The sequence below is a fragment of the Symphalangus syndactylus genome, chromosome 2, assembly GCF_028878055.3.
Source record: "Symphalangus syndactylus isolate Jambi chromosome 2, NHGRI_mSymSyn1-v2.1_pri, whole genome shotgun sequence".
Lineage (NCBI taxonomy): Eukaryota > Metazoa > Chordata > Mammalia > Primates > Hylobatidae > Symphalangus > Symphalangus syndactylus.
This window is the reverse complement of record NC_072424.2, coordinates 14,748,580-14,819,991: the sequence shown is the minus strand read 5'-3', so window position 1 is coordinate 14,819,991 and position 71,412 is coordinate 14,748,580. Positions and strand designations below refer to the sequence as shown.

The 71,412-nt window shown below is 48.1% G+C and overlaps 1 protein-coding gene across 1 annotated transcript; it reads left to right on the top strand.

Moving 5' to 3' along the window:
* The first annotated feature begins 35,706 nt into the window (after positions 1-35,706).
* GPR26 (G protein-coupled receptor 26) lies at positions 35,707-59,378 on the top strand. Its single transcript, XM_055246374.2, has 3 exons — positions 35,707-36,831; positions 44,692-44,805; positions 57,854-59,378. Exons 1-3 carry the CDS (start codon positions 36,164-36,166, stop codon positions 58,083-58,085), a joined length of 1,014 nt encoding a protein of 337 aa, XP_055102349.1. The 5' UTR covers positions 35,707-36,163; the 3' UTR covers positions 58,086-59,378.
* Positions 59,379-71,412: the final 12,034 nt, after the last annotated feature.

The window sequence follows — 71,412 nt, the reverse complement described above, 5'->3', positions numbered from 1 at the left end:
GTCAAATTATCCCTGTTTGCAGATGACATAATCCTATATCTAGAAAACCCCATAGACTCAGCCCCAAAGCTTCTTAAGCTGATAAGCAACTTCAGCAAAGTCACAAGATACAAAATCAAGGTGCAAAAATTGCTAGCATTCCTATACACCAACAGTATTCAAGCCTAGAGCTGAATCACAAACAAACTTTCATTCACAACTGCCATAAAAAGAATAAAATGCCGAGGAATACAGCTAACAAGGGAAGGTCTCTACAAGGAGAACCTGATGGGAGAGTGTATCAGCTATGGAATATTCATATGACTGGATAACACACAGCAGCTAAAATGAATGGAGTTGCATGTCAGGATACGGATGAATCTCAAAAATGTAATGTTGAACAGCAACCAAAAGCTATAATTGTTTATTATGTCACTTTAACAAATAACATTTCCGGATAACCTTTCCTTCCACTGATGGCACAAAGATGCTTGGCTTCCTAGGTGGTGTGACTCAGGGCCCTGGCATGTGGCTGCACGTCCAATCTTACTACATCTTACCAGTGTGTCCCTTGGAGATAGGATGCCACCCAGCAGTGTGCCCACTCTTTTAGGAGTGAAGTGAACACAGAAGCCTGGGAAGTAGGCACTTCTGGGGGAGAAGTAGTTTCTTAGAGAAATTCCCCTTAGGAGACTCATAGAGAAGCCTCTGGAAGAGAGTTTTAATCACCTAGTGCTACCACCTGTGTTCTGCAGTTAGAGAAATGAAGGCTTGGAGAGGGGAAGGACCTCCCAGCATCCGAGTTTGTGTGTCTTCAGGTCTGTGGGCAGCACGTGTGGATGCTCATCACCAGGCAAGGTGGTCAAGTTCTGGGACGTATTCTGTGCCCTGTGAGCAGAGGAGCTCCTTACTATAAACATGGCAGAGTCAGCAATGTGACAGCTGTCACTGAGGGGTAAGGAGCTGGGGGTGAATTATCTCCTTACTGCGGGGCTGGGGTATGCAGCAAAGAGTACAAAAGATAAGGCACTCGAGCTAAGGAGTTTGTCAGGAGAGGAAGGCAGAGGAGGGAGAGCAGGGAGCAGCGTACCAGGTAGAGGGAACCAGATGAGCATGACCTGGAGGCAGGAAGCTGTCTGCACATCCGTCTTGAGATGAGGAGGGTATAAGGAGCAGGGCGAGGAAGGTCAGCAGATTCAGGACCTTGGTGTCCCATCACTGTCCCCTCACGGAGTAACAGTGGGCAGAAAGGGTCCTAGGTGTGTTTCCACCTCCCTAGAGTTTGGAAGGGGGTGGACAGTCTCATCCCTGATTGTCAATGGGGCAGGGACCTCTGTGATCAGGCTCTCCCATAGCTCACCCTTTCTTTGACCCCACAGCTCTGGGTACGACAGCCAGGGGACCCTGCCGAAATGGTGAAGGAGTTCCACTGGGGTGGGGCTGGGGGCTCAGACAAACAAGCTGAAAACACAGCTCAGGGCGAGGAGTCTGTGTCACCTGCCGCCCACCCAAGGAAGGTGTTTCAAACCGAGACTGATCAAGCAGCAGGAACTGCAAGGTCTCCCTGAGGGATCACAGGAAGGTGCCAGGCTGGCAAGGGGCACCTGAAGAGATATTTTCACCTCAGATGGCAGAATCTGAAAGAACATGACAGGAAAATCTCAGAGGAAGCAAACGCTGCACCATGCTGTCTCAGAAGTGCCCACAGTTTCTCTGGACATTAGGAATTCTGGGCGACATTGACCAACAGGGCTCGGCTTAGTTGTCCCCAGCTCAGTCATGATGATATTTGGCTGAACCCCATCCACTAAAACCCCACTCTGTGTCAACCCTGTCAGGCCTGGGTGCATGTGTGGGCTCAGAATGGGCTCACTTTACCTTTCCGCCAAGAAGCCCGAGAACTAAGTTGGTTCCTCACCATTGACATTTAACTGGAGTTTCAGTGAGTTGACGGTCTGATGTGCCAAATGGACCAGAGTTTCCTAGAGTAGATATATAACTGATGGAGGCTTCTTGGTAGATTCTTCAGAGCCACAAAAATGGTCAGCTATGACAGCTCAGCCCCGGTGTTTCCCCAAACAGGAAGGCATTCAAAAGTTTCTTCCTCGATCCGTGGGTCTCAAACTTGCAGTCCACCACCAACCCACCAACACTCTCTCAGGCTAGGACAACAGTACCAACTGCTCATGGTAACAGTCCCCCTCAACAAGGAGGAGATGGGTATTGGAGGGGGATGGGGAGTGTGGACAGGGAGGAGAGGCACATCCTGGTGGTCATCACTGCCCTAAAGCCCCGTTTCTGCAACCTTGTTTTTGAAAGTGAAGCTACCAGGGAATGGACACTCCTTGCTCTTGAACCCTGGGCTTTCTCTGCATATCCTCTCCCCATTGAGATGAGACAATTATCTCCACTTTACAGATGAACACACTGAGGTCCAGAGAGTTGGTATGGCTTGGCCAAAGTCACACAGTAAGTGAGTAGTGGAGCTGCTTTCACATCCTCATGGATCGAAATCCAAAGCCCCTTCTACCCCTACTGGTGGCACCTACATCACATACAAAGTGGATGTTGCATCAATCTAGTGATAAGTGCAAGGAAGTGCATGTGCCAGTCACCCTCAAAAGGGCTTACAGCACATCTTAAAAGAGAGGAGGGTTAATAGCAATTGCATGTTATGGTGCATCCGAGTCCTCACATAAAGTTGTATGGGAGAAGGGATAAGGGATAGACATGGTGCCCACCTCAGTATTTAGGGAGGGGCAGATGGCAGTTAGGGAAGGCCAGTGCTACTCCTGCATCTGTCATACTTAGCTAGGTTTCCCTCTAGGATAGGGATCAGCTCCCATATGTGTCTGTGTTCCTGGCACCCATCATAGTGCCTGGCACGGAGCAGGTGTTCAGGGAGTATCAGGTGAAGTAGGGAACATATAAATGTCTTGGTGGAAGGGAAGCACTCCCATTTAATTTACCATAATTTACTGAGAAGGCTTTTGCTGTAATTATTTGTGGCTTCTTTGCAAAATGGAAATAATAATAGTACTACCACATTCCTGATCTTTGTGACTCAAAGGAGACCAAAAAAAAGAAAAGAAGAAGAAGAAGAGGAGGAAGAAGAAGAGGAAGAGGAATAAGAAGAAGAAAAAGAAGAAGAAGAAGAAGAAGAAGAAGAAGAAGAAGAAGAAGAAGAAGAAGAAGAAGAAGAAGAAGAAGAAGAAGAAGAAGAAGAAGAAGAAGAAGAAGAAGAAGAAGGGGTAGAGGGAGAGGGAGAGGGAGAAGGAAAAGGAGAAGGAGAAGAAGGAGAAGAAGAAAAGTATTGTCACTGTTCAGGCTATTCAAGATGAGTCACCCAGCTGGCTCCAGGTGACCTCTACGAGCAGCATAGCCCCCAACAGAAGGAGACTCCCAGGCTTGGCATTAATACCTACCAGGTGAATAAGCTGGGCTGAGTTTCATATGTTTTCAGAGCACCTCTAGATTGACTTAAGTCAAAAGATGTGCAGGGCAGAGGCTAGCCTTGGTGAAGACCATCACTCTTTAAAAGTTTATATATTGTCTGCCCAACTAGACTCCGTGAGAGGCTGTGTCTTGTTTTCTGTACAGTCTATTGGTACGAAGCAGGACCTGCCATAGTTGTTGGTAATTGAGTGGCATTCACCAACCTTTGCTTGGCAGTTCCATGTAGACACACAGGCATTGACCTCATTTATTCATTCATTTATTCATGGATTCCATTACTGTAAACTGATCATCTGCTCTGTTCCAGGCACTGAGGACATAAAAATGAACATGCCATAACTTAGTCTTCAAGGTGCGCAGCTCAGCAAAGGATGTGGAGATACACACAAACATCTCAGGTACAAGAGTCAGAGCTTCCAGAGAGGGATGCTCAGTGTGATGCAGCCCAGAGAAGGGGTCCTGGGAGAACAGTCCAAGTCTAAGGGTCTAAGGGAGGCTTTAAAATCAAAGTAGCATTGGAGTTGGGTCTGGAAAGATGACCAAGGCCAGGAAGGACAAGACTTGCAGAATTATGGAGATGTAAGAATGCTAGCTAGTGATCAAATGATTTCATGGGAGCAGAACACAGGGTGCTGAGGTTGATGTTGGTGGGGCTGGATGGGGAGATGAGGCTGGGCCTTGGGCTATTGGGTGGAGTTTGGAAAATGGGTAGGGGGAGGAAGAAAACTAGTAAAGATTTAAGGCTATAGAGGAGGAGGACTCGATCCAATGGTGGAGTGGGCAGCAGCCAGGAATAGGAGGAAGCAGCACAAAGGAGGGTGATCAGGACACTGTCACACACACCGGGGCTTGTGATGATGAAGTTCTGAACCAGGGCAATGACGCTAGGCTGGCTGAAAAGGTGTTCTGGTCAGCTATGGCCAAGAGGCCACACTGAAGGGTGAGACTCAGCTCTCCGACTCCCTTGGCCTCTTCAACTACAGACTTAGACTGGGTCAGCTTGACCTCAAACTACATTAACTTAAAAGATCAAAATTGCAACCGTTTACTTGGATGGATAAGCAGCTTTGGAAGTGCAGAAGCTTGAACTGTGGGTTGACTTTGCAGCAGATTGGCCCCATAATGGGTGACTAATTGAGCAGGTTACTCATTGCTGGAAGTGTTTGAGAAAAAATGATAACTGGCAGTGTGATGAATACTTGAGAGTTTTCTTCACAGGGTGACACTGACTGGATGAATTCTAAAACTTCACTACTGTCCAATGGTCTATGATTCTAATGTCCAGATAGATGGTCAAAGGAAAACCCTGTCTTTAAAGGGCTCACTCTCCAAAGACTAACTTATAGCCACAGGGCAGAGTTGGGTTTCTAAATCCAACTCTATGTGGTTGGTCTGTGTGCTATGACTGCACATGAAAAGGTTCCAAGTGAAAACCAGTGCTACTGGTGACTCATCTTACTGAAGTATCTTTCTAAGCTACAGGAACTCAAGGATATGACCCACAATCACTCCCCAGAAGGAGACGCTGGGAAGCGGGGAGAATCTGCTGAGGTCCCCGCCAGTTCTCTCTGTGTCACTTTTGACAGACTCTTGCCTCTGTTTGCATCCTCTATGTGTCATCCTTTTCTAAAATGAGGAAGAAAGTCCCAGTGGGGCCCGAGGAGTCTGGAACGTCACCAGTCCCATGTGGGTCAGGGCTGTTCTCTTGGATAAACTGGGAGATGACTCCCTCTACACATATGGAAGAGGCTGTGCGTCACTGGAGTAGAAAACCACCTAGACACGAGTAGCAAGATCTCTCCATGCTGGAGGCAAAGTTGGCTTGCCTTGGGTTCCACATTTTCTGGCCCCCGCGATATGACTAAGGATAGAGCAGAAATGTTATAATTTATTCAGGCCACCCATCTTGTCTTTCGTTCTTTCCTTCCTGGGGCCCCTGCTCACATCAAACTGGGCCTCTTGCTGCCCTCCTACACCCCCAGCACCTCCCAGCTGCCAACACTTGACTCCCTTGGCATTGCAATTTCTCGTTTACTAATTCAATAATTTCTCCGTTCAATAATCTACATACTCAGAGTGCATCCCTTTCTTTCCCTTAACACACCCAGAACTTCATACTGTGTCCTTCCTCACACTAAGCCCTCACTCCTGTCCCCATTTCATACTGTTGAATTCTTGCCCCTCCTTCAAGGCCTGCTGAAATGCCACCTCTTCCATAAAGTCTTTACTTAATCCACAGTTGAAATAAAAGTTCGTTTGGGGCCCTCATAACATGTTGTAGCTATAATGATGTGATGATCCCTCTCTGCCCATGTTACAGTGACTTAGGTAAATGTCCCTTATCAACACCACAAGCTCCTTAAGATCATGAGCTGCACCTTATCCTAATGGTACCTCTAGCTCCAGGCATGGTGCCAAGTATATAGAAGGTGCTCCAATAAGGATTATGGAAACATGGTTCATGATTCCTAAAATCCCCACCACGTAGGCATGCCTCAGATCCCTTAGGAGACTGGAACATTCTATTCAGGACATGTATTACCTGTGGACAGCTCTCTCCAAAGCTACAATGAATTTATCAATATGATCATGAACAAACTAAATTATCTATATACAAGCATGGACTTAAAAGTTTCTTTAAAAATACTATCCAAATGCATCATATCCTTTCAGTTTATGAAAAATTTATTTTTCTTTTTATGCCATGAAAAATCCATTTAAAGACAACACATATTCAAATGAAATAAATAGAGCAGAAAGGTCTCTATGAACACCTTTGGGCTGGTACTAGCTCTGTGTAAACTTCAACCCACGTGTTCTGGGCCTTGTGTCTCTAAACACAAAAACAAACAGCCTAATGAAAATGGAGACCGTCTGTCAATTGTCTGCGTGTAGAGAATTTGCCCAAGTATTTGAAAATGTAATTGGCTAAATTTTTACAGGTCTAATTAAGTGTTTTCCATCCCAATGCAATGGCAATATCGGGCACAAATCAATTTGAGGAGAGCAAACAGTGCACAAAGTCAGATTTCAGTATTTTTCCCTGGCATTAAAAGTTGATAATAACTGAAAATCAGCGGCAGGGGGGAAAGAAGCATTCATTTATCCATATCAGGCGAAGAACAGAATCAGGCAGTTCAGCTGGCCACAGAAAAATGGAAGAGGAAGGATGTTTGAAATAGCTTCCTTCACATCTTTGCCTACAAGTCGGAAGTCCTCTCCCCTGCTTTATTTTGCATATTCTCAGCCCCAAAGCCTGGATGCCTCCCCGAGGGTGTGTGAGGATCACCCACATGGGAACCTACCAGGGACCCAGCCTGGTGCTCTGATGTATCCTCAGCTCCCTGGCGTTGCAGCCTTCCTCTTGCTGTCTAAGGAGCCTGTGTTAGGATGCTGTTACCAGCTGGGGCAGAGGCCAGTGTCCTTGCAGGAGACTTTGTCACCATGATTTGAGCTTTCCGTGGGGCTTCACATGTCAGTCAAGAGGGAGAGAGTGACATCTTTAGAATCCAAGGTGATCCCTCCCTCATTTCTCCTGACAGGTTCCTCTCAGAAGAGAATGCCGAGTTCCCATCCCTTTAGAAGAGATTGGGCCCACGCAAAACTCAGGGATCAAGTTGTTCAATTTTTTACCCCAATGAGAGAAGTTCAGGTGCTTTAACAGCCAGTTTCTACAAACTTACTTGTGTTCACCATCCATCCACCCTCTTCCACCTTCTGATGGCGGGGACACATGATGGGCCAGCGTTGACTATGATAAGAAGGTTTTCTCTGGATTTCCCTATCTCTAGTCTGACATCAGGCTCTGACGCTGATGCTCCTGGATCAGATGCCTTCTAAAGCTGTAGAAATGGAATCCTGTGGAAAGCTCTCTTGGGGAACGTAGAATGCAACAGCCATTGAAGAGGCTGGGTGTGGCAGACCAAAGCTTCTGAAGAAAAGGAAGAAGTGATGCCATTGCGATCCACTAGCAGGCCTTCCATCTAAAGAGAGAAATGACAGCTGTGTGGAGACTTCTCTCAGCCTGTGTGTCTGCTGTGCTTATGCAGGTTGGGACAAAGTGGACCCAAGCTATGGAATTGGTGATGCTGGGAAGCCCCCCTGCCCTCAGATCTTTTTGGAAAATCAGCTCTTCTCTAAAAGGAGCAGGAGACAGAGACTGCAACAAACTCTGCTGGAGGTCAGGGCTGACAGGCCTTTGTGATGGATTCCAGTTTCTGTGACTCACTCATTGTAAATTTGCAAGTAGCTTCAATGGTCAAATAGACAGCATTGCTGTTTGGGAGCAGCAGGACAAAGAGGCAAGCCTGGGGCTTTTGAGTCATTTTATCTATAAAGGAATCCCAGCTGCATCCTTCACCTGTGGAGTGACCTTGGGCAGAGATTTCCCCTCTCCCAGCCTTAGTTTCCTCATCAGCAAAATGAGATGCTAATAACCATCTTGCACAGTTGTGGAAAGGACGAAATGCAAAGTACATGGAATCTAGGAAGAGCTTACTTAAGGTTAGCTTTTATTCTTTCTTGGCAGAATCTGGGTCAGAACTGGGGCCAGCTCCATGAAGGGTGCAGCACTGGATTTTTTTTCTAAAAGTGCTGTGGACATAGAGACAGCCCAAGCCAGTATAATCTGGGAGTAAGGACAGCTACCAAATGAGGGAAGAGTGGCTTCAGAGGTCTCAGGGTGATGGGCTGAAATCAGGGCGCACAAATTTGTAGGCAAAGATGATAAGGAAGCTATTTCCAACATCCTGCCTATTCCATTTTTCTGTGGCCGGCTGAACTGCTTGATTCTATTCTTTGCTAATGCAGACACATGCTTTTTTTCCCCCTGGTTTTCCATTCTTATGTATTTTTAATGCCAGGGAGAAACACTGACTTTGTGCACTGTTTGGCCTCCTCAAATGTCTGATTTGTGCCCAATATTATCATTGCACTTGGGCCATAAAATCCTTGGTTAGCCCTGTTATTTCGTGAGCACTTTTTATGTGGTAGCTCAGGTAATGCAATGGTGAATAAGGCAGACGCTGTGTAGCCTCATGGAAGTTACAGACTAAGGCAGTCTTCGAAAAATAAAAGGTTACCTCTTAAAGGAAAGTGTTGATTTAAGTTATTCTTATTATAATATTATTTAAATATATTCAAATCTAAAACTGTGTATCAATTCCCTAATTTTGTAGATAGCTTCTACAGAACTATAGAAGTAAAGCACATTTACAGAAAATAATTGAAACTATAAAACAATAACATTCAAATTATTACATTAGTTTAATGTGACATGACAGATGATGCAGTTTTGCTGAAACTAAATGTCGAATTTGGGATTCAAAAGTACAAAGATATTGCCCCATGTCTAGTTCTACATTTAATCTAATTTTGAGTTTAATACAATGCATGCACACACAGAATGTGAGAAAATATTTGCAAATCATATCTGATAATGGACTTGTATCTAGAATATATAATGAAATTTTACAGCTCACAAAGGAAAAGTTAAATAACACAATTTTTTAAATGGGAAAATAATTTGCATAGACGTTTCTCCAAAGAAGCTACGCAATTGGCCAAAAAGCACACAAAAAGATGTTCAACATCATTACTCATCAAACACAAATCAAAACCACAATGAGATATCGTTCTGAACCCATAGAATGGATATAATCCAAAAGTCAGATAACAAGTGTTGGCAAAAAATATGGAGACTTAGAACCGTTATACATTCCTGGTAGGACTTTAAAATGGTGTGGTCATTTTGGAAAATAGTTTGGCAGTTTCTGAATATGTTAAACATAGCATCACTATATGACCCAGAAATTCTACTCTTAGATATATAACCAATATAATTGAAAGCCCACATATATTCATACAAAAACTTGTACATAAATGTTCATAGTAGCAGTAGTCATAGTAGTGAAAACATAGAAATGTCCTCAGCTGATGAACGAATAAACCAAATATAATGTATTCATACAATGGAATATTACTTGGCAATAAAAAGTAAGGAAATACTAATGCATGATACAAGGAATCATGAATGAACCTTGACAACATCATGATAAGTGAAAGAAGTCACAAGAAACCACATGTTGTTTGATTTTATATATGCTTGACCCTTGAACAATGTTAGGAGCACCAAACCATGGGCAGTTGAAAGTCCACATTAACTTTTGGCTCCCCCAAAACTTATCTAATATCCTGCTGTTTACCGGAAGCCTTACCAATAACATAAACAGCTGATTAACTCATATTTGTATGTTATGTGTATTATATATTGTTTTCTTATAATAAAGTAAGTTAGAGAAAAGAAAATGTTATTAAGAAAATCATAAGGAAGAGAAAATGTAATTCCTAGTCATTAACTGGAAGTGGATCATTAAGTGGAAGTGGATCATCATGAAAGTCTTCATCCTCTTTGTCTTCACATTGAGTAGGCTGAGGAGGAGGAGGAAGAGGGGATGGTCTTGCTGTCTCAGGGGTGGCAGAGGCAGAAGAGATAGAAGTGGTGCAAGGGGAGGCAGGAAAGGCAGGCACACTGGGTATAATTTTATTGAAAAAAAATCTGCTCCTAAGTGGACCTACACAGTTCAAACCAGTGTTGTTCAAGGGTCAACTGTATATGAACTGTTCAGAAATAGGCAAACTCATGGAGACAAAAAGATTAGTGATAGCCTAGGCTGCTGGGTGTTAGTTGGGTTGGAAGTTGGAGATGGAGTGGGGATGAGAATAACTAATTGTTAATGGAAATGGGGTTTCTTAATTATAGTAGTAGAGAGGATCCAAAAGCTTCCAAAATTAGAGGTGGTAGTGATTGTATACTCAGTATATTTAGTATATTCAGAGTACTGAATATACTAAAAAACATTGAATTATATACTTTAAATGGGTGAATTTCATACTTTAAATGGGTGAATTGCATGATATGTTAATTGTATCTCAATGAAGCTGTTGTAAAATGCAGATAAAATGCATGCCCAGAATGTTTGAAAAAATAAAGTGTATCCAGTGGCATCAGTTCTGCCAAGGTTCTGGTTTTTTTTGTTTTGTTTTGTTTTGTTTGTTTGTTTGTTTGTTTTTGAGATGGAGTCTCGCTTTTTCACCCAGGCTGGAGTGCAGTGGCTCAGTCTCGGCTCACTGCAAGCTCCACCTTCCGGGTTCACGCCATTCTCCTGCCTCAGCCTCTCCGAGTAGCTGGGACTACAGGCGCCCACCACCACGCCCAGCTAATTTTTTGTATTTTTAGTAGAGACGGGGTTTCACCGTGGTCTCGATCTCCTGACCTCGTGATCCGCCCGCCTCGGCCTCCCAAAGTGCTGGGATTACAAGCGTGAGCCACTGTGCCCGGCAAGGTTCTGTTTACGAGTGCTGGATATTCACAGCCTGCATGAAACTGAAACTTTCCACAAAAAATCTGCCAATGCCACTATTTTAATGAGGTGTCCTGTCCCTTGATAACTCTAAAAAGCTACTTTATAGTACTGAAGATAGCTAGTGCTGCAGAATTATTTAAGTCCTAATTAAAGAGGTGCCTAATCCAATTATTGCTGGAATTGGAAACAAAACTTTTTTTTTCATGATTTACTTACAATTGTAGCTGCACGTTGGTGCACATAGAGATAAACCCACAGAGTACACATGGTTCACTGGCAATATTCTCTCACACTAGGGCTGGAAAGAGCCCAGTTCTTTGTTAAATGGCTTCACTGGTGCCATACGATGTCCTGCTTTTTTTCTTATCCACCAAACCTTCTATACAGAACACACTGACGTCCTTTGGTGTTTGATTGACCCAAATGTGATTGTCAATACATAAGCTGATGTTGACATTCTAGACTAGAAGTAGATTATTCTGTGGTCATCATAGAAATCATGTGTGTGCATATGTGTGGTTGCCATGCACATATATGTGCACAATTGTCAGAGAGAAATTTCAGGCCTGAACTGAGAAATACAAATTGAAAGGTTACAGAACCAGGGTTTGGGCAGAAGGCAATAAAAAAGAGCCACGCAGGAGAAAATGGGTGTGTGTGCTGGTGGCGAGGTGGGTAGGGGTTGGTACAGGGTCCTGGACAATAAATTAAGCATTTGGGCCACAATGGGCCAAGGTGAGACACCACAGGTGGGAGGGGGCCAGGCTTTAAAGGCCAGAAACTGTATTTGAAGAGGAGAATTTGAATGATAAAATGTCACCAATCTCTTCTGCTCCTTTCATAGACCCTGGAGGGAGCTCCTGGCCTTTTTGCTATCCTGCACAAGGATTTGCAGCCATTTTCAGGTAAAAAGAAGAAACCACAGATGCAAAGAGACTCCCGAAGCTGCAAGCGATGAGCTGTTCCAGAGAGCAGCCAGAGGGGCTGGCCTGAGGCCAATGCCTGGCGCCTGCAGTGTCTCCACATCTTCTTTTGTTCCTGGGGATGGAAGGGAGAGAAACTGACTCAATTAATGGAACCTAGAGCCACTAGCGAACAATGTGGATAAATAAGGACTGAGATGTCAGTCCCTTTCCTAAGCAGCCTCAATGATGGGGAGGTGCTGGCGAGTTTTCCATGCTGTGTAGCCACATTCGAATCCACAGGCTCCTGTTAGCCCCGTGCCTTCCAGGGTGAACACACTCTGCGAAGTGCAAATCCTCCATGAACAGGGACCCAGGAAGCAAATCCTCTTTTGTATCAAGCACATATAAGGGCCTACGTTTTGCTTCCAGAAGGTGGTGCTAACTGCAGATGCTGAGCAATGGGAAGTTCAAGGGTGAGTTTTCACTGGGACTTGGTGAGTGGAGAGCAGCAGCAGTGAGGAGAGTTTCCCATCCCAGCAAGTCAGTTTCCTCTGCCCCAGCACCTGGCTCAGGACCTGGCCCACAATGGGAGGCAGCACCCATGGGCTGGCGTGCCTGAGTGATGGGGAGACTTGGAGGACCCTGGAGTGGACAAGTGCCCAGGATCCTGGTGTCCAGGCACTGCTGCCCATAAACCTGAAAACAGGGGTTAGGCACTTGCCACAGACTCCCGGAAAGGAGAGGTCACACACTGCCACCCTGGGGTCACATTCTGCACCTTACCAACTGCATGATCTTGGGCAAGTTACCGAACCTTGTTCTTCATCCATAAAAAGGACCTTACACGCCGGGCGCGGTGGCTCACGCTTGTAATCCCAGCACTTTGGGAGGCCGAGGCGGGCGGATCACGAGGTCAGGAGATCGAGACCACGGTGAAACCCTGTCTCTACTAAAAATACAAAAAATTAGCCGGGCGTGGTGGCGGGCGCCTGTAGTCCCAGCTACTCGGAGAGGCTGAGGCAGGAGAATGGCGTGAACCCGGGAGGCGGAGCTTGCAGTGAGCCGAGATCGCGCCACTGCACTCCAGCCTGGGCGACAGAGCAAGACTCTGTCGCAAAAAAAAAAAAAAAAAAAAAAAAAAAGGACCTTACAATACCTAACAATGACTGTGACAATAAATAAGGAGATGCTGAGTGGCAGCGAATGGCCATTCCCTTCCCCATCCTCACCGCCCCCCAGCCCCCAATCTGTGGCTTCCTCCCTGTTTTTCCGCTCACGATGGAGTGGTGGTTCCACTCTGTAGCATGGTAGTAGGAATCCCTTACTTGAGCATCTGCATATCCACCAACTTATTGGGTCCTCCCCCAAGGTAAGGGCATGTGGCTCATTATTTCTGTGCAGCTGATGAGCCAACGGAGACTTGGGAACTTAAAGCACCTGGCACAGGTTCACTGGCTCTAAGTCAGGTGTCTGTGTCCCCTGCTGCCCCCTGGCGGAAGCGGCTGGTGGAGCCACTGTCCCGAGGAGTTAGCATTCCTCCATCAGCCCTGCAGCCCCTGCCTCAGGGCTGACAGCCCACCACCAACCACCCACACTCCCGCCTCCCAGCCTCAGGTATCAAGTCTTTCACAGAGGTGACATCAATGTCTCTTGTAAAAGAAGCTAAGGGACGTGTAAGTAAGAGCTGGACATGAAAGGTCACTCTTTGGCCCCAACCCCTTCCATGCCTCCCCCACCCGATCTCCCTCCATGAAGGTTCTGGAACATCCTTCCAGCCCTTTTCTAAGTATTTACATACATATTCATGTGAATATATTTTAAAATGAATGTTGCCATATAATATATATCGTCCTGAATCTCAAGAGTATGCCTGAAGGAGCCTTCTCAATCAGCTGCCTCATTTTTTAAGGATTTTCAGTGCTCTATTGTTGGCTGATCTCTGTTTGTCCAGGTCCTTAATGATAGATTTCAGGTTGCACTAATGTCACAATGACGATCCCTAGACACACATTTTTGTGCACATGTGTAGAATTCTGCATTACACTCATATTACAGGTGAAGAAAGTAAGGTAAGACAAGGTGAAGGGATTTGCCAAAGATCACCTACTACTCCACATGGGACCACAGACTGGGTGTCCAGAATCCCCCATCCATGCTCTGTTCTCCAGAGCACAAAGAAGGGAATTCTAGGATTCCCACGGAGGAGCGACTCTCATCCTCATGTGGAATTCTGCGCACAGGCCCTTCCTCCCACAGTCGTCCCATACTTGCAACTCTCCCTATGCCTTTCTCTGTTTAAAATGGCCTGGGGGGCCGGGGGTGGTGGCTCACGCCTGTAATTCCAGCACTTTGGGAGGCCAAGGAGGGCAGATCATGAGGTCAGGAGATCGAGACCATCCTGCCTAACACGACGAAACCCTGTCTCTACTAAAAATACAAAAAATTAGCCAGGCGTGGTGGTGGGCACCTGTAGTCCCAGCTACTTGGGAGGCTGAGGCAGGAGAATGGCATGAACCCAGGAGGTGGAGCTTGTGGTGAGCAGAGATCGTGCTACTGCACTCCAGCCTGGGCAACAAAGTGAGACTCCGTCTCAAAAAAAAAAAAAAAAAAAAAAACAGCTTGAGGTTCCCACTGTCTTCAGCATGGAGCTGCACCTGGAAGCCTGTGGGCCCCCCCGCCCCTGCTGTGGGCTTCCCCAACTCCTAATCCACTGGGAAGGAGACAGCCATGCTACACGCTTCCCTAGAGCGCTCTTCCCATGCTTTGCACAGTGTTGTTCATGAACATCCTTTTCTGTGCCACTGCCCCCTGGGCCAACTCCCACTCAGCTCTCAGGTCCCCACTGACTCATCACTCTACCTAGGAAACCTTCTTTAGGCCCCCTCCGCAGACCTTCCATCCTAGACTGTGATTCCCTTCTTACCTTCTCTTCTGAAGCCAGGTTGTGTGCTCTGTAAGAGTAAGGCTGCGTCGGCCATCTACCAGCACATCCCCAGTCCTATCAGCCTGATAATGAGTGTGGATGCGGGGAATGAGTGAACACATGCATGCACGCCAGAGACACACTCTCCTCCACCTTTGGTCCCCCTGGGACACTGGATATATACCAGTAACTCGAGAACACTGACATTTGAACGCAAGACCACCCCCTGTATCCCAGGACAGTCCTGGATGCACAGAATTAGGCCACTTTGGTTGATTTTATTTCTACTGTTGATGTAGCCATAAGGTCTGAGTTTCCCTCAATGGAAGGAGAATAGAGAAAAGAAGGAGGCCAAGTAGGAGGATCAGAGATGCCCTGAGGGGTCACAGGTGAGGATGTCTTCAGACACTGGCATCTGAGTGGCTGTGAATGTCACATACATTTTTTGTGAACAGCTTGTGTTTGGGGACCATGAAGTATGAAATACTCATGATGGGCAGGGTGATGGTGGTGATGATGGCACCTGGGACTCAACTCAACAGGATGGGGAAAGAACAGGGCAAGGAAATGAGACGACACTGTGGTTACACGATGAGCATCTCCCTTTAGCCTCCGTTCCAAAAGGACCAGCTCCCAGGAGCATATCCACCTGACAAGACCTGTGAGAGCTCACCTTCCGGCTCATCTACCTGGTGCTGGCTGCTCTGATGAACGTGAGCACAGACAGAACCATTCCGGGGCCTCCTGCTCAGGTGTGTGATGTCTCAGCATCCTCCGCACATGTGTTTCTCTGTTATTCCTGCAGTCACGCCTTCCTGCGATGTAGTTATTATTATTCCCATGGTACAACTGAACAATGAAAACTGGAATCTGGACAGATGGGCAGTGCACTTACAGGCCCAGGAGCCCCAGCATGGCTGCTCTGACTCCGGGGTTCGGACTCTGCCTGCTGGCTCTTCAGGGTACACAGACTGTGTAGTCAGAGCCACAAACGAGACCTGTGTTTCTCTCTCCCTCTCTTCTTATCCAGCCTTCTCGCTTCTTTTCTGCTGCATTCTATGACAAGCCTCTCCTTCAAAACAGACCCCATGAGTAATTGTTCCTAGGAACACACAGTCCCCCGGGAAGAGACCTCTGCTGCCTTGTGGAAGGGTCTGTGCAGCTAAAGCAGATTGAACACACGGGGACTGGAATAGTTTTTATTTTGAGGCAGGTGGCTGAGGCAGAGTAATCCCTAAAATTAGAGAAATGTGTAAAATGTATGCTTCAGATTTTCTTTGAAGGAAGATTATTTGCCAAAGACTGGTATACCTCTCAGGCCCTAGTTGTCAGCCCAGCTCAGCATCTTCCCAGGGAATTTGCAATGAGTTTCAGGGTGGCAAGTGCCTTGTCCTTCACAGGTGGCTCTGATGTTAGAGTAATTCAAAGATTCCTCCAAATTCCAGAAAGGGCCAGGTGGGAGCATCCAACCCATAGGGGAAGGAATCAGAAGACACAGAGACAGGCTTTCCACTGCTCACAGTGGGAGGCCCCCAAGTCCAAAGTGAGAGACAAAATTAAAGGAGAAATCAGTGAACTCATGAATATTGGTTACAGGAGAAGAAAAAAAGGTCACAGAAAATTCAGGGGAGAGAGGAAGAAGTTAATGACATCATGAGAAAGCAGCTGGACAAAGGCCGGGTGTGGTGGCTCGTGCCTGTAATCCCAGCACTTTGAGAGGCTGAGGCGAGTGGATCACTTGAGGTGAAGAGTTTGAGACCAGCCTCATCAACATGGTGAAACTCCATCTCTACTAAAAATACAAAATCAGCTGGGTATGATGGCACACACCTGTGATCCCAGCCACTTGGGGGGTTGAGGCGGGAGAATTGCTTGAACCTGGGAAGCAGAGGCTGTAGTGAGCTGAGATCATGCCAGTACACTCCAGCCTGGGCAACAAGAATGAAACACTGTCTCAAAAAAAAAGAAAAAAGAGAGAAAGAAGGAAAAGAAAGAGAAAGAAAGAACGAAAGAATGAAAGAAAGAAGAAAAGAGGGAAAGAAAGAAAGAAAAAGAAAGGAAAGAAAGAAAGAAAAAGAAAGGAAAGAAAGAAAGAAAGAAAGGAAAGAAAGAAAGAAAGAAAAAGAAAGGAAAGAAAGAAAGAAAGAAAGAAAGAAAGAAAGAAAGAAAGAAAGAAAGAAGAAAGAAAGAAGGAAAGAAAAAAGAAAAAAGAAAAGAAAGAAAGGGAGGGAGAGAAAGCAGCTGGACAAATCCAGCCAGTGGGTTTGTCTGTAGACACTGGCCTGGTCTCTTCATCAAGTTTGTATCACTTAATTGGGACATTGCTGAGCTCAAAGGGACCTAAGGACATAAACACATGGTCTGAGGGGTCCTGCATCAAATGCTGCTTTGGGAAAGTCAGCTCTAGAAGACATTGTTGTGTCAATCAGGAAAGTCAGAATATAGTCTGGGTATTAGATAGCATTAAAATGTTCCAAACAGACAGCATAGTGGAGATCATTTACTGAAAAAATCAGATTATAAAACATTATGTGCAGAATGATCTCATTTGGTGAAGTAAAAAGGGAACGATATGTGTACTGAGGTGTTAAAAGTGGAAATTTCTGGGTGGTAGGAATGTGATAATTTTCCTTTTTATTTTTGTTTGACTGTATTTTCCATTTTTTACAATGCACACGTGGAGCTTCTGGAACAATGAAAGATTATTTAAAATTTATAAACCAAACAATTTGGGCAATATCAGTAAGTGAGCATGGCAGAAAAGGGTTCACAAGCCAAGGCAACTGTTCCCGGAAACTAATAAGAAAGCCAAGGCAGGAATGGAACCGCGGGCGTGGGAGGCAACTAGAAAATCCACCAACGAGGAAATGTGAAGGACGCGTCTACTTAAAATGCTCAGCCTCATCAGTAATCAAGGAAATGCAAACTAGAAAGAAGAACCAAATTTCTACCCAACAAATGAACAAGCATTGAGAAGAAAAGGAAGATCCTGCCCTGAGGATGGTGAGAGGGGGTGCTGGTGGGCACACTCACTGGCACCACCACCATGGAAGGTCACTTGGCAATGAACACCAAGACCCTTCAAGCTGTCTGTGCTCAGCAATTCCATCTCTGGGATTCTTTCTTCTAAAAAAAAGAAACCATAATATGAAAAATGTGATGCTCATTACATTATTTATAATTCTAAAAAATTACAACTCCTCCCACCATCCGGCATTTAGAGGATGGTCAAGTAGACTGTGCTAAATCCATTGAATACAGCACCAGGCAGTGGTGACAGTGTGTCCTGAGAAAGTCAAGATGCATGTGGACTAGTTTTGTGATAACGTAAGTAAGTAAAAGAACAATTAACAGTACAGTCCCAACTGAGAAAAACAAATAGTTAAAAAGAAGTATTTAAAAATACAATAAAGAAACACACAGAAACATTCACACCATTGGGTTGTGGAGGTGGAATAACATTTCTCTATTTCCAAATGTTGACAAATGCCTATTACTTTTATAATGACGAGCTAGAAAAGAATAGAAGGCTGACCATGAAGTCTTCTGGGATTTGAGAAAGTTGTGAAAGTTTTGGACATGTAGAAAGATCAACTTAGCCAGGGCCATAAATGGCAGCTGCCAATAGGCTAAGCAATTCTTATGGATGCTTGTGAGCCAGCAGGAGCCCCCACCTCCCAGGAAGGGCATATGAGTGACAAAGGGGAAGGAGGCCTGGCCAAAGGCAAGACCCAGGCTGGAAAGTAGGACTTTGGCAGAGGCTGGGGAGCAGCCTCAGGGAGGTGAAGGTAACAGCCAGACCATAGTCAGCTCCATCCCAGAAGCAAAGCCACACAGCCACATAGTGGGACCAAGGACACTGTACCACCTGCTCAGCACATTGCCTGGGATTGCAGGGGCTGCTCAGTATGGAGGACTGAATGGCAAGGCTGTGCCTGCTGGCCTGCTTCAGACCCTGGGCCCCTGCTTCTGCCCCCTGACATAGTCCACCTCTGTCACTTCCTGGTCCTGTGGCTTTGGGCAAGGTGTTTGTACCTGTCTGAGCCAGTCGCTCCTCTGTAAGGTGGTGCATTCGTTTCCTAGGGCTGCCGTAACAAATCGGCACCTAACTAGGGAGCTTAAAACATCAGACACTGATTCTCTAACAAAGGAGGTTTGGGCTCCCTTTGAAGGTAAATTAATAGGACTTGGGATTCACAAGTCTCTGGCTATCAGACCAATGAAAACAGCATGGAGAAGAAAGCTGACATGGAGTAAGAGGAAGGGGTGAGTGTTAGGGAAAGAAGGTGTCAGAGAGGGTACATTCCAGCACCTGCTTCCAGACATCTGCAGCTCCAGATGCTCCCGGCTTAAGGGTGAATGAGGCCCAAGAACTCTCTTCTGTCTGAACTAGTTAAAATTGGGTTTCTGTCCATTACAAACACAAATATCCTTACTAAAATAACTGGCTATGTACTTGGGACTTGGATGTAGTCTTTGTACTCTTGGGACAGTTTTTCCAGGGAAAGGAGAAAATTGAACAAATAATTCTAACTGTAGAGAGAGTTATAAACAAGAAAGACATCAGGGACAGTGTGGTCTGATGCTACCGCCATGGGTTTTAGTTTGCTCCCTTGTTCCTAGAGGGAAGAAAACAAAGGTGTGTGTGTGTGTGTATATGTGTGTGTGTGTGTGTGTGTGATTAAACACAAAAACAGCATCCTGTCTGCCCTAGCTGAATATTCAGAAATAGTCAATCTTCAAAAACAACAGTGTGCTAAGATGCCTAGGGTTCTATTTCTCAGGTGTTGGTGGGTGACAGGTGTTCTCACATCCAGCTTGCTTGTCAACTCCTCGGGATGTTTCTAACCATATTTCACGGGAGAAAAGACTGGCTGGGGGAGATGTGGGTGCCCCTTCTGACTGGAGAGGAGCTCCTGCCTGCAGGGCACCACCATGTGACAGGTTGCCCACGCGGCTGAACATGGTCCTGACAGATGGTCTCCCTTCCAACAGGGGCAGAGAGTGGCTGTTGGCACCATTTGTTTGCAGAGTGGTGTCTATCACCTTGCTGGGGCCTTTCAAAACCTTTTTTTTGTGGCTGTTTTTTGCTCACTCCCAAGTATGAAGCAAGACTGAGGAATAAGAAGTCTGGCCCCTTCGCCTGAAGCACTAGAGATTCTCCCAGTGTTTCACTCTGCATTTGCACACACCCTGCTTTCTTCGGAAGATGCCCTCCTCATGGTATAAGCTCAAAGCATAGCTCAGACATTCCTCTTTCCTTGGTCAGCCAACACATCTTTAGCAAGCAGGTACCTGCGATTTGCCAGGTACCAGCCTTGGGGGCAAGGCCTGGAGCTTCTTGGTCCTTGTATTTTCTGCAAGACCCAGAGACCTTCCGTAGTCTGTTGAGTGAAGGAATGGGCAGCACGTGGGATGCTGAACAAATAGCACAGAGCTTTATGATGACTTGGAATCATTAAAGCTTCTGGATGCAGAGCTGATGTCCCAAATATTTGATGAGACACTAACTGGGAGATCTTGGGTGACAACGAACACTCTGATGGGGCAAGTTTTTCCCGGGTTTCCCTCCCTTCTCCTGGATGGGTCTGGAAATCTTCACACCCTGAGAAGCCCCATCCCAGCCGGCACAGGCTTCCTGTTGATGCTCCATTCCTTCCACTGGAGAAAGCACCAGATTGCCTCGTGGATTCACACAGCGAGCCTTACCCAGCCCAGGGGATCCAGGGCCCTGGGTCTTGGCTGAAGCACAGTTGTGACCTACTGTTAGGGTTTTGAGCCCTTTGGGATTCCCATAGCTGAAGCTTCGGTGACAGCGTAGGGCCAGCCCAGAGGGTTGTGCAGGATTTCAGGGCCCTGGTGTTGAAGTCTCTTGGCCCTTTCCTTGCCTTCCTTCTGTAGGACTGTGCCCCCAGTGATGAGGAATCGAAGTCTGCGTGATTGTCAGGAAGTTCTGGAAGCTGCCTTCAAGTCCACCTGGACACGACTGGACAGAACCTGGATGGAGTGAGTGGAACCTTCCAGGAGCTGCTTGAAGAAGCAGCCAGTAGCAGTGAACCCACATGCTGGCTAATCCGATTCCCTCTTAGAATTGACAAAAGAGGTGGCCCAGCCCAGAGGTTGCTTGGTGTGGCCAAGGACATGGGCTTTAGAACTAACAGGACTGGCCGGGTATGGTGGCTCACGCCTGTAATCCCAGCATTTTGGGAGGCCGTAGTGGGCAGATCCCCTGAGGTCAGGAGTTCGAGACCAGCCTGGCCAACATGGTGAGACCCCCCGTCTCTACTAAAAATACAAAAAGTAGCCAGGCGTGGTGGCAGGCACCTGTAATCCCAGCTACTTGGGAGGCTGAGGCAGAAGAATCGCTTGAACCCGGGAAGTGGAGGTTGCAGTAAGCCAAGATTGCACCATTGCACTCCAGCCTGGGTGACAACAGCGAGACTCCATCTCAAAAATCAAAAAAAAATAAAAAATAAAGAAGAAAAAGAAAAAGAACTAACAGGCTCTGGTTCTAACAGTCCTGCCCTCTCTTGTTGTAACTCAGGCTGGGTGCTTGACTTTTCGGAAACTCCTGCTGTAAAACTGGCTCATGATGGGCCCCTCATGGGGCTGCGTGACAAGGACAGTGACATTGCAGGAGAACCCAAGTACACTGGCTGGCACACAGCAGGCTCAGTAGCTGGGAGCCACCCCTCCCTTTCCTCTCTTCTGATGCTGCGTTGACATGGAGGAGAGGGGAGCTGCCTGTGCTCTCCTGAGAGGACCCAGCTTCCTGAAAAAAGCTGGAAGCTGGGGGCTGACTGCTGGGTATTTAGGAAGAAGGGGTCTTGCAAGGAGCAGGAGATAAGGAGCCCACAGGAAGCCAGAAATTAGTCTCAGGGTGAATCCACCTGGGCTGCATCTGGGGCAGCTCCTCCCAGGTTCCCATCATGGAGACTGCCCCTCTGGCTGGTCATGCAGGCATGTGGACATCCTGGAATGAGTCCCTCACTGCAGCCAAAAAACCTTGAGGCTGACCTGCCCAGGAAGACAGGGGCTCAAAAGGAAGAGAAGCCTCACCTCGGCCTGGCATGGCCTGGCTCACTCCCCTTCCCTCAATAATCTCAGTGTCAGCCCTCAAGGGTACCACTTGCGGGACTTCTGATTGACCTCCTCTTTGAAGGCAGGGAAGTTACACTCTCTAAATGCAAAATAGAGCCCTTGTTTTTATTTTTATGCTTTTTAAAAATAGCAACGGGATTTCACTATGTTGCCTAGCCTGGTCTTGAACTCCTGGGCTCAAGGGATCTTCCTGCCTGGGCCTCCCAAAGTGCTAAGATTACAGGTGTGAAACACCACACCCAGCCAAAATACAGCTCTTATCCCAGATTTCTCAGGGCCCATGGGGCTGGGGAGAAGATGGATTGCCTTCCTGTGCTGTCTCTCTATTACATAAAGTGGAAATAAGGAAGGATAGAACACGGGCTGGGGAGCCGGAGGTGAGGGTACCTGGGTTCTAGGTCCCAGTGCTGTGTGACCTTCACCAGCACCCTCAACCCCATCCGGGGCTTTTGATTTCCAACCTGTAAAATTCAGAGGCTGCAGTAGATTATCCTCAGGGTCCTAGTAGCCTTCCATGGATATGACGCTGATGATATGGGCTTACCTTACTGGGGACTTAGTGAAAGTTGATCAAGAGGGAGAAGGCTGGGGGAGCCTTGAAGACATGGTTGAAATCCAGACTTGTGCCTCCTCAGCAAGTTGGGCATGAAATAAAAGAGCCCATGCATGCAAGGAAAGACAAAGAGTTACCAACAACAACCAGAAGGATCTTGCTACATAAAGCTACAACAAAAGGGTTCTGCTAAAAAACAAAGAAAAGTTTTTATTGACAAACCAGAAATCTTCTTTTGAGGTTTTGTGCTGACTTGGCTGCAAGATTTAGTGCTGGCAAAGATGTTGCAAAGATAAGTCTGATCTCAGGTACAGAAGGGCTTTGGCAAGAACCCTACTCTCTCGGGCCCACAGACCCCATCTCCCTCCCCAAACCTGGCTGGTAAACCTACATTTTCCTATATGTTGCTGGTGCTTTAGATCAAATTTTCTCAGAAAGTAATGATGGTGGAGTGGGAAGAGTAGACAGAGCATTAAACCCTATCTCTGCCACTTGCTACCTGTGTCACTTAAACTCTATTAGGTTTCTCATCTGTGAAATGGATATAATAATACCAAACTATCTTCCTTTTCTAGACAGTTGGGGTGAAAAAATACTTGCAGGGGTCTTACTAATACTTACAAATGTTTTATATTATTAAGGGATGCAAGACTAGAAGGCCAGTATTTGGAAAATCCTGAGTGCAATGCAGGAGTCCCTGGAAGGTGTGGGCCACCTGCCCCTTCATTCAATAGGAGGCCTCAGTCCTGAGCCATTCTTTTGGGTTCTGGATGCTGCTTGGCCATAAGAAGCCCAAGGGGCCAGGCACGGTGGCTCATGCCTGTAATCTCAGCACTTTGGGAGGCTAAGGTGGGAGATCACGTGAGTTCAGAAGTTTGAGACCAGTCTGGGCAACATGGTGAAACTCTGCCCCTAAAAAAAAAAAAAAAAAAGACCAGGTGGCCACCTGTATTTCCAGCTGCTTGGGAGGCTGAGGTGGGAGAATCACTTGTGTCTGGGAGGTGGAGGTGGCAGTGAGCCAAGATTACATCAGTTCACCATAGCCTGGGCAACAGAGCCAAACCCTGTGAAAAAGGAAAGGAAAGAAAGGAAGGAAAGAAGGAAAGGAAAGGAAAGGAAAGGAAAGGAAAGGAAAGGAAAGGAAAGGAAAGGAAAGGAAAGGAAAGGAAAGGAAAGGAGAAGGGGAAAGGGGAAAGGGGAAAAGGGAAGGGGGAAGGGGGAAGGGGGAAATGGGAAAGAGGAAGGGGAGGGGAAGGGTGGGAAGCGAAGGGAGTGAACAAATAAACGAATAGAGAATAAAATTTACAAAACAATGGCACATAGAATAACATAAAAACGTAACATATTTAGAGATAAAAGGGAGAAGTGTAAGGCTGACAGTTACAAATATTACTGAGAAGAATTAAAGGAGCACTAAATAAATGAAAAGATGTACTATGTTCATGGAATGAAAAACTCAATATTGTTAAGATGGCACATTTTCCCAAATGTATTTATGAATTCAGTGCCATCCAGTCAAAAGTTCCACATGTTTTTAAAATGTGTAGGCCAATTATAAAATTTATATGGAAAGTTAGAGAACCTAGAATAATGAAAATGATTTTTTAAAGGAAGAATAAAATTGAAGAACTCCTGTAGCCTTATTTTGGCACTTGGAGATCCCACTAAGGGGTCTAATGCTGATGTTTAGTTTAAGGTGATTATTTTAAGATTTACTACAAAGAAAATGTAATCAAAACAGGATAGATTGATGTCAAGATATGAAAAGAGACAGAACACAGTAAAGAGTACAAAAATAGAATCTCTCTTATACAGTCAGTGATTTTTACAAAGCCCCCAAAGTTATTTAATGTAGAAAAAAATGTACAAAAGTTTTTTGAACAACTAGATATCAAATAGAAAAAAAATGAACTTAATCTTACCTCACCATCACACACAAAAATTAATTTGAATAAATCCTTTGCCTAAATATGAAAGTTAAAACTATAAAACTTCTAGTAGAAAACATATCTTTGCCAATTTGGGATAAGAAAATTTTTCTTAGCAGAACAAAGAATCATAAAGACATAGATTGGACTTCACAAGTTTTAAAAAGTTCTGCTCATCAAAAGACACCATTAAGAAAAGAAATACATAAGCCACAGATTAGGAGAGTATTTAGAACACACATATTTAATAAATTACTTATATCCAAAATATATTTTAAAACTCAATAAGTGAAAGATAATATACTTTAATGCTAGTTGCATTGTAAAATTGTACAGAGATTTTGGAAAACTGGCATTTTCTTATAAAGTTAAATATATATGTAGGTATTTACCGAAAAAAAAAACCCTAAAACATATGTATATTTAAAAAGTAGTGAAAGAGGGCCAGGTGCAGTGGCTCATGCCTGTAATCCTAGCACTTTGGGAGGCCGAGGCGGGCGGATCACGAGGTCAGAAGTTCAAGACCAGCCTGGCCAACATAGTGAAACCCCGTCTCTACTGAAAATACAAAAATTAGCCAGGTGTGGTGGTGGGTGCCTGTAGTCCCAGCTACTGGGGAGGCTGAGGCAGGAGAATCGCTTGAATCCAGGAGGTGGGGGTTGCAGTGAGCTAAGATCGCGCCATTGCACTCCAACCTGGGTGACACAGCAAGACTCTGTCTCGGAAAAAAAAAAAAAAAAAAAAAAACAGTAGTGGAAGAATGTCCAAAAATAGCTTTATTCAGAATGTCCCCAAATTGGATATAACGCAGATGTTCATCAACAGGAAAATAGCTAAAAACAAACAAACAAACAAAACAACCCTGTGGTATATTTATACAATAGAGTTCTGTCCAACAAAAGAAAGGAATGAACTACTGAAATACACAACAGCATGGACAAACAAAAGATATTATGTTGACTGAAAGAAGCTTGATGTAAAAGAGCACACAGTACATGGTTCCATTCAAATGAAGTTCTAGAACTTGCAAAATTAATCTACAATGCTAGAAAGCAGAACTCTATAGTTAGCTGGGGAAGATGAGACATGGACTGCCTGGAAAGGGGCATGAGGGGGTTTTCTGGGGTGATAGAAACATTCTGTATCTTAATAGGTGTGTGAGTTACTTGGAAGATGTGTTTATCAAAACTCATCAAATAGTATATTTATGATTTTTACTTTTCACTATGTAAATCATATCTTGCTAAGAAAAAATTTCTTACAATAAAGAAAAAATTTGAATCTGCACAGAGGGAAAATATGCCTCTACCCTCAGAGCCATGAAGAGCCAGAACAGAATGACTCAGGTGGTCTGACTACTGGACTGTATCACCAACAGGGGAGGCGGGGCTGCCAGGAGCAGAAAGGAAGGGGAGGTGGGGTGGGCAGGATGAAGGCTTCTGTTCCCATCTGGCTAGGCCAGGCCCTGCGACACCTCCTCGTGGAACCTCCAAGTGTCAACACCACAACTGGTTGGAAGGGTGAGCTTCTGAGGCTGACAAGTGATATTTGAGAATGCATAGTCAGGCTACAGTCAGAGAGAGGCACCAGATAAGCTTGGCAATCCCCTTTCTGTAACAGGCTCCCTCTAACCTCTCTGCCATGAGCAAATAGTTTGGTTTTCCATAAAGTGCCCTGAATAGTCATGCAAAATAAAGAAATGACTTTTTTTGCTTTCCAAATCTTGCTAAGCCCCGAGGAGTTGAGTCACTTAGTGAAAGAGATACATGCCTGCCTTGGTTTCCCTGCATACCTACACCAATTTCCATAAGAAAACATCACTTTGAGGCTACTAACCAGACTTGAGCTTTTTTCTCTTTCTTGCACACACTCAGACACATCCACACATATGCACTGCCCCTGTCCCCAGCAGACTTACAAGTAGGCTCTCTCCCTGAATGCATGTACAGAGTGGGGCCTGAAATGCATAGGCCCTTTATGCGTGATGAGGGCCAAAAGCTGAGCCCAGTGACTGTTCCCAGCAGTGCGGCCAGAGAAGAGTGAATCCTCCTCCACACGTCTACCCACACAGACCTCCGAAGCAAAACTGGTGCATGGGCTTCAGCTGCCACTGCAGCGGAAGGGATTTAATTTCAGCTATATGGGGGAAGGAAGGCCCTAAGATGCCTGTCTCTGTTTCCTTTTCCTTGCCCATTCCTCTTTATCCAAGTTCCTTGTGTGGCATCTTCAAGGGGCCTAAATTGACCAGTGAAATCACCTCATCCACCCACCTCATTTCGCAGGTGGAGAATCTGAGTTACAAAAGCAGAACGAAATGCCCAAAGGCATGTGATCAACTAGGGTCACTGACTAGACCAGCATCCGAACTCCTGGTTTGCAGTCCAGGGTGATGTCTGCTACATGATGCTGCCAGCCCACAGTCTCTTTTCCATCAGAGAAGGTGGCTTATTCCCATTGGAAAGTACTGGAAGGTGGCACCCAGGCTATGGGCTTCCCCAGTGGTCTGCTGGGGGCTCCCCACAAGGACTGTTTCCCAGTCCTGGCGTGAGGGCACAATTAGAGCAGCTTCAGAATCACCAGTAAAGGGAGGTTCTCCCCTTTAGTTGTTCACGGAGAACATAGCCACAGAGGTATAGATTACAGTTCCCAGTAAGCCCAGTGGAGTCAGATTAAATCAGGCCACACATACCACTGAGAGCAGCCTGGTATGTGCTCCATGTCACGTAGATTACAGGAGGATAGACAGAGGAAGTGGAAGGCATAGTTTTGAAATATTCCGGCCGGGCACCATGGCTCATGCCTGTAAACTCAGCACTTTGGGAAGCTGAGGTGGGCGGATCATCTGAGGTTGGGAGTTTGAGACCAGCCTGACCAACATGGAGAAACCCCATCACTACTAAAAATACAAAATTAGCTGGGTGTGATGGTGCATGCCTGTAATCCCAGCTACTCGGGAGGCTGAGGCAGGAGAATTGCTTGAACCAGGGAGGCAGAGGTTGTGGTGAGCCAATTGCGCCGTTACACTCCAGCCTGGGCAACAAGAGCAAAACTCTGTCTCAAAAAAAAAAAAAAAATTCTTTATTTCAAAATGATGAGACAGTATAGTTCAGTGATTAAAAGCATGGCCTTTGGAATTCAACAGACCTGGATGTTGCCTCTCACTGTATATGTAGCCATGAACCCCACTTTCTGAGCCTGTAAATGGAAAGGAACAGTTATCCCAGCATCTACTCAGTGAACGGTATGTGAGGATGGCTTGCTTTGAAGATCTAGTTTCAGAACTCAGGAGACACAGCACCCAGAGGCCAGCTCTGGGCCTTCACAGCCAATGAATATAATTTTTGTATTTCTTTTCTTTTTTGTAGAGTCAGAGTCTCACTCTGTTGCCCAGGCAGGAGTGCAGTGGTAATCATAGCTCACTGCAGCCTCTAACTTCTGTGCTCAAGAGATCCTCCTGCTTCAGCCTTTCCAGTAGCTGGGACTATAGTCATGCACCACCGCACCTAGCTGTGTTAGTCAGGGCTCTCTAGAGGGACAGGACTAATAGGATAGATGTATATATGAAAGAGGGTTTATTAAGGAGTATGGACTAACACAGTCACAAGGCGAAGTCTCAAAACAGGCCATCTGCAATCTGAGGAGCAAGGAAGCCAGTCCAAGTCCCAAAACCTCAAAAGTAGGGAAGCCAATAATACATCCTTCAGTCTGTGTCCAAAGGCCTGAGAGCCCCTGGCAAACCACTGGTGTAAGTCTAAGAATCCAAAAGCTGAAGAACTTGGAGTCTGATATTCAAGGGCAGGAAGCATCCAGCACAGGAGAAAGATGAAGGCTGAAGACTCAGCCAGTCTAGTCCTTCCATGTTCCTCTGCCTGCTTTTATCCTAGCCACGCTGGCAGTTGATTAGATGGTGCCCACCCAGATTGAGGATGGGTCTGCCTCTCCCAGTCCTGACTCAAATGTTAATCTCCTTTGTCAGCACCTTCACAGACACGCCCAGGAACAATACTTTGTATCCTTCAATCCAGTGAAGTTAACACTCAATATTAACCATCACACTGGCTAATTTAAAACATTTTTTTTGTAAAGACAGGGTCTTGCAGTGTTACCCAGGCTTGTCTTGAACTTCTGGTCCCAAGCAATCCTCCCACCTCGGCTTCCCAAACTGGGATTACAGGTATGAGCCTATACGCCTGGCCCCAGTGTTGCTTTTTAGTTTCTTTTTGCGGAGACTGGGTCTTGCTCAGCCGGGCGCGGTGGCTCATGCCTGTAATCTCAGCACTTTGGGAGGCTGAGGCGGGGGGATCACGAGGTCAGGAGATCGAGACCATCCTGGCTAACACACGGTGAAACCCCGTCTCTAATAAAAATAAAAAATAAAAAAAAAATAGCCGGGAGTGGTGGTGGGCACCTGTAGTACCAGCTACTCCGGAGGCTGAGGCGGGAGAATGGTGTGAACCTGGGAGGTGGAGCTCGCAGCAAGCTGAGATCGCACCACTGCACTCCAGCCTGGGCGACAGAGCGAGACTGTCTCAAAAAAAAAAAAAAAAAAAAAAAAAGAGAGAGAGAGAGATTGAGTGGGTCTGGGTCTTGCTATGTTGCCCAAGCTCTCCTGGGCTTAAGCAATCCTCCTGCCTCAGCCTCCAAAAGTGCTGGGATTATTACAGGCATGAGCCACCTCTCAGGGCCCAGTGTTTTTTTTTTGTTTGTTTGTTTTTGTTTTGTTTTGGTTTGTTTTTGTTTTGTTTTGTTTTGTTTTTGTTTTGTTTTTTTAAACAAAGTCTCGCTCTTGTTGCCCAGGCTTAAGTGCAATGGCACAATCTCAGCTCACTGCAACCTCTGCCTCTCGGGTTCAAGTGATTCTCCTGTCTCAGCCTCCCAAGTAGCTGGGATTACATTACAGGCACCTGCCATCACGCCTGGCTACTTTTTGTATTTTTAGTAGAGACGGGGTTTTGCCATGTTGGCCAGGCTGGTCTCGAACTCCTGACCTCAGGCGATCCGCCCACCTCGGCCTCCCAAAGTGCTGGGATTACAGGCGTGAGCCACTGCGCCCACCCCCCAGTGTTCTTGAAAGTGATCAGAGGGCAGGAGGATGAGTGGGAGGAGAGGAGCTGTCCACTGTCCCAGTGCTGACCTGCCGAGAACTCCATCCTGAGCAGGACCCTGCAGGCTTGCAACCACTCAGGCCCCCTGGTAAATTTCTAGGCTGTGGTTGTGGGTGAGTGGGGGCTGGAGTGGGACAAAGAACTGGGAGAAATAGCTTTTCCTGAAGGCTCCAGTCCTGGGAATACAAGACAAGCTCCACTGCCTCACTCCAGCTCAGAGGCAGGAAATGAACAGAGCCAGACATCTTTAGAAGTCAGTTTAAACCCAGAGAAGCTGTCGTTCATGAACCGGTTCAATGCCTCTCAGTCTAACACTAAGGAAGATCAATCACACACTTCTCTGCTCCTGGAGTCAGCCTGCATTGCAAATACAGAAGCTGCTGCCACCACAGACACATTTAATGGATTTTCAAAGCAAGGTGCAAACTCACTGGCTGGCTGTGTGCCTGTGAGTTCAGTGGAAAGGAATGGCTTTGAGTCAGGTAGACTCTAGCTGAATTGCAGCTCTTTCTATTTGTCCAACTGTGGGGCAACTGTGGTGTAGGTGATGAAGTCCTGGGCTGAGGGAGGACCTGTGTTCTCATCTCAGATCTGCCACGGGGTATCTGTGAGACCTTAAGCAAGCTGCTTGGCTGCAAGTTTCTGACACCCAGTCCATAATCAGGGTAATTATCCCTATCCCATGAATGATAAGGGTAGAAATAAATTTAATGTGCTTAGCAGAAGGTCTAGTCCACAGCGAGCCCTCAGATAGACACCGACTTTATATACTACTCAGCTGGCATTCAGTCCAAGCACTCGGTTTGGGAAGAGAGTTAGAGGAGAGAAGAATGGGAGTGATGGGAATTTGGGCATCATCCGGAAAGACTGGGAGAACCAAACCTGGGCATTAGAACAGAGTCAGCATGTTTATAAACATAGGCCTGGGCCCACATCCCCTTCCTCATCAGCTCTGGCCCCCTGGGAATGCTGCTTAACCTCTTTGAATCTCAGTTTCCTCATCTGTATGATGGGGTAACTAAAGTATCTCTAGTAAAGGGCTGCCATGAAACTTACATGAGATAAAGCAAGGGATCCTAGCAAACCTTTAATAGATGTTGCTCAGCTTTCTGAGTCCCTTCAGACGGTGGGGCCTCAGCTTCTTCCAAGAGATTATCAGCTGACACTTCCAGGGAGTAGGCTTCCTCTTCTCTCTGGCTGGGCCCTCTGCCTGGCCTGTGGGGCCTGGGCCAGCCAGAGACTCAGGAGTGGCAAAGGCCCTGTCTAGCAAGCCAATTCTTGTCCTATGTGATAATGAGCAAGTGAGCCGGAGGCTCAATGGTGCTGTTGGACTTTGCTTTCATGATTCAGCTTACCCCACGTGAGGGCTAGGCCAGGGGTGTGCATAAACAGCTTTCCTGGGGGCAGGGACCACCTGTCTGATAGTGGTAGCAGAGAGACTATTAGACAGCAGCCAGGATCCTGAGTTCCAGGCCCTGGTCTGCCACATGTTCTTATGCAATGAACATCTCCTGTAGGGTTTCAGAATTCTTATCTATGTGTCATTCCTAGAACTCCCAGGGTTCTACAAGAAACCCATGAAGAATCAGATTTGTAAAAGCTTTAAAAATAGAGAACTGCTGGTAGGCCAAGTTGGAGAGACTAGAAGGGACTTATCCCCAGAATGACTGGATGCTGCAGGTCCTGAAGTTATCATCTGAATGGGACTGACCTTCCTGTCCAGCCTGGCATTGGGCTGGCATCCACAGTTTGCATCCAGAGTTTGCCAATGCTCTTTCTTCCTGCTTTTCTACAGACCTATGTTATGCTCAAGAGCCACAATTACATGCCAGGCTTCAGGTTCCAGGCATTTGCTCAGGCACTTCCTTTACCATGGAATGCCAGGCCCTGGCCCCACTCCACTTGCAGAGCTCCAGATTCCCCCAAGGGATGTGCTCTCTGTGTCCATGGCACTTTTACAGAACTTCCCTTGGGGCATTGGTGGCATTCTGGTTTGTGTTCAGTTTATATCAATATTTCATCTCTTTCTAAAGATGGCAGTGGAAAGGATCACTGCAGTCTGCAACCTCTCATTGGAGTGTGTACTCAGGCACATGTATGGATTAAAGACAGTAGCACAGTGGAAATAACAATGGATTTGAATCCTGACTCTTCATCAATTCATTTTATTCTATCTATTGGTGCCTACTTGGAGTGATCTTAAACAAATGTGGACCTCTCTGAGTCTCAGCTCCTTCACTTGTCAAGATGGAATCATGATATTTATGTCGCAGGATTGCTGCAGGATAGGCGATGATGTGCACACCCATCTGCCTTTACCATAGTTCTGTTTTGAGCTCTCCCTTGGGTCCTAGTTACAGCATTTAGTGATTCACGTTGACTCTGTCACGAACATTCCATTGCTGCTGACTTCCCTCCAGCTTGAAGGAGCATGCCATGCAGATCCAGCCACAGTGTGTTCTCCTGGTGGGCACACTCCAGGCCTTGTTGCCCCTGATCAGGTGGGATGAATCAATGTGGCTTTTCATGGAAGTGCAGTGAGGATTTGTATCAAGTCCTGGATAGGGACATGCATCTTCCCTCCTTGCTGGTGTCATCTCACTGCCAATTGGTGTCTGGGAACATGTTGGAACCCGTGTCTGGGGAGACTCAGCCTGACTGAAGCTAACAGGATTGGGGGCCTGGTTACTATGGGATATCAGCTCCCCCCTCCACCATGGCCCAACTGAAGGCAGTAAATTTTGCTCAAAACTAGAGGAAAATGAGCTCAGTTTCTTTAGGAAACTGAGTTTTAATATATTCTGAGTGTCTTTCTGGCATTTTAACCTTTCAATGTTGCCTTTAGGAATTCAGAAAGCAAGCGATCTTTAAAATGATGTGAGAGGGTATATGAATGTGTGTGTGCATGTGCATATGTGTGTTCATTGGTTTATTGATGTTGGACCTATTTACCAAGTCACCAACATCAGTTTGGTGTTGCAAAATTGAGATAATTTTAAGTTACAGTCCAAGGACACCTTCCTGAGAAGGTGGTTGAGGGCCTCTGGAGTGTGCAGAAAGAGCCAAGCCATGGAGCTAGAGGTACTGGCTTCATCCCTCACCAACTCTGTCACTTAACTTCTTTGAGTCTTTGGGTTCTCATCTGGAAAATGTGGGGCAGCAATAAAAGCTTTTCTTCCTGTTTTTGTTGCAAGAACTAAATAAAGTATGGTAATGTTTGGACATGTTTTATAAACTCCAATGTGCTAGGAGAATATTAATTGACATGTTATATTGTCAATATAAATATAAATAAATATTTATATAAAGATATAAAAATATAAATGGGATCCCGTGTGTCTAGAGTCTCTGGTGAGGCTTCAGTGAGTGCCTCCAGGCCAGAACATCAGATCATGGTTGGAGGATGTGCCCAGGTGATTGTTTGGCATCCAGTGGCTTACCCTGACCATTTCTCATACAGCATACTCCTGAGAGCATGACCACAGACCACCCTCACCAGAACTACCTAGGGAGCTCAGGAAAATGCAGACTTCCAGACCCTCTGATTTGGAAACCCCAGGCAGTGTGACCCAGGAATCAAACTCTTTAACCAGCACCCCAGGCTTACCAGGTGACTCTGATACACACGAAAGTGTGAGAATCACAGATCCAATAGTGACCCTAAAACATTGGCTGATTTACTCCACAGACAGTACTTGGACACTATCTTAGTCTGTTTTGTGCTGATATAACAGCATACCTGAGACTTGGTAATTTGTAATGAATAGAAATTTATTGCTCATGGTTCCAGAGGCTGGGAAGTCCAAAATTCAGGGGCTGGCATATGGTGAGGGACTTCTTGCTACATCATCCCCTGGCAGAAAGTGGAAGAGCAGAGGGAAGGAGACACACAGGGAGAGAGAGAGAGAGAAAGGGGGGCAAACTCATCCTTTAATAAGGAACCCATTTCCATGATAATGGCACTAATCCATTTGTGAAGGCAGTGCCTCCATGACTCAAACACCTCCCACTGGGCCCCACCTCTCAATACTGTTGCATTGGGGGTCAAGTTTCCAACACATGAACTTTGGGGGGACACATTCAAACTATAGCACAAATAGCTCCTATCTCCTGCCAGGAGCTGTTTGTAGGGGACACTTCTTTGGCAGCAGGAGAGACACACAGATGAACAGTGTCCTCTGCTGTCACATACCAGGTATTTAATGAGACATGTAGCCAACACTAAAATCTGTAGGCTACATGAGGGGGCCAAGGGATGATGATAATGCTAGCATTCTGCTCTGTTTCCTTCTCTGGGAAGCAAAGCTAAACATACACGTTACCTTATGTAGTCATCACCACAGCTCTGAAAGGTAAATAAGAAAACCTAGCCTCAGGGATGTTGAGTAACTTGCCTAGGGTCCTATGAAATCAGTGAGTGGTGTGTTGTCAAATGTTTAACCACAGGCTGGGGTGGGAGAAGCCCTGATTTATGGAGTTTGCTGATTTCTATAATGCAAAAACTCTCATTGTGGTGGATTTTAAGCAACCAACATGCTGTCACTGAAGCAGAGACGGAGAGAGATGCCCATAATGGGCCCTTGTGAGCTGGCTTCAGAACTCCACTGTCTGCAGCTGTCAGTCACTGAAATAACTGTCAATGAGTGTCACCTGTGGACACACAGAGACGAGAGGGAATCTTGTTTCTGCCCTCCTGACACCTCATTTCATGAGCATTTAATAAAGTTTGGATGTTTGTCCCCTCCAAATCTCATGTTGAAACATAATTCCCCATGTTGGAGGTGGGCCCTGGTGGGAGGCGAAGGTGACTGGACAATGGGGGCAGAGCCCTCAAGAATGGGTTGGCACCATCCTGAATGACTTCTCAGTCCATGAGAGATACGGTGGTTTAAAAGCCTGGGACCTCCCCCTTCTCTCTTGCTTTCACTCTTGCCATGTGACATGCCTGCTCCCACTTTGCCTTTTGCCATGATTAGAAGCTTCCTGAGCCCCTCATCAGAAGCTGAGCAGATGTTGGAGCCATGATTGCATACCTTGCAGAATCATGAGCCAATTCAACCTCTTTTCTTCATCAGTTACCCAATCTCAGGTATTCCTTTACAGCAAAGAAAAATGGCACATTACAGCATCTACAATGTGCTTGGTACTATGTGAGGGAGATAATTAAGTATAATGAGGTCTCTACCTTCAGGGGGTAGAGTCAACCACGTCCTTGCTTGGCTTACTTTATCTAGTGGCTCGAGGCCCAGGAATGTCCAGTCACCACTGGCCACACCAGGAGGCTCCGGGATAGGGCTGTCTATGTCCAGGACAGGGACCTGAGGTTGCTGACATGGTGCAGGGGGCCACTGCAGGGCAGCGTCTCACAGAGTTGAAGGGGGCTGCAGGGGCTCTGAGAGCTGCCCCTGTCTGTCCATCCCCACCCCTTCCCTACAGAGTCTTGGTTGAGAACAGAAGGGCCACAGTCCCTGCACACTTTACTGAGGGGAGGCAGAGGTCACCTGTGTCCAGGGTCTCTGTGGCCTGGACCATGCCTGCCAGCTGGCACCCTCCCCATTTTCTGAAGAGTTCTGGCACCTTATGTCAGGCAGGTCCCTCGTAAACTAGAATGTGCTGCCTCACCGGTCTCAGGGCAGATGGGTGTGTGGCTTCAGGACTGCAGGAGGCAGCTGCTGGAACTTGGAGCAGGACAGCAGAGTATCCACCACAACAGGGCTGCTGTCTAGGCTGGTTGTGGACAGCCTGGCCTGCCCAGGTGGGAGCAGTCAGGGTCAGATAAAGCCCTCTCCCAGCTGGAGAGATGCCCAAGGGATGTTACAGAGAGCCTCGGGGTCCCTGCAGCAGGCTTAGGATGCAGCCGAAGCTCTGGCCGTAGGGCGAGGGAAAGAAGGCACTGAGAATCGAGTAACCTCAGTCATGTAGCAGCTGTTCTTGGGACAGGCAGGCTGGGACACTCATGTCAAGGTCTGCCAGGATGGCATGCAGGCGGGGACAGGTGGCACTGGGGCGTGAAGGTGTCCAGGCATCCCTTCCTTTTCTCAGAGAGATTTCCTTGACTCAGGCTGTCTTTGACACACACGGGGGGATGGAGGATGATGGGGGAAGGGAGCCACAGTGAGCCAATCACCCTGCACCGGAGCCTTCAGGGCTGGTTCCCTCCGAGCCTGTAAGTGTGAGTGTGTGTGTGTGCGCGCGCGAGTGTGTCTGTGTGTGCACCAGTGGGGATTTCTGTGATAGAAGCAGCCAGATTCCAGAGACAGAGAGAAGAGGAGGGGGAAGAACAAGAGGGGGGAGAAAATTGGGGGTGGGAGAGACAGACGGAGAGAACAGCGCGGGGGGCGGGGAGAGAGAGGTGGAGGGGAGGGCAGAGAGAGAGAGCGAGCCAGAAAGCAGAGAGGGAGGAAGAGAGAAAGCAAGAGAGCGGGAGGGTGCGCGGAGCGGAGCAGAGACAGAGCTCGCGGGCATGGGGTGAGAGCGGGAGGAAGCAGAGGCAGAGGCGGAGCGGGGGCGCAGGTGTCTGCAGCCCAGGATCCCGGGGCGCTAACGGCTTCGGGTTCGACCGCACGCTCAGTCGCTGGCTCCAGAGGTGCTGCGGGCGGCCGGGGTTCACTGCCGCGCGCCAGGTGCCTGCCCGTGAGGCGGCGTGGGGCTCCGGGGTGGCTGCGCGCCCAGACGCCTGCCCGGGAGGGTGCCCGAGGCTCCGGGGTGGCCGCGCGCCCTCCGGGGAGCCATGGCGGCTGGGGCCGGGGGTCGCCGGGCGGCGGCGGCGCCGAGGGGCTGAGCCGGCCGCGGGCTGCGCCATGGCGGCGCCGGGTTGCGGGCCCTGAGCGCCGGCGCGGGGCGCGCACCATGAACTCGTGGGACGCGGGCCTGGCGGGGCTACTGGTGGGCACGATGGGCGTCTCGCTGCTGTCCAACGCGCTAGTGCTGCTCTGCCTGCTGCACAGCGCGGACATCCGCCGCCAGGCGCCGGCGCTCTTCACCTTGAACCTCACGTGCGGGAACCTGCTGTGCACCGTGGTCAACATGCCGCTCACGCTGGCCGGCGTCGTGGCGCAGCGGCAGCCGGCGGGCGACCGCCTGTGCCGCCTGGCTGCCTTCCTCGACACCTTCCTGGCTGCCAACTCCATGCTCAGCATGGCCGCGCTCAGCATCGACCGATGGGTGGCCGTGGTCTTCCCGCTGAGCTACCGGGCCAAGATGCGCCTCCGCGACGCGGCGCTCATGGTGGCCTACACGTGGCTGCACGCGCTCACCTTCCCAGCTGCCGCGCTCGCCCTGTCCTGGCTCGGCTTCCACCAGCTGTACGCCTCGTGCACTCTGTGCAGCCGGCGGCCGGACGAGCGCCTGCGCTTCGCGGTCTTCACTGGCGCCTTCCACGCTCTCAGCTTCCTGCTCTCCTTCGTCGTGCTCTGCTGCACGTACCTCAAGGTGCTCAAGGTGGCCCGCTTCCATTGCAAGCGCATCGACGTGATCACCATGCAGACGCTCGTGCTGCTCGTGGACCTGCACCCCAGGTGAGCCGAGCCCCGCTAGGGCTCTGGGAACAGCCGCGCGGGATCTCGGCGGGAGTGGGAGGTTCCTAGCCCCAGGGGCTCCTTTCCACCGAGCCTCTCTTTCTTCTGAGAACACGAGGGTGGGGAGAGCGGCCCAGCTGTGGGGCTTAAGGAGGTGCTTAGGGTATCAGCAAACCAGGGCCACAAAAATTGTGGGTGAGCCCATCTACATCGTTTTTTGAAGCATCAGAGAAGAAATCACAGACAGTCAGAACTCTGTTGGGCTTCTTCATGCTCATTTTCTGTGTTTGTAGCTTTCACTTTAAATGGCACATGGGAAGTCCGTGGTCTTTGTTCCCTGTTGAAGACCTTCAAAGTGTTTGATTCTGGCCGAGAGGGCGGCCTCGATGCTTAGGGAGCTCCTTAAGAGCTCTTCAGACCCAAGTGTGTCGCTTCTCTGAGTCTTTCCCTTCTCGGGTGTGTGGTGCTGCCTCTGTCTCACGACTGTGTATGTGTGTGTGTGAATTCTGATGGACTCGGGCTGCGTCCTTCCCTGTGGTGGGCCCTGAGGGGTGGGGTGGGGGGGCTCTTCCTAACCTCCCCAGAGAGCACTGTCCAGTGTCTGCCTGACTTGGTGCCTAGAGGCTCCTGCAGAAGGAGTGTGCCCCAAGGCTCCTGGGGCTGAATCTGCCCCCACCTCCGTCCTCACGCTGGCTGCTGTTCTCAGGAGAGCAGATGGAGCTGGGCAAGCATGGGTACCCTCTGGGAACCCCTGCCATCGCAGGAGCCTGTCAGGGAGAGAAGGAGGGAACTCTTAGCTGCGCTGTCCTGAGCTCACCTCAGCTTTCCCCAGGAGAATAGGAAATCGAGGAGGGAAACAGCTGGCAGCGTCTAGACTCTGCTATTTTACATCCTGTTGTCCCGGGGGAAGGCAGGCTCCCCGCTCCGTGTCCTGGGACCCTAGATAAGGGGGTGCTGGGGTCCAGATGGTGTCGCAGGTGAGGCAGGCAGAGAGCTCTGACAGGGCCAGCGAGGGCCTTCCGTGTGAGAGAACTCTGGGAGCCCAGGGGAGCCTCGGGGCAGAGGAAGCTCTGTCCTCTGGTGGTTGTGTTCCACACCAGGGTTGAAGGGGACAGGCTGGAGGTGTCAGGCTGAGCATTCTGAGTATTTCCTGCATGGGAGCAGTAACAAGCAGTCCTTGACCTTCACAGTGCCAGCACATTGAAGGGCAAGTGTGCACGTGTTCATTGTCCCCCTGAGCACAGCCATTCCTGATTGCACACTGGACCAATATTCCAGCCACAGAATCCCCACAGATTCAGGAACAGAATGTACATGTGAGTGACTGAGAGCACATAGATACCAGGACATGTAAATGTGGGAGCTCCACACACAATCTCATGTGTTCACACATAAACTGTATATGTACCAGACAGCTGGCCATGTGTACACAGGTTTATAGGAGTGGCATGAGTGCATTCTGCCACAAAGACATACATTGGCTGTCACAGCACATGTCTCTGCATGGTTCAGTGTCCTTCAAGGGAATATTTGCCGCCACAGTTGCAGAGCTATTGCCCTTTCCATGACTCAGAGCTGAGAGGCTCTTCCTTAGAGGGTGCATCCTTAGCGCTTGGGCTGGGACTGCTCTTAGAAGATGTAGGGCAATGTTGTTTAACTCCCGGGACTAAAGACTCCTAGAGGGGGCCCTCTCACCATGAGTCTAACAGCGGAGGAGGGTTGAGCTGGGAGTGGAACCGGTTCTTATTCAGAGCAGTACAAACTGCATTCCCACTCTTCCTCCAACTTCCAGAAGAGGAGGGGCCATGGTTCCTGTTCAGCCTATTTGGGATGTAGGGCCAGCTCCACTCCTGCAAATCCCTCTGGCTGATGCCAGGCCAGACACTGCAGAGAGAGTCCTGGGGTCTCAGGAGTGGAGGCAGCTACTCTGCTCGCCTTCGATCTCCCCTCCGTTCCTCTGGGAGGACCTTGATCTCTTCTTAGCCCCAGGCTGCTTTGAAGAGCCCCTGCTCCCAGCGCCCTGGGACCCTCCAGGCCCAGTCTCGTTGGAGAGAGAAAAGACTTCTGGGGCCGGGGTTGCCATCGGCCAGTGGCAACAGGCCCCCTGGACTAACGCTCCCTGAGGTCATGGAATAGTGGCAGACCTGATAGCACTGCCCCTTTAGTGAACACAAACTTGTCCTTCTCTGAGGGGTTGATCCCCACCAAGCATGTGGGAGGGACAACACAGGAGGGGATGACCAGTCCACAAGAGACCCTGACAGCCAGTCCACCAGCTTCTATCTTGACAGCACTAACCTCTTCCTCCCTACAAATGAGCAAGTACAGAGCTAGCTCAGGGGCTGCCGGAGCACCACCAGTCTCAGGCAGTGAGCCTCCCAGGGCCATTCAGTGCTGAGAGCTTGTAGGACCCGGGAGTGCTGGTCTTGGGCAGCAGGAGGCGGCTTCTCCCTCTGGACAGCCAGGGCAGCAGCCGGAGTCTTTGCTCACCAGAAGTTTTGTCAGCCTCCACACTGATGGCCCACTGGGACTTATTTACAAAGGACCTGTTTTGAGGACCCAGGGTGGCATTTGTCTTTGTCAGGAAGCTCCTGGTGGTGTCTGCTCTACCTGCAGGATGTTTGGCACCATAAGTAGCAGTCCTCACCCCTTTGCTTCAGCCACCTCCAAAATACCCGGGACCCTCTCTTCTTAATTCAATCTGGGACCCTGGCCCTGGGAAGCATTTCCCACTCCTGCCTTTCTGTGGTGATTTCTTGAGTTACGTTTCTGAAGCAGTTTGGGGTTTCTAATATTTGTTAGACACCTGGTGCTCCACCTGAATGAGCAGCATTCACTTCTCCCAAACCACAGCTGGGGTCTAGTTATAGGCAGCCCCTCTCCCTGGTGCTCCCAGGCGTGGCAGAGCAGGTGGGCCCCAGGGTGTGGTTGCAGGGACCTTGCTCTTCCCTGACTCACTGGCTTGGCTTAGTGGTTTAACAGAAGCAGAATGTTGATGATGAGGTCTCAAAGGGAAGCAGCGTCAAACCTAACTGGAGCTTCCTCTGAGGCTCCCCCAGGCTCTGCTGGGTCCCCCAGTGTGTCCTCTGTGTCCTTTGAGCAATGTCTGCAGATGTTGGCTGAGTGGCTGACTCTGGAGGGTGTCAGAATTGTGACTCAGTAGACAGGAACTACACTGTGCCCTTGACTTTACAGATGAGAAAATGAGAGACCCAATTTTCTAAGAGAAGAGAAGCACTCGCCTAATTCAACAGATCTAGAAAGTGTCTCAAGCTAAGACTCACACTCAGATCTGCCCCTAAGATTTATGGATGGAGCAAATAGTGCAAATGGAAGCTCACCAACTGTGTATATAGAGACTTAGACGTTCTACATTAAGCTTACAAACTGCTAAATGAATTGTGTTCTGCCCTCTTACCTTGGTGAATATACCTTTATAATGATCGGCAAGGCTGGGTTCACATTTAGAATTCTCAGGCTTCTTGGGGATCAACCTCATATGTGCTGGGAGAGCCGAGCTGGCCCACCTGCCTTGCCTCCCACCTCAGCTCTACCCAGCACCACGAGGGGCCTCCCTTGCACACTGCACGTTGCACACCCATATTCCATGCATGTGTGTTGCTCACAAACACCACCCCTCATGGGTCTAGCTGGGCACACAGGTGGCAGAGTCTACCCTCAGGAGGGTAGGACCAGGGGAGATGCCCACACACGTCTTGCAAGCAGGATGAGGGCGTTTGGGCGAAGAATTCCATGTTTTAGGCATTTAGAGCTTGGTTTGGAATGGAAGGTGAGGGCTGTGGGTAGGCACATCCCCTTAGCCCTATGAACTCCTTATTGTATGGGGAGAGATGTGGGACTGTGAATGTGCAGAGCCCAGGGCAGGGGTCCCTCTTGCTGGATTTGAGGGCCAGACTGCTTATGCCAGTGTCCTGACCCCAAACTCAGGGCTCTTGCCCTCCGTCAGTCAGCTTGTTCCCTTGCCTTAAAAGCCAGAAAAACCAGTCTGAGTCACTCCCTAAATACTCAGAGCGTGGGTTCTGGTTGGACTTCAGTTGTCTAGGGATCCTTCCGGACCCAGGCCCCTTGTGGAGAGAAGGGAGGTGTCTGTGGATGGAAGGTTTTAGCTGAGATCACCTCGTTGATTGACTTTCCACATATTCCCAGAATGTGCCGTGCCCTCTGCCCTATGACTGGAGCTGCTGGGAACATCTCTTTCACCCCACATGTCACAATGCTGGAGGGCCTGTCTCCTTGTGTCTCAAGGAAACTGTCATGTCACGGCCTTGGGACCTCCTCCGTCCCCCACTCAGCCACACCAGCACACATGCTCAAACTCTGGCTGAATGTACCTGACCGGGTTGCCTCAGGAGAGCTTTGAGCCTCACACCCTCTGCGCCACAGATCCTGCCTGCAGCTCTGAGGACTCCGGGTACCACCACCAGGCCTGGGGATGTTCGAGAATGCCCGCTGCTCAGTGATTCTGTGGCAGGCAGTGGGGTCTCAGGGAGCCGCCCCAGAACTCACTCAGGAGACCTGGGAGGAGGCCTGACTCTCTCCTGAGCTCGCTGTGTAACCTTAGGCATGTTGTAAACTTCCCAGTTCTCAGCGTTCTCATCTGAATATAAGTAAAATAACAGCTCATAGGGCTGCAAGATTTCAAGGAGCTCAGTTTTGCAAAGCTATGGAGGGGGAAAAATGACAGCAAGCACAAAGCGATGTTGTTCTAGGAGCGGGTGAGCTGTTCTCATACTGTGCTTAAATAATAATCATCATAATAAGCAAGAGGGTGGTGATGTTTCCCTCGGAGCCTGGGGACGGCTCTGCCTTGCTCACCTCTTGCCACCTCCCTGTTCTCACCTGGAAAGCAGGAGAGCCCCAGGCAGAGGAGACGGATTCATCCTTTTCTTTTGGAAGATTTCAGGAAATGAGTGATGTGGCTCCCGACTAGGAGCACCAGACTAGAAGTCAGTGACTGGGTGCTAGCCCCACCTGCACTGTACTCTCTGAGTGGAAAAATCACTCTCTCTTTTGAGCCTCAGTTTCCCCCATCTGTGATCTGGGGTGTGTGGATGAGCCGACCTTTCATACTATACATGGCTGTGGGGTCTAGCTGGTCTGTCCCAAAGCAGAGGCATGACCGGGCCCATGTGGATGTGAACCCCAGGCACAGCACCCACTGTATAGACACCTTTTGGGCTTCATGGCAGGCCCAGTGCCATCAAGGTTAGGAAACCATGTCCACCAGGTCCCTGGAGGCCCAGAGAGGGTCACAGAGCCAGCACAAGCATCAGATCTCCACCTCAGGCCTCCTGACTCTTGGTTCACTCTTGCTGCACCTTTGGCACAGTCTCTGGTTACAGCTGTCTCTGTCAAATGCATGGGGCAGGAAGAGAACTGCAGTAGCGGGAGCTCTGTGGTTTTGGAGGTGGTGCACGTGGCCCCAGAGTCAGAAGGTCTGGGTTCAGGTCCTGCCATCACCTAGAGTGACGAACCGTCCTGGTTTGCCCAAGGTAGAGGAGGGATTCTCAGATCTGAGCCTTTCCCTTTTAAAACTTGGATAGTCTCCTGCAAACTGTTCAGAAACAGTCCCAGATAAACTGGAACAATTGGTCACCCTACCACCACCATTTTCCCACTGTGTGATCTTGGGCCAGTTACTTAACACTTCTGTAATTGATATCTTCTCATCTGAAAAATGGGGACCATGATGATATCAGTCCCTCACTCACATAGATGTTGTGAGTTTTAAATAAATGAATAATATTCCCCATCACAGTATCTAGCATGGCACACATATTATAGACTCAAGAAATGTGGGTTGCTAATTAATATTAATTTCTAGAAATTAATTAATAATATTAGTCATGAGTAATACATTTTCAGCCAGGACGAAATCTGTTTGTACCAAGCCCAACTCCAGTTCTCAACTCTTTAAATTCCTGGAAATGCAGAAGTCAGGGGGAAAAATCTTGGAAGAATTTTAGGAGGCTTCAGTCTAAACTAATATGAAACAGTCCATCTGTGACAGGAAATCTAGTTAAGAGGAGTTTTGATTAAGTATCAAAATCATGAGTCTCCTGGCAGGCAGGGAAGGCTGCCCTGGCTTTAGCGATGTACATGAACCTGACTCATGAATATTCTCTCCACTGCTTGCATTTTTTGAACAGACTGGCCTATTTTTGGAGCCAGGCCACTGCAGCTCAGGCTTGGCACTGCCAAGTTATCTTCACTTCCCAGGCAACTGTGTCCACAGTCTTCTTTCCTGTTCATTTTTGATCCTCTGGAAAGGTCCCACAGCAGAGTGGAGCAGAAACAGGTTTACAGTTAGAGGCACAGGTGGCTCTTGATTCCATCCTCAAAGCTAAGTCCCTGATTCCATGGGGACTTGGGAGTCTCTTAGCTTCTTCAAGCTTGGTCCCTGGAGGAACCAATGACTCCTTCAGTGACCCCCATCATGTGGTGTTCATAGCTCCAGGCAGGGATGAGGCTGTGGATGGAAGAAGCAGGGTTGAAGACATGGAGGAAAGGAAGCCTCCTGCCACATACTGTGTGCATGGAGTCCAGGCTGCCCCAGATGTAAAAGACCAGCTTTGAGTCACACACACGGGTTCAAATCCTGCCTCCACTTAAGCAAATCATTTGGCCTCACAGAGCTCATGCTTTTCTTTTCTTCTTTTTCTCCTCCTCTTCTTCTTCTTCTTCTTTCTTCTTCTTCTTCTTCTTCTTCTTCTTCTTCTTCTTCTTCTTCTTCTTCTTCTTCTTCTTCTTCCTTCTTCTTCTTCTTCTTCTTCTTCTTCTTCTTCTTCTTCTTTCTTCTTCTTCTTCTTCTTCTTCTTCTTCTTCTTCTTCTTCTTCTTCTTCTTCTTCTTCTTCTTCTTTCTTCTTCTTCTTCTTCCTCTTCTTCTTCCTCTTCCTCTTCCTCTTCTTCTTCTTCCTCTTCTTCTTCCTCTTCCTCTTCTTCTTCTTCTTTTCTTCTTCTTCTTTCTTCTTCTTTTTTGTTGTTACTGTTATTGTTGAGACAAAGTTTCGCTTTTCTTGCCCAGGCTGAAGTGCAATGACGCGGTCTCAGCTCACTGCAACCTCTGCCTCCTGGGTTCAAGTGATTCTCCTGTCTCAGCCTCCCAAGTAGCTGGGATTACAGGAGCCCACCACCACGCCCAGCTAATTTTTGTATTTTTGGTACAGGCAAGGTTTCACCATGTTGGCCAGGCTGGTCTCAAACTCCTGACTTCAGGTGATCCACCCACTTCGGCCTCCCAAAGTGCTGGGATTACAGGTGTGAGCCACTGTGCCCGGCCGAGCTCATGGTTTTCATTGTAAACCAGGGCAGGTAAAAACTTTCATTGCGGGTAAAACACACCTGCCAGGATTGATTGTGGTAAAGACAAGAATCTGAGATTCTACTTAGATAGTGGGGCACTCTGGAGCCAGCCCATAGCAGATGATCAGTGAATGATATGAGCAATAATAAGAGGTAATGTTTAATGTTTATTTGTACTGACTTGGGCACTGTGCCGGTGGCTTTGTGTGCTTCACACATGGAATGCATTCCATGCATCTCTGTGCTTTATGCATTTAATTCTCAAAACAGCCTCTTGTAGCATTTTATTACATTATGTGTAATACACTAAAATATATGATGCATATTATTATTTCACACACGAGGACCTTGAGGCTTAGTAATGTCATACTGCTTGCCCAAGGTCAATAGCTACAGCCAAGAATTGACCCTGGGTCTTTCCGACTCCATAGTCAAGTTCTCACACTAGAGACTGCTGCCTGTGTTAGTAAATAGCGCCTCATCCTGACCTAGCAAGGGTGCCTCGTAGTTCACCTTCTCTCCTCTCTCACATGCAGTGTGCGGGAACGCTGTCTGGAGGAGCAGAAGCGGAGGCGACAGCGAGCCACCAAGAAGATCAGCACCTTCATAGGGACCTTCCTTGTGTGCTTCGCACCCTATGTGATCACCAGGTGAGCCTGATTGGCAGGTGTGTGGTGGGACTTTGAAGAGCAAGGCAGGGCCCAGTGACCTTTAGCAGTGGCAGCCTCTCTTGGCCACACGTTCTTCTGCAGGGTGTGTTGTGGGGGGCAAGAGTGAACTTGCCAGATTTAGTGAACAGGAGGCTGCATGCTTTTCCTCTCCACCCTCGAATTCTTTTGGATTCAACTCAGAACCCAAAGGGTGTGAAAGACTCTCTCCCACTCGATTTCTAAATCACATAATTAAACCCTTTATCCCAGGCTCCCAACCCCCAGGAGGCCCTAAAGAGAAGGAGAAGGTGAGAGAAGACAGAGGAAAACATCATCTTCTCCAAAACCCAGCTCCCCACATCCTGCTTCACTGCCCACTGAATGCAAGACAGCCCAACCCCTAGGTGTCCCCAGCCTGAACACCCAGGTCAACAGCAAAGTCACCTGCCACCTGCACAGGGAGCAGGTAGCATGCTCTGTGTCCAGCCAGGTGGGCGTACTTATGCTGTGGCTCAGGGGCTCTTCCACTGTCAGGCCGGGTGCTGTGAGGCTTGTCGTGTTCTCTACCAGATCTCCAGATCCTCAAGCCAGCCAAGGTTGCAATACACTATCCTTGGGTTGTGTATCTCCCAAGCCAGCTTGCTGTAACTGGAGCACTCCCCACATGTGTTAGCCAGAAAGAAGGAAAATATATATTACTCAATCAGTTTGGTGCACTGGAGGGAAAATAAAAACTCCACAACTTTGCATCTAAAGGGGCTTAACTAGTTGAGAAGTTGACAATAAAAAAGGAACTTTGATGGTTATTAGAAGGTGGATATGGAAGCTTTCATTGAATCTAGGAAGCAGCATCTGTGCAGGGTTTTCTGTGTGTGTGTGTGTGTGTGCGTGTGTGTGAGAGAGAGAGAGAGAGAGAGACCCAGAAAAAGAACAGATCCCAGCCACCAGCAGCCCCCAGCATCCTCACCTGCAGGAACCAGGAGGGGCAGCCCTGCCTCACCATCACTCAGCATCTTGCACACCCCAGTGAGGAGGGGGCCCTGTGGACAGTTTGCCCTGTTTCCTCCCATTTGTCCTTACATTCAGCTGAAGCATGATTTGCTCTGGCCTCTGCCGCTGCTCCCAGTTCTTCTTTCTGCCATCCAGGAGGCTGTCCTCTACTCGCAGGAGCCCCTGTGGATTGCAGACACTGGGCCTGACTTCCTGGAGACAGCTCTCCTCTTCTTTTCCCCAGACAGACAACTCTGGGGTGCCTTCCCCTGTCTTCTGTGGCATGCTGCTTTCTCTAGGGGAGATCTAGTTAGCGTGTGTCTCATTTTGAATGTGGGACCAAGGCCTGTCTGCAGGTCTCTGGATGGGTCTGACTGGAGCAGAACTATTGGTTCTTCTTTCTAAAACTGTCCACTAGACCTCAGCACCACCGACATTCTATGCCAGATACTTCTTTGATGCCAGGGGTTGTCTTGGGCATCATGGGGTGTTCAGCAGCATTCCTGGCCTCTACCCAGGGGGTGCCAGTAGCACCTCCTAGTGAGGCAGGGGTACCTTTCCAGGTCCTTCTAAATTTTGATAACTAAAAATGTCTTCAGACATCACCAAATGCTCCCTGGAGACCAGAATCACCCCTGGTTGAGAACCAGTAGTCTAGACCCACCACATCCAGCCAGGAAGCCACAGCTTACATCATTCAGGGTTTTCCACAAGACACAAAGCCCAGATGATAGAGGAGAAAGGATTTCTGTTGCTCCCCAGGTGACAGAGGAGAAAGGATTTCTGTTGCTCCCCAAGTGAGGCGTGGCAGAGGACTTAGCAGCATGACTCTGGAGTGTGCCTCTCCAGAGCCCAAACCTCAGCTCCCCGACACCCTGCTGTGTGACTTTGGGCCAGTGATGTGGCCTCTCTGGGCCTCCAGAAGGGAGTGCGGTGTTGTGAGTATCTAAGGACAGGGACCATGGAGACATGCGGCACAGGCCTGCGGAGGACATCTGTGGTCTTCACTCTCCTTCCCTCTGGCACTTACAGCACCATCCACAGTGCCCCTGCCCTGGACTGGCTGCTGCACCAAGAGGGGATTTGATCCAGTGCAGGAAGGTGATCAGACAGGGGGGCACACAGAGCTCCTCCTCTTAGGTCCCAGAGGACGGGCAGCCATGGGCTAACGAGGTGAATGGGCACGCTCAGAGGATAGGTGACACGGCTCCAACTTCAAACTATTGGATTTTTCTCTGGCTTAATTTCATTTCCCAACATTTTACTTTAAAAAAAAAATTACAGCTAGGTTCTCTGTAATAGTGCCCAGGAAGTAACGTTTCAGTAAAATGGATGATGATAGATTACAACTCAATATGCTCCCTCCAAATGGATTTGGTGCATCTTGGGTTTTAAAAACATTCACAGAACAGTTCGTCCTCCATGGGGATGAGCAGCACCTTACCCGGGAGAGAAGCAATGCCCAGGAAACCTCATGAGTACAAGATATGTCTCTGGCAGAACCCCGCCGGGCCCCACTGCCACCACCCGTGCTGCTTCTGCCTTGGCTTTCTCATGTGTCTGGAGGAGCCATCCTAAGAACACCTCCTAAAGTGAGCACACACCCACTTTCCATTCAGCACATCTCTAGAGCACCTTTTCTGCGGAGCATAAAAGAATCCCTCCAGCGGAGGCATGGGTCAGTGCGACCCCGGGAGTTCCCCTCTGCTGGGGACATTGACCTTGTAGTCCTCTAACCCAGATGGAGCACTGTGTCATGGGAAAGGCCCAGGCTCCACAGGTTCTGGGGCAGGAACGAGCTCTCACGGCTGGGACTTCACGGACAAGCCTTGTGAAGTGGGCCTGGCTGTTCAGGGCGACTGTCCAGGGAGAAGGGACAGCATGAGCCAGGTCTACAGCTGTGCTGTCCAGCACGGCGGTCACCAGCAACAGGTGGCTACAGGGCACTTGATACGTGGCCTGTCCAAATAGATATGCTATAGGTTTAAAAACACACGAGCTCTGAGACTTAGCATGACACACTCTATATATGAAATTAATACATTTTTGGCCAGGGTCAGCAGCTGACACCTGTCATCCCAGGGCTTTGGGAGGCCAAGGTGGGAGGATTACTTGAGGCCAGGAGTTTGAGACCAGTCCGGACAACATAGTGAGACCTCTTTCTCTGAAAAAACATTTAAAATAATAACTAGTAATTTTATATATAGAATTCATAGTGAAATTATAAAGTTAAATAAAATATGTGATTAAAATTAATTGCACCTGTTTCTATTCACTAGCAGAACATTTCAGGTGACACCCGTGCCTGCCTTCTCTCTCTGTCGGCCCTCGCTGGCCTGCGGTCAGGGAAGTCAGGGGTGCGAGGTGTGCCGGTGCCCTGTTCCCCACCCCCCTCCTCCTAGACCTTGAGCTGCTCATATCATCCTTCAGTGGCCAGGACCTCCATGTCAGCCACTGCAAGAGGATGCTCAGAACTTCCTCCTCCACCTTTCTGTCCTGTCAGGGCCCTGCTCCATGTCAGGGTTTATCTGGGAGTGTTTCCTGAGCGGTCAAATCAGTGTCTTCCTCCTTGGGGTCAGGAGGCCTGAAGGAAGGAGACATCAGACCCCGAAACAAGGCAGCAGGGAGAGGAGTGCAAGGCAAATAGAGCCTCCTGGTGGGTCCTCCTGCAATCACATGCTTCTCGGAGCCACCTGACCTTGCCAATCCCTCTACCCCCACATGGCTTCCACAATGTCCAACCAGATGCTTAGTCTTTAGGGTGGCTGGGAGCTCCCCGCCAGGCACACCCTGATGGGCTTCTGTGAATTTATATTTACTGCACCAGGGGCCATCTGAGCCCCAGCTGTGCATGGGTGCAGCCAGGACCCCATCAGAGCTCCGCTTCCCCTGCCAGGACATGGACTGCCAAGCTGGGCAGGGTGTGGAGGGGACAGGATTAATCTCACAGCCACCTCCAAGGAGCCTGATGCAAACTCTTCCATCTTCCTCTGAGTCAGGGTTGAGAAACACACATTGCTTGTAAGGAGAAGCCAATCAATAGTAAGGAATCAATAAGATCACCCTGCAAAGCATTCAGCACCGTGTGGACTTATCATCCACTCTGGAATCCGGATCACTGACATTTCCAGTAGCAATTTTTTATTTTTCTGCTGTTCTTTTCAAGATGATTTTCAAGTGTAGACATGACCAGTCTCAGAAGAAGCTGAAGGCAGACCTCTGAAATGTAGTTCTAACTTCTTATAGAAAATGAGTCGTTGTGGAGAACCAAAAGCCATGGGTTTTGGAGGCAAAGGACCCCCTAAGCTATGACGTCATGCAGGGAGGGTGAGCTGGTTGCACCATGCAGACCAACTTTAACCCACTGCTGGTGACCAGCAGAGCACTGTGTCGAAAGCAATTGTGAAGCCAGGCTGGGATTAGCGGGAAAGTGGTAGGAATGGCTGAGAGGCACGCAAGCTTGAAGTTTTTCTTCGGTTTGCCAACTTGACTTTACATTAGAATCGCCTGGAGAGCTTTACATCCAAACCCTTATCTGGACCTCACACTGAACCAGTTCAGTTAGACTCCCTTGGTGTGGGGCTGGGCATGGGTGGCTTTAAGCTGCCTCAGATAATTCTAATGGCCAGCGTGCTGATAGCCATGTCTCTATTGCATCCCAACCCATTTTACTGCTGGAGTAACTGAGGACTGCGGTCAGGGAGTGTTTGAATAATTGCCCAGAGCTACACATCTAGTCGGCAGTGGAACTGGACTTCCAACCTCACTGGGCTCTCCACCCGCCCCTCAGGCTCTCAGAGGCCTCTGGGGAGTCTTTGCAGACCCAGGTCTCCCCTCCTTTCTTGTGTAGATCTGTGGCTGTGGTATTAAAGCCCATGGCATGCAGAGAGTGCTCCCAAACCCCTTCCCCAGGATCTCTACCCACTCCCAAGGCAGATCTCCCGAGGCTTGCTGAGCGAGTCATACTCCTGGACTCCCATCAGCCCACTGCACTGCAGCTGCAATCGTGGACTGCAGCCCTGGGGCAGGCAGAAGCCTGGGGGAACATCCAAGGGTAGGTCCTGGAAAGTTCTGGAGCTCCATATGGAGGAAGTCACTTCCTTGGCTGCACATACAGGCTCTCTTGAGAACAGCAGCCTGAGCTGCATCCCTCCAACCTGCCAGGTGCTCAGTGGTGGTGGCCCAGGGGCATTGAGCTCAGCTGTAGCCCCAGCACTAAAGAGGCAACACAGAAGATGTGGCAGGTGTGAACCCTGTTCTGGGTCAGATCCCTGAGATGGGGGACTCCTGGCCTAGATGGGATTAGTGGGGACCAGGAGGCAGCCCTTGGGTGGAGCTTGTTTGAGCTAAGAAATGTATAACCGCAACAGGTTCAGCTGGATCTGATGTTGCTGTGCCTTCCACAGCACTCCACAGTTCTACAGCACCCCCAAGAGATGGACTGGGTGAGCTATGTGAGCTCCACTCTGCAAATGGGGGCACTAAGGCTCAGAGAGGAAAGAGACCGCACAGGTCAATTAGCTAGAAAGACTCAGGGAACCGGGCAGCCTGAGTCCATCTGCAGATGCCACTGGGCAGCTCCAGGGCCACCTGGGCAGAAGGATGTCTCCCTTGCATGCAGCACCTCCTCATTGTTCTCTGCCTCCTCACTGTCCATAGAAATAAAAATCAAAACCCACCGAGGCAGTGACACACTGATCCTGGGGAATTCAGAAAGGAAAAGTAAGGACAAGCTCTATCTCCTTAATTAATTCAGGAAGGTCCCTTCATTTTTAATCCTGTAAGTCCTCACTCTGTACCTGAAGCTGTACCAGAGCTGTCCAGACACCCTCTGCACCGAGTTAACATTCTCTTGGGTTTTTTTTTTTTTTTTTTTTTTTTTGAGACAGAGTCTCACTTTGTTGCCCAGGCTGGAGTGCAATAGTGCAATCTCAGCTCACTGCAACGTCCACTTCCCTGGTTCAAGTGATTCTCCTGCCTCAGCCACCCAAGTAGCTGGGACTGCAGGTGTGCACCATCAGGCTGGGTAATTTTGGTATTTTTAGTAGAGACGGGGTTTCACCATGTTGGCCAGGCTGGTCTTGAATTCCTGACCTCAGGTAATCCACCTGCATCGGCCTCCCAAAGTACTGGGATTACAGGCATGAGCCACCGTGCCTGGCGCTAACACTCCCATTTTAAAGATGAGGAAACTGAGGCTCAGTCAGGTTCCAGCCTTCCCCAATTCCATCAAGTGACTCAGCCTCAATTCTAGTGTTTTGCCTGAAACTGGCACCCGTGCCCAGCCCCTCACAATGACCGCTCTGCTTCTCCTCTCAGTAGAAGCAAAGGTTCCTACTTTCCTCCCAGAGGGATGTGGGGAGACACGTTGAGGCACGACCCACTCAGAAATGGAATGCTGCAGTTTCTGAGATTATTGAAACCAAGTTGTTCATGTGTCACTCACACCCTTCATTGAACTGTCAGTGCAGAAACTAATATTCCCCACAACTCCCCAGTGAATGTATCTAGGCAGCCGGCCTTGCCTCTTCCACCCGCCTTGCCGCTTCCACCCGCCTTGTACCTTATAAATGGAGACGTGTCAAGAGTGTAGGTTGACGTCAGATGGCGGCTGGGAATGCTGGGAGCTGGGAGGCCAGGATATTGAGGAAGAGAGGAGGATTCTGCTGTAATATCTGCCACCCCTTTGAGTTGTTGGAGAAGATTCCACTGGCTGGGCGGGGGATTCCCTTCTCTTTGTCCCCCTTCTATTCACATTTGCCTGTTAACTTTCTCAGATAGGAAAGCATAAGTCTTGGGTCAAGTGTTTAAAAGAACCATTCCAGTGTTCCTGTAGATTCTCAAGCTTTCTATTGGAGAGCATGAAGCTTTATAACCATACCTGTCACTTAGTGAACACCTGCCGAGCACCTGGGGCTATCAGCACATACCTTATTTCATCTGGGACAGCTTTAACAAGGTAAGTGCCAGAATCCTAGTCTCACAGAAGTTCAGAGAGGTGAGATGAGTTGCTCAAGGACATATGGGTAGGGAGTGACTGAGCCAAGAGTTAAAGGTCGGTGTCAGGCCAGTTGGCTGTAACTCAGCCTTTAGGCCATGCCACAACACCAAAGACTGGGGCAGGCACTGGAAACACAGAGAAGCCACATGTGTATGTTTTCGGCCTGATTTCCAGTAGGGCCACACATAAGTCCCATGACATGAACTCAGATGGCCTCCAAGCTCCTGTGAGTGAAGCAGGCATTTGAGTTTCTCTAGCAAAATTGGTGGGTTCCCCTGCAGTCATCCCCAATCTCCCATGTCACTGACAGCAGCTTATGTAGCTGGAGTTCCCAAGAGACCATCAGCACTGGTAGCCAGAGCCACTGGCAGATGCAGTTGGCATCTCAGAAAGACAGGACATCCAACTCTACCAGCCGAAGAGCCGCCTGCACTTGTTCACTGGGGCACATAAGGCCACAGTGGGAAACATATTTGCAAAGCTGCACCTTCACTCTTAATAGAAGTCTGACACCTCCAAGTCACAGTCACACAGGCTCTGTGTCCTCAAAGCCCGAGGTCACAGAGGACTCTTCCCAGAGTCTTTGAGCAGGGCCTGCACATCCACAACAGGTTCTCATCCAAAAGCTCAAATGACATATTTTCTGAATTAAAATCCACATGTCTGGAAGCATTTGTAGGGCTATGCTCTCCGCAGCGATCTACGCTTACAAATAATTGTGGTTGTCGTAAATCACTGGAATCAGGCTTTGAGGCACTTGAAAATCTGACAGCACCATTATTGTGGCTTTTCAAAGTCAGGAAAACGTGTAGATGGGAGAGGGGTCTCATATGCAGGGGATTCCCAAAGATTGATATTCTGTTAGTAAAATGACTTCTCCATTCTGTCTCGTAAAAATTTAAAGCACCAGCTCATTACTTCAAATACGCGAGCTGAGTTCTCCAGAAGTCTTGGGAAGACCGTGGGCTGGCTGTCCAAGGAATGTCCTGTGGCCCATGTTGCATTTAGTACACAACGTTTGTGTGTGTGTATACATGTGTATGTATGTGTGTGCATGTGTTTATGTGGATGTGTGTGTACGTGCATGTGCATTTGTGTGAGTGAGAGAGGGAAAGAGGAAGAGAAAAGAGAGGAGAGATGATGGTGGCATAGAAGGTGTAAAAAGAGGGCGCTAATTTGTCACTTTAAATTCAGGATTTGAAAGTACAGGTGCTTGATCACACTGAGGAACGGGAACCTGAGTCAAGGAGGCCAGTGGGGCAGCCTGGCACCAGGAAGACACATGGTTGCCGGCACCCACCTTCCAGTTTCAAATCCTGGTTCCTGCATGTTCCAGCTGTGTAGCTGTGACACTTCTCTGCCTTGGTTCCATCTTCTGTACCATAGGGAGAGTGATATTGGGGTCCTGAGATGGTCTCTGTGAAGCAGTTAAGGAGACACAGAGCCCCTGGGGGCCCACAGGAGGTGCTGGGTCAGGGGCTGCAGGGGTTACTGGTCCTGTTCTCACTTCGGAACTTGCTTCCCTTGGGGATTGTCATTGTGGAGCAAGATCAGGACACGGGTCTCTCCAGAGGCTCAGAGAAGGCCTTGGAGTTCTGGCAGACATGCCTCCCTCCTGCCTCCCAGGACCAGGACTGCCTAGACTGCTGGGTGGGAATGTGAGGTCCCCGTGGGTGAGGAGCAAGGGTGGGCAGCTTCCTGTCTCCATCAGCCCTGGACTGTGGCAGCCAGCTCAGATGCACCAGTCACCCACATCAGAGGGGCTTGTTACTGGACTGTGGCAGCCAGCTCAGACGTGCCAGTGACCCACATCAGAGGGGCTTGTTACTGAGAGAGGAGGCATGACTCCGTGGAATAGTTCCCTGGACAGCTATCAGAACATAGGAATGCAAGCACACAGGGTTTGGGGGTCTGGCAAGATCTGTGGGTATCTGCTCTGTGTCTCACCCTAAGTCAGAAAAATACACGTCTCTGTGCTCTGCTTCCTTTTCATCCACAAGTTCTGCACCCTGCAGCACTTTGTATCCTCTGCAAACTCACACACCGCAGGCTTCCACAGGGGCTGGGCTCCTGTGTCAGAATCCCCTGACATGCTTGGAAGAGGGGATCCCGGCCCCTCCCCAGCTCCGTCCCCTCCCCCCACCTGATGGGCTGACCGAGGGTGTGGACCTCACGCAGGGAACTTTCTGGGGGGAGCTGTGTCAGGGCAGGCATGTGTGCCTTTTGAGCACAGAAGCATGAACGTTTCCCCCTGAATGGAGCCTGATGCCCCAGAGAGCACACGGAAAGTCATCTTGTGCTCAGTGGAAGGTCGGGGCAGGTGGCAGGCAGCAATGTTTGTGGGGACAGGCCCTGATTTCTAGAGGGTGGCAAGGGGCGGCACCCTGCTCCTGCGGCTGCTAATCTTTGTCAGATCTCCAGGGTTGACCTTGGCCTACACAAGCTCTAGGAGTGGGGTGGGGCTGGTTGATGCTGTTATGGCCAGGGGTCCCCAGAACAACCACACAACCACACAGCCTCCCCTGCTCCCCATGGGGTTCTTCAGGGGGCATCTTGGTTTGCTAGGGCTGCCGTAACAGAGTACCACAAACCGAGCGGCTCTAACACAGAAAGACCTCTCACAGTTCCCGAGGCCAGAAGTCCAAGATCAAGGTGTTGGTTCCTTGTGAGGGCTGTGAAGAAGAGCCCACTCCACGCATCCCCCGAGCTCCTGGTGGTTTCCTGGCCGTTTTTGGGTTCCTTTGCTTGCAGATGTCTCATCCTGATCTCTGCCTTCGTGTTCACACGGCACTCACCCTGTGTGTGTGTCTCTGTCCAAGTTTCTGTCTTTATGAGAACACCAATAGTACTGAATTAGGGGCCCGCCTTACTCCATTATGACCTGATTTGCATCTGAAACAATCTTATTTCTAAGTAAGATCACATTCCGACACTAGGGGTTAGGACTTCAACATGTGAATTTTTGGGGGAGACGCAATTCAACCCATAACGGGGGCCATGACAAAAGGAAGCCAGGTCCTGCTCTGTCAACACCTGAGCCCAATAACCCCTCACTGTAGGGCTCTCGGCCAGAACTAAGCAGGAGACAGGGCCTTACACTGGAGACTTCTGCTCTGCGAGCTGCCTCCCTCTCACGTCCCGTCCTGAGACCATCCACTAACTTTAACTGTGGAAGGGAAGGAGGGAGGGGGAAAGGCATTAAATAAACTGACCACATGGAGGAGGAGAGGCTCCCTTTAGCACACTGTGACCCTGCCCACTAGTGACCTGTGACTGGGCAGAATCGTAACGCCCCTTTCCTGGAGGGAAGGGCACAAGGAAGGGGTGAGCAGAGCTAGATCTAGCAGGAAAACATGGACCAAATTGTCCCTCTCTAAAAGGTCATCTGGAAGGAATCTGGTGCTTATCCAGATGCCTGCCCAGATCTGGAATTAGAAAGAAGTCACTGTGGCAATGTGGAAACCCTTGCCTCTTCTCATCAACAAAAGGAGCTGGGGGCTGTCGGAGCTAGTGTGGAGCATAGCCAGCAGCCAGTCATGGCAGGCGCAGGGAGCCACCTGCATGGGGCCACGAGAAAGCGGCTCAGCCAGCCACAGCCGGGCCTGGAGGGGGCATCCCAGCTACCCCCGCCAGTGGCCACGTGGCAGTAGTGTCCAGGCCTGTATTCAGCCAAAGCATCTCTTTGCTTGGAGGCCCTGATAAAGGCCAGACATTGGCTTTTCAAAGCAGAAATTGTCATTGTGCACAGTGTGAGGGGCAAGTGACCAAAGTTCCAGACAGCATATAGTGACCTCATGGGAAAGGGGTTCTTGGAGCCGGAAGGGACCCCAGAGCTTCCTTTGTCATGTCTGCAATGCTGAGATTCACATCTTGGCATAGCCACTAGCCAAGACTTGGACTGCAGTTAGGTGGAGCTGGGCTTCCCATGCAGGAGACCCTGACTTGCTGCTCACCTCTCTGAGCCTCGATTTCCTCACCTGAGAAATGGGAATAATGATTCTCATTCTGCTGGATAATTGCATGGTTAGAGGTTGTACACACAAATGCTTGGCCCAGAGGAGACATTCAACTGGGAATGATGATATCTGAGCCAGGTGGAGAGCTCAGACTTGCCATGACATCTCTGAGAAGCAAATGCAATAGATTTTACCTCTTAATTATCTAAATGGTGAAATTTTAGATTGTCCTGAATAATTTTATTCTGTGAAATCTACAGAGCCTGCAAATAACGATTTCGATCTTGCTGGATGGTTTGATGGTATCTGGTTCTTTTAATAAATCCTTTTGGCATAGCCAAAATGCTAAGCCTGAAGTTAGCAATGTGTAAAAAATTATAGACATTTTGAAAAAGCAATTTGGCATCGCATAGCAACAACGTGTTGGCATTCAGCTAATTCATTATTATTATTAGGTGTGAATTCTAAATTCAGGTTTTTTTGTCCCTTTGAATTCATCACTTCTCAAAATAGATTTCTTAAAAGTACAGATTTCCTAAATGTTCACAGCTCCATTTCCCCATTCAGGCTCCCAAGCATATGAGAGGAGACATAGCCACAGTCCCCCACAGGGTCAGAGGGCAAAGGTAGACAGTGGTGCTGAAAATGGGATGCCAACTAGAGGGGCCTCAGAGTGGACTCCTTGAGAGCCTGTTCCAGAAAGGGGCATTTCTATGGAGGATCACAGTCCGCCAGCTTCCTCCTCCTCCCCTTCGGCAGCTCTACAGGCCAAAGAAGGCTTAAGAATAACCAACTAAAGATAGAAGCACTGAGTTCCAGCTCAAGCTCAGTTCTTTCTGTACCTGGGTCCTCACCTGGGCAGATCCCCAAGCTGAGAGCCACCACCGCCTTCTATCTGCAGGTACTCCAGGTAGAATACAGGTACTAGACCCCCAGTCACAGGGGAGTACATGTGCTGCACCTTCCATGGCCACTGACTTGCTGTGTGATGTCTGGCAATCCCTTTCCCTCTCTGGGCCTCAATTTTTTCATATGACATTAATGGGTGGAGGAGAGAGTGTTATATGATCTCCAGACTCTCCCAGCTCTGTGGGTCTTTTCTATTTCATGTTAATGCTGGATAATGTCCAAATATGGCCAAGAGTGCTGGACACACTTGAGAGAGTAAATGGCCTGATTTGGGTGGAGGCTAGAATTCTGTTGAAAGCTTTCCCTGACGTCATAACATGATATTAGCACCCTTGTCTGGAGCTGTCTGGTGGCACCAAGAGGACTCTAAGATACATGGGCTGTGTCTTTCCCTGCCCCTTCACCAAAAGAATGAGGGTCCCTTTAGGATCACCTGAAACCGCGGCTATTGTCAAAGAGCACCAGGATCCCAACCCAGGGAAGAGGCCTTCCTTGCCAGCATTCTTTCCTGTGCATGACATACTTTGAGCTTTGCAAAATGTTTTCAAAATTGTCCTCAGCCCTTCCTTCCATGCAACTTCCTTAGGAACACAGAGCCAGGATTGGAAGCAAACAATGGGACCAGACTCTTCTAGTTAAAAGATCATTGAGACGATATTGTCCCACCTTTTTGTTTTTCACATGAGACATACAGGTCCAAGGAGTGAACAGAGGTGCCCAGGGCCATATGACAAGTCAGCAGCAGAGTTGGTGACAAAGCCAGGACAGCCAGCTATTAGCTGATAGCTGGGTTCTCGATGCAGCTTGGATTTCAGAGTCAGACAGACCTGGGTTCAAATCCTGCCTTTACAATTACTGGCCATGTGACCTTGGGCAAAGTATTTAACCTCCTGGGACATCTGTTTCCTTGCATGTAACACAGAGATGGTCATATCTCCCAGCGCTCAGCAAAATCACATACGGAAAGTGCTTAACACAGTGTGTAGAATAAAATACAGCCTGATGAATGTTCACCATCATCATCATTATTGGTGTAAACTGTTATCATTGTTATTTGAGGAGGCAGTCTCAGATAAATTGAGGGTTGGGCTGGGAAACCGTTGTCTGCAGGGCACAGACAGGCCCTGGCCCATGGCCACTCCAGGCGGCGCTTAGCTATGTCCTCATTAACAGCTTCCCTGTCTCTCTGCAGGCTAGTGGAGCTCTTCTCCACGGTGCCCATCGGCTCCCACTGGGGGGTGCTGTCCAAGTGCTTGGCGTACAGCAAGGCCGCATCCGACCCCTTTGTGTACTCCTTACTGCGACACCAGTACCGCAAAAGCTGCAAAGAGATTCTGAACAGGCTCCTGCACAGACGCTCCATCCACTCCTCTGGCCTCACAGGCGACTCTCACAGCCAGAACATTCTGCCGGTGTCTGAGTGAAGGACCACGCTCCTGCTGAAGAGTTTAGAATGAGGCAGCGGTGAGAAGAAAGGTGGGAGGGCGTGGGGGCCCCTGGGTGGACACCACCAGCCGCCAGTTCCTGGCATGCCCAGTGATCCTGGTTCCCTGGCTTGTAGGGGCTCCAGAGCCTGCTTCCTGGTTCCTCAAGGGCAGACATTGGACACTCCTTATTTGTCACCAAAGGTTGACTGTGGGCCGTGTGCTGGCCTTTCTTTCTAAGAAGCTGCTTTGAGCTCCTGGACTCACCTGAGGCTCCCTGGGGGATGACGCTCAGTTTTGTCACTGTCAAGGATGCAGAGAGCTGGTGGTAGGTGGGAAGCATGGTGTCCACCTGCCTGCTGACCACTGGATGCTGCTCCATGCTGAAGAAAAGTGACAGTCTCCAGGGGACATTTCAGCCATGCTAAAAGGGAGGCTGGCAGTGGTCATTTGGCCTGGATCTAACATGGCACCTCGTCTCCACAGGGTAGTGGTGGCTGCTTCAACCCAAATATTATTCAGCTGGTACTAATGACATTATGCCCAGCTGGGACCCTTGGGCTGTGTGCTTGAGGGGAAATGTTTCACAACTAGTGGCTGCCCAATTGCTGCTGACCGGTTGTCTTAGAAATGGTCAATTGGATTCAACTTTTGTCCTCTCCTTCCCCCTAAAAGCGAATGTTTGTGTGTGCAGACAATCTTAGCATGAAAATGGTTTAAATAGGCTGGTCCTACATGTATTAGGTTCTTTCAAGTTTGACTGGGAGGTCACCTTTTTCTGATTTACAAGTCCTAATTGTCAGAGCTCAGTAAAGGCAGGAGGAAAGTGGCCGGTTGGTCCTCCCCTCCCCCTGTTTGTGACCTGAATTTACAGGAAGTGTTTCACCTTGTCTTCTGCATCTTATCTGGCATGTCCTGGGAGATGGATGGGCAAGAACTGGCCTGAGCAGGGATTTTTGCCTTGATTTTAAGTCACTGGGTTCCATTGTCCTGGCACCTCCATTTCCTTAGTTTCTGTAAGCCTATTAACAGAAGGTAGAGGCTGTTCAAGGTTATCAAGAAAGTGCCCTGTGCTAATGATGAGACAGTGAAATTTTTGTTTTTTCGAAATGGGAGTTTCACTCTTATTGCCCAGGCTAGAGTGCAACGGTGCGATCTAGGCTCACCGCAACCTCCGCCTTCCAGGTTCAAGCGATTAGAGACAGTGAAATTTTTATGGAATACTGCACCTATAAAACACATGCCAATCTGTTAGCAGTCCTGACTTGATTTAATAAAAACCAAGGAGACCCACCCCTGCTTTCTGGCCATCTCTTCTTTGTCTACCATTTCAGATTGACTTGTGAATACTCAGAGCAGTTATTTTTCAATCCTCCACTCTAAGTGATTCCTCCAGGGTGGGAAGCACGGGGAGCAATGGAATCAGATGGCTCATTCTCTCCTGCCAGCTCTTTACATCCTAACTTTGGAGGTATAGAAGGAAGGATGTAGTCCAACGGGAAGGAAGTGAAGAGTCTATTGGTTTTCACTTCTAGGCAGTCCCAATTTTTAAAGGCAGAGAAGTATCTGCATCTTTATTTGAAAAGATGTCTTATTAACTCTTAGCTCCTCAGTTAGAAAACAATTCACCTGGCTTAGTCTTATCTAGTTTCAAAGTTTCTGTGGAGACTAGAATGGAGACAGGTGTAGCTTCCAAGGAGGCCTTGGCGTCTTGCAGTTGCTGTCAGAGATGGGCTCATATCTGCTTGGGGAAGCCAATGGGGCACGATCCTTCCCAATTTCGTGATCTGGGGCATCATGTTGGTAGCTGGAAATCAGCCACGGTGGGAGTGTTTATACCATGAAAATCAGCAAATGCTGTAAATCAGGCCTTTTGCCTCACAGAGAGCTGATGGTGAAACATCTACTAGCACACCACTGCCAGACATGACTCTGTGTGTCCCTGAAACAAAATTGCTCTGGCTCAGAGCTCCTTTGGCCACTCATATTACAATAGCGACAGACATTTGCTTCCTGGTGGCAAGTAGCTGTGCACCCTCCAACATCCCAACCCCAGAAGGACCAGTGGGATTGAAAACCAGCAGAAGCCAAGACAGGATGCACAGCTGACTTGGAGGAGAGTAGCTCCCTTCTCACACAAACGCTTTCAAAGTTGGGCAAAAGTGGCCCAGTGCATGAGGTCAGTCGACAGCCAAATTCCAGCAGCAAAATATATTTTCATCAATATCACTTTGGGAGAATAACTGTGGCACATGCTCTTTCTGCCTTCTCTGTACTATAGGCAACATGTTGTACTCCCAGTAGCAACTAGATCTCTTTTACCTCTTCTTTAGCCAAGAAGCAAGATCTGTCACCCACAACATCACATATCTTGAAAAGATGCTTTTCATAATTTTCACTATACCTCTAAAACCAATTGTACCGGCATCACGTAGACAAAAACTCCAGATAAGTCCATTGATTCGGTATTTTCATTATTATTTGGACACATAAATTAAATCCCAAGGGAAAGTGAGAAGAAAATTAATGTATTAGCAACCAATGTTAGCCAACTCTGCTGTAATTACCTTTAGATAAATGTTTATTTTCATCTCTATACAGTCTATCAAATTTACCCCCTGGCTTTATTACTCCCAATTGAATTATCTACCTCATTTTGTTAATTTAATTTATCAAAGGTAACATTGTTTTCTCAGGTATAACACATAGAAACACCAAGATTTTCAGCATCTGAATCAAACTAAAACTACTTGCTTGACTTCACTCCAGGATGAGACTTGACCTTTAAGGCCCAAACTCTGGTGAACTGTTGGACTGGGTGGAAATCTTTCAAGAAGCTTGAAAATAAGGCCATAAAGGAGGGGCTTTCAAATTCCTAAATCCATATATAGGGCTGAGTTCCTAGTCCTACACAATCAGAATTTGCCTTTTTAAGTCACCCTGCAACTATTCCGGCTTTTTATATGGCACCTTTCTGAGGGAGGGGATTTTACAGCCGAGGGACCTCCAAAGGGAACGTCCATTTGCATGTGTGCCCTGGTATTTAGGGTTTGTCTCGTGGTCAGCTCGCCTCTCAAAGATCGCTCACCAATCACCTGCCTGTTTTTACTTAGAAAGCAGGCTTGGGCAGGAGGGGAAATGGATTTGAACCATCTTAGACCAACTCTATCTCTTCTAGGACTCAGCTCAGCCTCCTGTCCCCATGAGCAATAAAACTGTCTCCTTATGTCTGTGAAATTTGTTTTCTTTTTCATGGTGCCTTTCTTTCTAAGAAAAGATGGAAAGAATGGGGCCAGGTTCATGTCCTGGTTGTCACCCTTTTACATGCTTGGGTGCAGGTAGATGAGGCCTTCCCGTGGCTGCAATGTGACCCTTGGAGGAACTAAAGGCTGTGTATTGTTAGAATTTAGCCCAGATGCAGGATAAACTAACTTGCCCGAGTTTAATGAGGATATTTTATCAGGTGCCAGGAATCCCTTGGGTCAGCTCCTATCCTCTGGACTGGGAGCACCATGGGAAAAAGAGGTCCGAGTCATATTTAGGGCCTCATGTGTCTGGAAGGGAGCCATTAGCTCTTAAATTACTATTCACAGAAGTCACCATGGAAGGTTGTTTAAAATCCAGATTCCAGCATCCCCTCCTCAGAGATCAATTTCAGCAGGGCCAGGCAGGACCTAGGTTTCTGCACTTTTAATCATCAATGCCCAGGTAACTGATAGACGTTGTCTTCAAACCATCCCCTAAGGAAAAATGATCTTAGACACTTGGATAAGCTCTATAGAAAACTGAGTGTTTCTATTAATAACTATCTAGGTTTCAATTGTCTTGTGTCTTTCCCTAATTCTCCAAACAGTTCGATCTCCAGCTTTATTCAACAGCTGGGCCATTTTGTTCTCGGAGGGACAAAATTGACCTCTCCATGAAATTGCAAAAACCCTTCTTCATTCCTTTCTATGGGGCTCCAGGTCATAAGGATGAGATATATTTGGGGTACTGGCAGAGGATGGCAGTGCTGGCTGGCTCTGAGCCAGGAAGCCTTGTTAGAAGAAGGGACTGTTGCATTCAGAGGGGTCCCTTTGGGGGCACTTGCTTGGGTCTTGGATCAAACTCTACTGGGGCAGCCTGGCTGTGGGAGGTGATGACGTCTGCCACCCCTGCCACTACCCAGAGCTTGTCCTGCTCTCATCCCAGCCAGCTTCACACACAGGAACTGAGCCAGGCTGAGGCAAGGTCAGCAAGAGATAGTTCTGCATGCCAGTCTCTGGGTGTGGGTCTCTTGTTGGCTCCCAGCTCATCCCGTGTGGCTGACCCTTCCAGGTCACTTGGAGCAGCCGGTAATGACAGTGTCCTAACAGCTGGTGGGTATGGAGGAAAGACTAGACATCAGGCTATGGACTCACATGGAGGGTCCTGGTGTTGGCTCTGGGACCTGGGCTGGGCCGGACCTGGGGGGAAGGTGGGTGGAGCTTGGCCTCTGCAGTTTGCGCTTGCAGGTTCAGGGGAGAAAGTTGTCTGAGATCAGGGTTTAGGGGTAGTGTTTCCCATTAATCTTCATCATAATCTTTTGATGTAGGTGCTGTTATTATCTCTACGTTACAGATCTGGGAGGATTTGAAAGTCCCGGAGACAGGGAGGTTTTGGGGAGAATGCAAAACAGGGCAGGGCTCTCAAGGAGGGTGGACCAGTGACTATGGGGAAACTGAGTGTTTCTATTAATAAGTATCTAAGTTTCAATTGCTTGTATCTTTCCCTAATTCTCCAAATGGTTCAATCTCCAGTTTTATTCAAGGGCTGGGCCATTTTGTTCTCAGAGGGACAAAATTGATCTCTCCATGAAATCACCTGCATCTCACTCTGGGCAGCTCTAGGCTCAGCAGATGTTTTTCTGCCATTAGGAAACAGCCCCTTACTCTCAGCTCCTGCGCTAACACCCATACCCACCAGCTGGGCCTTGGGACCTCTCCCGTCATATTGCTGCCACTTGCTTGGGAAGGAATTCTCTAGACTCATCTTACTTTGTATGTGTTTCTAGGGGAATTCTGAGGGCAGAAGCTTTGCAGCAACCTCTGTGCCCAGAACATATGGCTCACAAGCCCTTTGCACCGACAGGGCATCTGTCTAATTGTTTTAGTGTGTGAGGCTCATTGTCAACCTGGATTTCCCTGAAACTCTGGGCCAGCAGCGCCCAGGAGCATCAGTGGGACCCAGCATTTACCCTGGCACCAAAGTGGACCTCTTTGCACCTTGCAGCCAGGAGAACTGACTTAGAGGGCCCTGGTGTTGGCTCTGGGACCTGGGCTGAGATGGACTCGGGGAGAGGCTGGGTGGAGCTTGGCCTCTACAGTTTGTTCTTGCAGATTCAGGGGAGAAAGTGGTCTGAGAGCAGTGTGGTTTGTAAGTTCCCCAACTTCCCCGCTGGCTCACACTGTCTCCCCAGACCAATGGCCTATTAGCCCCCAAAAAGTTAGTCCAACCCCAGGCCAGCTGCCTTTGCTCTGCTGTAGCCTAAGTTCTGGCCTGGTCAAAGGAAGGTGGCAGGAACTCCAGGCTTGCTCCTGCCTCCTTGCACCTCATTCCACAAATGCGGAGTGAAAGAGCAGGAGCCAGACACTTTTGGGGGTTGACTGTCTAGAAAGGAGGAATCAGAGGTCCCAAGGAACACAGTCGTGCAACTTCCTAGGAAATCTGCATCAGGAGAAAGAAGCGGCTAGGACACATGCTGGCTTCGCTCAGCCTGGCCAAGACATCACTGTGCAGAAGAAGAGATCTGTCAGGGGTCCGGAGGAGCGGAGTCCTGGAGCCTCTGGGAGGGTGGCATGTGGCAGCTGCAGGCTGTGGTCCAGAACTATGAGCAGACTTGCCTGTCACTCTCCAAACATTTACTGAACACCTACTGCGTGCCAGGCCCTGTGCTTTGTCAGGCTCTGGGGGAGACAGGTCATTACTCTGCAATGTGGGAAGCGGGGCTGCCCTGGAAGTGTGTACTCAGTGCTGTGGGGGTACAGAGGGAGGGCTGGAGAACTTAGCTGGTGGGAAAGTAGGGTTCTGGAAGGCTTCTCAGAGGTGGTGGCATTGGGCCAGAACTTACAGTAGGGAAGAGCATGTGGCAAGGCACAGAGGAGATGGGAGCCTGCCTGATGAGGGGTCCAGTGGTGACAGAGCTCAGTGTGGGTCCAGAGATGGTGTCAGGTGAGGGCTGAGAGGGAGGGCAAGTGTCCCTTGAGATGGGCTGAACATGATGATGATCTGTGGCCAGTGGGAGATGATAGAAGTCTTTTAGAAAGAGAGGACATGGAGAAAATCCATATGTTTTTAGCTACCAAAAAAGAGAAGGAAGAAAGAAAAGGAATAAGAAGAGAAGCAAGACAGAAAAGAAGAGAAGAAGGAAGAATGGGAAAGGAAGGAAGGAGAGAAGGAAGGAAAAACAAAGGAAGGAGAAAAAGGGAAGGAAAGAAGGAAGAAAGGAAAAAAGGAAGGAGGGAGGGGAGGAAGGAAGAGAAAAGGAAGGAAGGAAGGAGTCCTAGCCACTTCTTTCTCCTGATGCAGATTACCTAGGAAGTTGAACGAAGAAGGAAGGAAGGAAGGAAGGAAGGAAGGAAGGAAGGAAGGAAGGAAGGAAGGAAGGAAAGGGAGAAAGAAGGAAGGAAAACGAATCTCATTCATTGTGAGGGGCATCTTCATTACACGGCGTGGGGAGGGAAGCATAATTCACTCTCAAGAAACCAACCACATCAGCCAGGGCACATCTTCTGACAATATCCTGAAAGGGGCAAATGTTTGTCTTCGGTAGGGAGTGCTACACATTTAATATCAATGCAGGGTCCTGATGGGCACTGCCATATACCCCCAGGACAAACGGAAAAATCCACACAGCAGAAACAAGCAGTTGGCAAAAGCTGTCCTCATGCTACTTGGCAATTCAATCACCCTCCCTTCACTCCCACCCCTATCTCCGGGTGTTGCACAGTTTGCCCGTACAGTGTGTCATGTAAATAGCATCTAGCATTTAAAGGTCAAATTTGATGAGTCTAATCAATCTTAGCAGTGTTCTAGTTCACGTATACCCATATTTAAGGACTTTTAAAGTAATTTGGATTTTTAACTCAAAAGATGATGTGTACCCCTTGGGGCATGCGTGTGTTCTTAGGAACACCAGCGTGTGGTATTTCCTGCGTCCTCTCACGCATGCTCAGCATGTCACTGTTGTACTCGTTCCCTGGCACGGAAGAATTGTTGCACGTCTTTAATAGAAGCCAAAGCCCATGATTTGATGGTTTCAAGAGCCTAAAATCTGTATTTGGAAAGAGGAAGTCTACTCCGAACTGTGAGAGTTAGAGTATCACCATCAAGGCCCAAGGCTTCGGTCTTATCCCAGACAATCCTCAGGGATTGGGTTTGGTGTTGGGGGAGAATTGGATGCCATCACGTTGACGCTCAATTGATTGGGTGACCCAAGATGGTCAGTTTCCTAAGGACCAGACCATAGTGACTGCTCATGCATCGACTGAAATACCAAACACCCTGCACCAAAAGACTCAGCTTGACATTGCCTTGCACTCAACTCATGTATTACCAAATCTTTGCTTGGATTATTAATAGTAACCAAACTCTCTGCTCTAACAACCTTCGAATGTCAAGTTCCCTTGCAAGCTGAAATTGTTCCAAACCTCAACACTCCTGTTTTACAACAAACATGTAAATACAACCTTTCTTGGAGTGCAGAAACATTTGTGGAGTCTGGTGTGCCGCCAACCCCATCAGGATTTCCCCAGGGGAAAATGGCTAACTCTGGATCACAAACAGCACAAATTAAAAAGGTGCCTTGCCTGATGCCCATTACCACCTGGGGTGGTTTTTCTAGACACTGGAATAGGCCAGACTTAATTTTCTCAGGCTCATCTGGGAGAAGGATCAAATCCTGCCATCTGGATGTGCATTATTCATGCTGGTGTTTGGTGAGGAAGCTCCTAGGAATGCATAGATCTCTCCTTCTGCCATAGTATGTCATGCGTAGTGGATGCCAGTAGACAACTTTAGCCACTCCCGCCCGTCCTTCTTCATGGAACACACTCATTTCCCCACACGGAGGCTTTACTCTGCCTATTGTCCAATGGGAGAACCATCCCTTCCCTTTAGCGAGAGGACAGTTGGCTAAATGCTATCCTCAGTCCTCCTGGAGGCTCCTAGTAATGAGGGCACTGAACACCAATTCTTTAGATTCCTTGAATTTTCATAGATTCTACTTTTTTCATGTCTGTGCAAAGTGGGGTGGGGAACTCACACCAACCATAGCTTGGGGCATCCAGAGAGTGGCTAGTAGATGATAGGAGGGAGTCCAATTAAGGAAACCTAAGGTATGTGCCAGCTGGTTTAGCATTCAATACGGAAATGCACTTTATATTTATTTGCACACATCAAGAATACTTTTGGAAACCAGCATTTAGAAAAATAAAAGACATTTCTTTCCTGGGGACAAAGTGACCTGCAAATGATTGGTTTCTGTACAATGTTGCAATCCCTTAATGTCAGACTCTTAGGAAAATGGGTGGAACATTTGTGTGTTTGTGTTGGAGTGAATGTGCCCATAACCCTGTGCTCCCATGAGTCTGTGTGCCTGTGATCATATGCATGTGGGTGAATGTTTGTGTGCCCATGATTATATGCATACGGGTGAATGTTGTTTGTGTGCCCATGAGTATATGCATACGGGTGAATGTTTGTGTGCCCATGAGTATATGCATATGGATGAATGTTTGTGTGCCCACGAGTATATGCATATGGGTATATGTTTGTGTGCCCGTGATTATATGCATACGGGTGAATGTTGTTTGTGTGCCCATGAGTATATGCATATGGATGAATGTTTGTGTGCCCATGAGTATACGCATATGGGTATATGTTTGTGTGCCCGTGATTATATGCATACAGGTGAATGTTTGTGTGCCCGTGATTATATGCATGTGGGTGAATGTTCATGAACACAAACAGCTACACTCGGAGTAGAAAACAAATGAAGCAAAAGTTTAGCATCCTCTCGTGTGTCAACACTGTAGTTTTACATTTACTTTCTTCTAATCTGTTAAACGTAAGTATGGCTCCATTTTTTTAGTAGTACCAGAAGCCCTCCCAATACGGCAATATTATCTTCTGTGTAATCCACTTGCCAACAGCTGTTTTCTGTTGAAATGGGACTCAAGAATTTTGAATCCAAGGCCAATGCTGCCTGCTCTGTTTACAATGGTTTGTGTTTCGTGGATACATATCAAATGCTGTAATATATTTTTATGATAGAATTGATGGTTAATACAGGGAAAAAGTATATATTGTGATTCTGTCCAATAAAGCCTCCTGTTATAAAATCTCATGCACACTTTTGATGACCTGATGTAAACACATTTTTAGGTACAGGTTAATTGCCAGAAATGTTACTTTCGCGTAATTTCATGGTGACACCAAAGTTTCTATTTCTTCTCTTTCCTGTCTTCCAATATTGTACCCCTTTTCTCTCCCATTTCCAATGCCCCAGGTGCTCCTGCCCACCCCCGCAGCCTTCTGAGTAGTAGGTATTCATCCTTTGGGGGCCATCTCTTAACTTGCCCAAAACCACAGCAGCCCTCCCCTTCCCAAACACCCCTGACCAGGGGGATGCATATTCCCCACCCTCTCAAATACCTTGCAATTTTTGCCACTTTGGCCCAGTTCCTCAGGCTTTGCTAGATGACTAATTAACTTCTTGGATCTCAGAAACAGAGTAGGAGGGGCCTGGGAGAAGAAGGACCAGACTTCTTGGTTGCCTGCTGTGTGGTTGGCACTTTACTAGGGGTCTTGGCTATAGTTTCTCATTGAAGAGCTCCAGAGGTGGGGCTTCTCAATTAGTAGATGCAGGGACTGAATTCAGAGAGGTTAAATGACTTGCCCAGGATCACACAGTAAGGGGGCATAGAGATTTGAACTCAGGTGTGACTGATACTAAACTCCTATTTTTACCAAATCCATGAAGACACTTCCTGAACTTAGAGATGATTCAACAAAGGCCTCTCCTTTACAGTTGGGGAGACTGACGCATAGAGAAGGAACTGACTTCCTGATATCAGATACTAGAATTCATATGTCCTAGGATCTTAGGCAAGTTGCTCCATTCTTTCAAAACTCTACTATTTTCTGGTTCAAATATCAGATTTGCCTCTTTCTATCCTAGCACATTCCCCTTTCTGTGGCACCATTTCCTCCCCTCCAAATGGGGAGAAGGACCCTCTATTCCTCAAGGTCTTGTGAGGATTAAATCAGCATGGCACATAAAGCACATAGCAGGTGCCTCACATCTGCAGACACCAGAGGCCCAATCCACATCACAGTGGCTCTCACAGGACTGGGGTCCCCCAGGTCTCAGCTACTGCTTCCTTAGGACAGTACTTCCTTCTCAGCCAAAGAATTAACATAAAATTAATATCCTAACATGAACAGCAACTAAGAGCCAGAGCACACGTGATCAAATTACCAGCATTGCCACTAACTGGCTGTACCACCTAGAATGAGTGACTTATCCTCTCTGTGCCTCAGTTTCCTTGTGGATAACACTGGCTAGCATCACTACTGAGTCATCATGCTTCAGGCACTCAGAACAGCGCTTGACACAGGGTTAGCTGCACAGTCAACATTGCCAGTCAGCCTTAGTGCTGTCTTTTTAGATAGCACTCTGTCTCCATAGAGCGGGTGTAAAGGCAGGCATGGGAGAGATTGTGGATGACGGGACTGGGCTGGGGCTCCTTAACCTTGTTCACATCCATAGTGCTTACAACATTGCAGCTTGATCCATTTCTGAGTGAATTTGCACAGCAGTCTCAAGCCTGGCACTGGGGCCAGGTATTTGAGCAAGAAGATCCAGATGTGATGCAGCTGGGTATCCCGTGGTGCTCGATGGCCCAGCACCCACCTGGGACTAATGCAGCTGATTCTAACTTCACTAGGCCCGTAGAGAATGGACATTGTGTATGGGGCTTCACTCCTGGGAAGTGAAGGAGTGGCAAGGGCCCCACAAACATTCTCTTAGAATGGGATCCAGGCCACTGTTCTGAGCAGACAGACCTCTTCTTGCCCCCCCATGCTGAATTTGGCTGTCTTCAGGGGAGTTGTAAGTTTTCTTGTAGGTCAGCCCAGCCCCAGAAGAAAAAGGAATCAGGAAAGCTGCTGTATCTGGGAATGGGAAAGGGATGCTTCAGTCTGTGGGGGCCACTCTCCCAGCATGGGAGCACCTCTGGTATCAGCTCCAGGGGAAGACCCTTATGCTGCCTAATGCTGTGAGCAGCTACCTACCTTGAACACCTATCCAGTCCCAGATGCTGCACTAAATATTCCAAAAACACCATCTCATTTAATATCTCAATATTCCCATGAGATGAGTGTTTTTCTTATCCCATTTTACCACTGAGGAGCCTCCAGGGATAGAGCAACTTGTACAAGGTCACACACAACTGCTCCCAGAAAGGCCAGCTCCATCTCTCTAGCTCCTAATGCCTCTCCCTTCTGCAGGGCCCCCACAGGCAAGCTCGGGGGCACCCAGGGAACCACTGTCCCAGTATCGATATCCACACTGTGACTTATACTCCCTCTTTGCTGACTTTCAACAAGAGTTTAAGATGGATATTTACAGAGTCACATTCCATCTTGGCTTCTAACTTATGTCATTTGGCCTGATACAAGGCTCTTCACTCTCTTAGCTGTAATTTTCTCAACTTTAAAAATAAAGCTGGGTGTAAGATTAGACATAGAAACCAATAGAATAGAGTCCAGAAATAGACTGACCCAGAGATGATCAATTGACTCCAACAAAGACGCTAGGATAAGTTGGTGGGGGAAAGGATAGTTTTTCATCCTTTGGTGTTGGAATAGCCACATACAAAAATAAATAAATAGACAGACCCCTACCCATCCCTCACCCTATGTGCTGAGCTTAACTTGAATTGTCTCAAGACCCAAATGTAAAGATGGAAAATATAAAACTTTCAGAAGAAAACATAGGAGAAAATCTTTGCAACTTTGAGGCATGAAAATATGTCTTTGATAGAGTGCGAAAAGCATTAACTGTAAAATTAAAAATTGATGAATTAGAAATTCATCAAAATAAAAAACTTCTGCTCTTGAAATACAATTTAAAAAATGAAAAGACAAGCTACAGAATGGAGAAAATATTTGCAATACATAGTCTGGCAAAAGAATGGTATCCAGAATACATAAGACAAATAACCTGTTAAAAATGAGCAAAAGATTTAGGCCATGCTTCCAACAAAAGATATGCCAGTGGCCAAACAAGCATATGAAAAGATCTCAACATGATTAGCCATCAGGAAAGTGCAAATTCAAACCACAATGAGATACCACTACATACCCATTGAAATGGCTAAAATTAAAGATCAACAATACTAAGCGTTGAAGAGAATGTGGAACAACTGAAACTCCCACACATTGTTTTTGGGAATACAAAATGATACAATCATTCTGTATCTTGTGAAAGAATGTTCACAGTAGCTTTATTTGTAATAAACAAGTGTGTACTTTAATTGTACTGGTGGTTTTGCAAGTATATACATTTATTAGAGCTCACAGGGTTGCAACACTTTAAATGGGTGCATTTGATTGTATTTAAATTATGGCAGAATAGAGTTGACTTAACAACAAGGAAAGCTGTTTCTCTTAAAGGTAAACATTAACTTACTATATGACTCAATAACTCTACTCCTAGGTTTTGTTCCAGGAGAAATGAAAATGTGTCTGCAGAAAGAATGTTCACAGTAGCTTTATTTGTAATAAACAAAAACTGAAAACGACCCAAATGTCCATCAAACAATTGTAGTATATTCTGTTTTATTCCATTTATATGAAATGCTAAAAAAAAAAAAAAAAGGCTAATCTACAGTAACAAAAAATAGATCAATGGTTATTTATGTTTGGGATGGTAGAAATTATAAAGATGCACAAAACCGGTGTTTTGGGGGTGATGGAAATATCGTGTACTTTTTTTTCTTTTTTTTTTAAGACAGATTTTCACTCTTGTTGCCCAGGCTGGAGTGCAATGGCACAATCTCGGCTCACCGCCACCTCCGCCTCCCGGGTTCAAGCGATTCTCCTGCCTCAGCCTCCTGAGTAGCTGGGATTACAGGCATGCACCACCACGCTCAGCTAATTTGTGCATTTTTAGTAGAGACAGGGTTTCTCCATGTTGGTCAGTCTGCTCTTGAACTCCTGACCTCAAGTGATCCGCCCGCCTTGGCCTCCCAAAGTGCTGGGATTACAGGCGTGAGCCGCCGTGCCCTGCCAAGGGAATATTGTG

Bases quoted from the DNA above. Each gene is read 5' to 3' on its own strand.
- GPR26 (XM_055246374.2), top strand. From the start codon at position 36,164: ATGAACTCGTGGGACGCGGGCCTGGCGGGGCTACTGGTGGGCACGATG. The intron at 36,832-44,691 runs GTGAGCCGAGCC...TCTCACATGCAG, and splicing joins CTCGTGGACCTGCACCCCAG to TGTGCGGGAACGCTGTCTGG. The intron at 44,806-57,853 runs GTGAGCCTGATT...GTCTCTCTGCAG, and splicing joins GCACCCTATGTGATCACCAG to GCTAGTGGAGCTCTTCTCCA.